The sequence below is a fragment of the Neolamprologus multifasciatus genome, chromosome 23 (assembly GCF_963576455.1).
Source record: "Neolamprologus multifasciatus chromosome 23, fNeoMul1.2, whole genome shotgun sequence".
Lineage (NCBI taxonomy): Eukaryota > Metazoa > Chordata > Actinopteri > Cichliformes > Cichlidae > Neolamprologus > Neolamprologus multifasciatus.
In genome coordinates this window covers 33,026,974-33,099,062 of record NC_140460.1, presented here as the reverse complement: position 1 = coordinate 33,099,062, position 72,089 = coordinate 33,026,974, and the positions used below count along the sequence as shown (strand labels likewise).

The 72,089-nt window shown below is 39.2% G+C and overlaps 2 protein-coding genes across 5 annotated transcripts in view; both read right to left on the bottom strand.

Annotated features, from left to right (window-relative positions):
- Nucleotides 1–29,132: 29,132 nt before the first annotated feature.
- ndfip2 (Nedd4 family interacting protein 2) lies at nucleotides 29,133–44,956 on the bottom strand. The gene is made up of 8 exons (XM_085150921.1): nucleotides 44,702–44,956; nucleotides 39,290–39,524; nucleotides 38,965–39,095; nucleotides 37,424–37,511; nucleotides 36,990–37,114; nucleotides 34,950–35,016; nucleotides 34,761–34,866; nucleotides 29,133–32,560 (listed from the first exon to the last, which is right to left on the bottom strand). The coding sequence occupies exons 1-7, from the start codon at nucleotides 44,726–44,728 to the stop codon at nucleotides 34,763–34,765; spliced, it is 777 nt and encodes a 258-aa protein (XP_085007047.1). The 5' UTR covers nucleotides 44,729–44,956; the 3' UTR covers nucleotides 29,133–32,560; nucleotides 34,761–34,762.
- Nucleotides 44,957–67,505: 22,549 nt separating this feature from the next.
- LOC146492039 (gamma-aminobutyric acid receptor subunit beta-3-like) overlaps nucleotides 67,506–72,089 on the bottom strand; it is a 94,815-nt gene continuing 90,231 nt past the window's right edge. For all 4 annotated transcript variants that reach the window (XM_085152657.1, XM_085152660.1, XM_085152662.1 and 1 more), the window contains one exon: nucleotides 67,506–72,089. This exon is cut by the window's right edge and continues 947 nt beyond it. The gene's annotated coding sequence lies outside the window, so the exon portion shown is untranslated.

The following is a 72,089-nucleotide window of genomic DNA, read 5'->3' as shown; positions in this document are numbered from 1 at the left end:
CCATTGACATGTCGAAGAGGTTAACACGTGAGGAGCAGATCGAAATTGTGCTGATATTTGGTGAACGCAGTAACCGGGTCATTGCAGCAGATTTCAATGCAAGACACCCTATGAGACCACCCATCTCCCATGCTACAGTAAGCAAACTGCTTGCTAAGTTTCCTGAAACTGGTTCAGTGTTGGATTTGCCAAAATGTGGACGCAAGAAAACTGTCACTAATGAAGAAACATCAGTGGCTGTCCTAGCTTCCTTCAGCAAGAGCCCACAGCGTAGCACTCGCCGCATGTCACTGGAGAGTGGCATTAGTCGAACATCCCTTTGGCAGATATTAACTACTCACAAATGGCACCCTTACAAACTCCAGCTACTGCAGCATCTCAGCGAGGATGACCCAGATCGGCACAGAATTTGCAGAATGGGCAAAACAAAAATTGGAACAGGACCCTCAGTTCACGCAGAAGATTTTTGTTCAGTGATGAGGCAAACTTTTATGTGAATGGTGAAGTTAACAAACAAAACCACCGCTATATGTCTGACACTAACCCACATTGGATGGATCCCTCCAAAACTGTTGCAACCACAAAAGTGATAGTTTGGTGTGGTATATGGGATACCATATATGGATTGGTCGTCGTGGGCCAGTTGCCAAGGTCTCCCGATCTGACCCCCTTAGACTTTTATCTCTGGGGTCATCTGAAGGGAATTGTCTATGGTGTAAAGATATGAGATGTGCAGCACCTGAAACTACGGATACTGGATGCCTGTGCTGGCATTTCTCCTGCGGTGTTGCTATCAGGGTGTGAAGAGTGGGAGAAGAAGGTTGCATTGACAATCCAACACAATGGGCAGCACATTGAACACATTTTATAAGTGGTCAGAAACTTGTAAATAACTCATGAAAGAATAAAGTTACGTTGAAACCAAGCACACCATTGTTTTTCTTGTGACATTACCAATACGTTTGATGTGTCACATGGCCCTCTTCCTATTGAAAAAACAAAAGTTGTATCCAAGATGGCCGACTTCTAAATGGCCACCATGGTCACCACCCATCTTGAGGAGTTTGCCCCCTCACATATACTAATGTGCCACAAACAGGACTTTAATATCACCAACCATTCCCATTTTATTACGGTGTATCCATATAAATGGTCCACCCTGTATACACCAGTTAGCCTAATTTAAAACTATTAGCACTGCTTTCTAAAATATGCAAAAAGTGGCAAACTTGCTTGTTTATGGATACTGTACTTTCCTTTAGCTATACTCAGCTTATCTTGCGTTTTGTATGTTTGTTTGTTTCTGGCCTTTTTTTTTTTTAACCTCTGCCAATGAGGTTATTTTTACGTTTTGAGACAGACATTTGGCATGGGATAGTCTTTGAGTGTAGTTAAATTTCATTTTATGACATTGTTATGTACATTACAGTAACACATTACAACAATTTTAAATGCATAACAATTTGAATAAATGTACAATAGACAGTCTTGCTGTGAGTCAATAGTCTTAACCCTGCGTCACTGTGCTGCCCTATGACAAATCTCCCTGAATATTCCCAGATATTTAAGGTAAAAAGGGATGGGTGTGCTCAACTATCCACTACTGTTGGGGCTTTTTGGAAAAGCAAGTAACATGTGATCCACTTAGTTCCAGAGGAGTCAATAGGAGGCATTTTCAGAAATGAATTTCAGACAGTTTTGGGATAAGTTTGGGAAGTTTCCTTGTTAAGTCTGATGTCATTAGCCATTTTTCAGTACGAATGGTCTTTTGGTTCCCAAAATCAAACACTGAGGTACTACTGAAAGTCCAAGTTCTTCTAGATCTAATAAAATGATCAGTGTGGCTGTTCTAAAAGACATTAAAATAAAGTTTCACATCCAGATATCCATAAAAAACATTTACAACATCTAATGAAGTTCGAAGTTAGCAGGATATTTGTATGTGTTGTGGTTCAAAGAAACGTTACAACAAAACTTCTTGTCAAAACTGTTATTTACTTCTTTTTTATCTTTAGCCCCTTGTTGCGGACATTGGGTCTTGCTTGAAAACCGAAACATGTAATGTGATGTAATAATAATCTTTTCATTTTAATGTGGAAATCTGGTAAAAACAAATCCAGATGAAGGAAACACATTTGAACACTATAATATATAGTTTTATTGATGGTGTTCTGGTCATCATGCCATCGATATGACGATATATTACCATATCGATATGGTAAATGGACTGGTTGTTATACAGTGCTTTTCCACCCTGACTTAGCATTCAGTGCACTTTTTTATATGCTTTTCCCATGGAAGTGCTTCCTATCTAACATCCACACACCGATGGATGCATCAGAAAGCAAGTTGGCTCTCTGATGCATCTTCCCCAAGGACATTTGGCATGTAAACTAGAGCAGACAGGGATCAAACCACCAACTTTACAATTAGTAGGCAACCTGCTCTACAGCCACAGCCATGAATATAGACACGCTGAAGAAAGTTTTTAGCTTTAACATTGCCTTTACAGATGAGCAACTCCCTCTGGTTTGTGTTCTTTGACATTTTTAAAAACCAGGTTGTCTAATTACTATTTAATGCAATCACCAGTTTTGGTGGTTGTGGGCAGCATTGTCTTGTTCTCATGTTTCACATTAAAAACTATTTTAGCCCGATTTCATTGGGGTTAAAACTAAACTGATAAAGAAGAGGTACAGTTTAATTTACTTTTGGTAATATTTTATTAGTTATACTCATTACTCTTTTGATTTATATATCTAGATTCTAGGATATGAGTCATACAACGTACACAGATATGCTGAAGAATCGTTTAAGGGCACCTTCAGAGGTGCGGACCTTGGTCTGGTTTGTGTGCTTTGACATTTTTAAAAATACGGTTGCCTAATTACTGTTTTAATGCAATGGTTTTTGTGTGCATTGGGTTTTCATGTTTAATGTTAAAAACTCTTTTAACCCAATTTCAGTAGTGCTGAAATTTTGAATTGATAAAAGAGAGTTGCAGTTTATTATACTTTTAGAAAATATTCATTATATAAATCAACAGAGTAAATAGTTTAAGAAACCAAACTTTTGGCTGATTATGCACTCTACATTTACGAGTGTGTGTTTTCAGCAGCCAATGTAGCTGCTTAAATGTAGAGCTGTAAGAAAAGATAATTCAGTTCACTGCGATGTGCAATCTACTGACATGTAGTGGTGATATTTTACATACTGTGCCTTTAATTTGCCATAAAACGAAGAAGCTGCAATGCTTATCTTCTTGAGAAGAAAGTCCACGTTGTTTGTCAAACAGTATCAGTGGTATCAGTATAAAGCTCAAGACAAAGACAAGAAAGAACTGCTGGGTGTTATGACAGAATAGAAATGTCCTTAAATATTCACAGATCCAAGGTTAAAAAAAGAAAAAGAAAAAAAAGAGATTAACGTGCTAAATCACCAGTTGTGTATCCAATAGTATTTGGGCTCATAATGATGTGGTGGCTAGCTAAGAATCTATGTTTAGGCTCATTTAACCTCCTAACACCCGAACTCTTTCATGGCATGCATTTTAAATGTTTCTTTGCTATTTGGGTTGATTGAGACCTGAGGAATGTAAAACCAAAGAATTCCCAGATTTTTTTATTTTTTTTTAACCTAATTTTTGTTTCTGAGACAAATGAGATCCACATATGAGGACATTGGTTTTAAATTTTGATAGAACAGTGGCAGTATAATGTCCTCGTAAGTGGATATCAGGACCTTGTAGAGAAAAATTAAGTATTTTCGTCTAGACATCCCAAAATATGATGTCCACATATGTGGACGCCAGGTCCTAGGAGGTTAAACACTATAGGACAAAGAAGATTCTTCTCAATAAAAGTTCATGTTGAGCATTTGTGATAAGCTGAGACAACTACCCTCCTATGACAGGAAAAAGATGCAGAAAGGGGACTAAACTTCAGGCAAGAGAGTCTCTGAGAGGATTATCATTATTATTATGTTGCTTCATGGTTTAGAGTACTTGCTAAATCTAAGCTAAATGTTCACAATAAAACCTTGACAAAAATCAGATATTTGGTGTCCGGGACACCGTGGGTCCATGGGCTATTGTGTACATCATGAGTTTTTAGAAAATTGGTGCCATTAAATAAATAAATGAATAGATAGGAGTGACACTAAATATGAAAACAAAATGCTCTGTTCTGATTTACTGCACATGTGTTTGTCTCTGATAGCCCCGCATGTCTTACAGTTTAAAAAGTGGCTAAAACTTTCTGTATACGTTCCATGTCTGTAGGGCCGCTGTAGACCACTAGACAGAGATTGCCTCATTGCCGGGACCCTGAAGTTAGAGAAAACAAGACGCACACTTAACATGTCATTTCACAGCGAGGCATCTTAAGAAGCAGCACTGCAGTTGAACTGTCGCCAAAAGCAACAGAATTCCTTCAGCCTGGAATGCCTGCTTGATTAATATAGAAAACAAAGTCTGGCTTGAGCTTATTTTGGTGCAGAATTGTGTCACTTTTCTTGCTAGTTAAGTTGCCTATCAAAATAACAAGGAATGTCTGCCAAGTCGACTGAATCAGTATAATCAGCTTTTAGTTTTGGCTTTATTTTAACATCTATAAATGTTTTGGCACCAAACTCTGAAATAAGAAGCCAAGCTTTTATCGGCTTTTTGTCATTTGTTAATCAAAGGAAAAATCAAAAGTCAGTTTTCATTAAAGCACTTGTATAAACAGCAGTTTCCCTATGTGCAAGCTGACACCATCACTGGACACACGGGTGTGCTTGTCCTTTTGGAATTTAGTGTGTATACAGGTGATGCATGTATGTGGGAATCTTGTGTTTGTGTGTATATGTGTGTTTACCCAAAGAGGAAGTTCCTGTGGTGAGACGGTCCTAAGCTGAACACACACACACCAGTGGAAAAGCTCTGGAAACGGCTTCCTGTGGTCATCCGTGCTCAATAACCCTGAAGAAAGAGACCCTTACAGACCAAATTTCACTGTCTCTCTCTCTCATAAGGGCCTGTACTACCCAAACTGTCCACTTGGTTATAGCCACTCTTCAGCTGTGGCATACAGGCTTTGGTGGATGAACAGAGCCTTCAGAAACATTTTATGTATTTAAAAAATGTATGCTTATCTAACCTGATATGGGGAGTGTTAGTGCACAGCCATTGTCAGATCTCTCCAGTGATGTTCAATCGAGTCTCTGACATTCTGGTATCTGGACATTCACACAGTGGTCCCAAAGCCACTCCTTTGTTATCTTGGCTGTGTCCTTAGGGTCATTTTCCTCTTGGAAAATGAACTTTCGCCCCAGTCCAAGGTCCAGAGTGCCCTGGAGCAGGTTTTATTGCTGCATTCATCTTTCACTCAACACCGAATAGTCTCATAGCTCCTGCTGCCAAATAAAACATCCCAACAGCATGATGCTGCCTCCACCATGCTTCACAGTGGGGATGGTTTTGGCTTGGTGATTCCTCTAATCCTGATATTAAGCATTCAGGCCAAAGAGTTCAGTCTTTGTTTCATCACACTTTTGTTTTTCATGGCCTGAGAGGCCTTTAGGTGCCTTTTCCAAACTTCAGGCAAATAAGGAGTGACTTCCATCTCGCCACTCTACCATAAAGGGCAGACTGGTGGCACAGTGCAGAAATGGTTGTCCTGTTACTTTACTGATTACTTATTTTCAAAAGTAATTAGTTACTTAGTTACTTTTTAAAACATGATTTATCCCCTAAATAGGCAATAAAGCAATAGATCTTTTAGCCCTTTCTGCATAATCCATCATATAAAATGTAATCAAATGAAAAAGTCTCTTTTTAAAACTTGTTTTATTCGTTTTAATCTTTTAACTTTATGCATCAAGCAAACATTAAATTATATGCAACATTCTCTGATTGGAAGAAATTTGTTTAACATTTAAACCTATTTTCTGCATATTCCAGCATATAAAATAAAATAATTTTTTGTGTTTACACTCACTCTTTCAAATAGATGCACGTAAAACACAGGAGAAAATAAATAAAATGAAAGACTCAGCGGTCCTGTTGCTCTATTTTCACCTGTATAGCAGGAGTGGGGCAGGCAGAGGTTTGCCCTGGTGCAGGTGTGCCGCAGCGGTCAGTGGAAGGATACAGCAGTTTCTCTGTGAATGTCACATTCCAGCTGCAGCGTATTTGGTGCTTGCTCGGACGTTTAGGGTTTTTTTAGCTGTAAAAAGAAGTTTACTTCACACGCAGTGAGCAGCCAACGCTAATGTTTTTGTCACTTTTTACGGAATCAAACTCAAAGTAAGGTCAGTACTTCCACGCTTTAAACGCTGCACGGTTATACTCTCTCCCGCACTCGTTATATTATCCATTTTTGATCTGCACACAGCTGTTGCCACGAACGTTGCACTCGCTTACTTCATTGTCATGAGACACTCTCGCAAAAAAGTCACAGTTTTAGTAAAGCAGTAACGCAGCGTGCTTACGGGAAAGTAACAGTAATCTAATTACCTTTTTTGCAATAGTAATCCCTTACTTTACTCGTTACTCGAAAAAAGTAATGCCCATCTCTGGCGGTCACCTCCCTGACTAAGGTCCTTCTACCCGAGTTGCTCAAGTTTTGTTGGTTTTTTTGTTTTTGTTTTTTTTTTTTGGGGGGGGGGGGGGCTTAATAATAAACACCTTCATTTAGAAACTGCATTTTGTGTTGGCTTGTGTTATCTTCTTCTTATATTTAAATGTGTTTAAATGTGTGTGACAAATATACAGAAAAACAGGGAATCAGGTAGGGGGTACATGCTTTATCACACCAATGTAAGCTAAAAAGATGTTTTGCCATCAAATTGTTTCCAAGTTATGTTATCTTTTTTTTTTTTTTTAAAGAACAGCTTCAGCAGCAGTTTGGTTATCACACGCTGTCAGCAATGAAAAGTGTTGTTCTTGGGTACAAGGGGGGATACAGCCATGAATAGGTCAAGCACTTGCCATGTAGACTTGTCATTGTAGCATCTCCAATATGTGGTTACAGCGTGTGATTTTTAATAATAATAATAATGGATTGCATTTATATAGCGCTTTTCAGGACCCCTCAAAGCGCTTTACAATACCACTATTCATTCACTCTCACATTCATACACTGGTGAAGGTAAGCTACAGTTGTAGCCGCAGCTGCCCTGGGGCAGGCTGACAGAAGCGAGGCTGCCATATTGCACCATCGGCCCCTTGGCAGTGGTGAGTGTGGACACTAATGACTGGACAGTATTTGGAACTAAGCACTTTGTGAAAAGTGTTGCCCAATTATGTTAAAATGAGGTTGCTAACCCTCCAGCATTGGCATCAACCTCAAACAACTACAATCACAATAAAGATTATTACAAGAACATAAGGACATTCCAATATAGCTTTCCCCACAAAGTCATCCTTTTGAAAGATTTAGGAACATCCTTTGAAGCCCAGGGCTCTTACCTTGATTTTGAAAACAGCAGCAGAAAATTAAACTCCTACCACTGACAAAGAAATTAATCTTTATTTATTTTTCACTCTCTTCGGGAAAGTATCATTTTTTCTAGTCAGAAAGACAAGGACAATCCTGGTTTTTTTTTTGTTCTTAAAAAACAAACAACCATTGCAGATTGCAAGGTACTTTTCTACAAGAAAAGCCATCAAATCTTCTTTTTTTTCCACAGGCCAGCAGAGTTTGACTAATAATATTCAGTGTCAGGATTCTGAAGGTTACAATAGACTACCCAATTATCTGTGGGCTCTTCGCCACAGATAATTGGGTATGACACATCAAATTTTGAACAAAACCTAATAACAGACAATAGGCAGGAAACTGACATTTGGGGCCATTTAACAAGTACCCATAGGCCTAATTAATTTGTGCTTAATTCAGGTTTGTCAAAAAATGTCAAAAAATGACTTTTGTCAAAGCCATTGGAGTGGTTCATATATTGCCAAACTTGACAAAGATCAGCAATTTCTGTCCCTGGAAAGAGAATGGGCTGATATATCGTCTAAGTGTGTGTAAACTAAGTACCTGTCTCATTCTAAATGAGATATTCACATAAATATCATCCACTTAACACACGTCTGTGTTGTCCAAACGTTATCTATTCATAGTAGCTTTTAGTCAAAGAATTGGTTTCTGGCCATTGCTTCACAGCAAGAGAAATACTATCTGTAAGCTTGGTTTTGCTGGGCTCCGAATACTCTCCCCTATTAAAGAGGATACAATCAAGGATCTGGTCATCGTGGTCCAAGCTAAGTGTCATGTTACTGCTGCTTTAACCAACCCAGTACCCTGTGTGACTCTGTGTGTTTTCCATACGTTACATCCTTCTTGGAAGAAGAATCCTTTGTGTTTAGACTCACATGTTGCCGCACATATTCAGAGACACACGGGGTGCTTCACTTTGAGCACACGCAGTGAGAGCACCAAGCGATCGCTGTAAAAGTTTGCTGTTGCTATCGACAAAGCAGCCTCTGTTCTTCATGTTGTGCCCCTAACACAACCACCCCCTCCTTCCTACCCTCCCACTTTTCTCTCTTGGATATTTCATGGCTTCTCCCTTCTATATCCCACCTATTTTCTGTCTCTTATTCTTCGTCATCACTCCGCCACGCCCCCAATCCCGTTCTCTTAATTCTTCTCTCCTCACATTTCGGATGTAGGGCAGGAAAAAGGAAACAGCGCCAAGCTCTGTTTGACACGGGGAGAGCAGGGACTGAAGCAAAGGGATTATTTTTGAAGGGTTTGTGTGCGTGTGCGTGTGCGTGTGCGGGTGGGGGGGGGGGTGTTCAGTGCCTGGTTAGTAGAGGAAGGAGCTGAGTGAGAAGGGAGGGGAAGCAGAAGACGGAGGGTCAAAAAGAAGGAAATTCTGCTTACACAGCTTGTGTGGGCTGATGCAGGATGTAAATTGTGGGCAAAGATGCTGGCAGGGTATTTTAATAAAAATTCTGAATGAGAAAAAGGCAGATAAAAGGAGAAGCAACGATGGCTGAAAAACTTCGTATCCGGGTTTGATTCATGTATGCACGGACGCTTCTATTAAAAGATCTGAGTTGTTGCATTCAACATGTCTATTATTTTGAAATTCTGTGGTGAGAGTGTTAAAGAAATAACGCTGCAAACCTCTACTTCTGTATGTGATGTGAAACATGAAATAGTAAATGTCAGCCTTTGATGCCAGTTTCTAAGAAGCAGACTTGTTTTTACAGCAGCATTCATCCATCGTGGAAAAGACAACTGCAGAAGAAAAAAAAGGAGGTCAATTGTAAATTCACCTCAAATCAGAAGCAGAGGAATACTGCAATTACAATGTGCTTGCAGTGATATAACTGATTGACATCAATAGCAGCGTTCTCTGCGAGACTGAAATAATAAGCTGTCCACCTACATTTACTGACCACAACTGACTGTAACTCTCTAAAGGATAATGTAGGAGGTGGAGGTGACCTACTAAAGGCTTAGCAGGTTGGTGGAAGGTGGGCTGTGTATTTTTTTTTTTTTAATTAAATCTAATACTCAGTATGTTAGTGCACAGTTGTTGGGAATGTGAAAGGGATCTTTGTAGTCCAATGGAATATTTTTGGTTCTTTTAGTTTGTTGTTTTGGTTTTTCAAGCCTAAAGCTTGTTTTGTTGATGTCTTTCAGTTCAAAAACTGCTGCCACAAACCATTCGGAAATTAGCAGTACTGAACAGACCAATCACAATAGTTGGGGGATGTGTTGACCAATGTGCAGTTAAATTTCTGGGAAGCTGCATGTTAGGTTATGCCATAGGGTTTCAGAGGAGTTTGCGGTTACAACCTAGTTATGGTGCAGATTTCCCGCCAAAGCTTAAATCTCCAGGTAGTGGCTAGATGTTCCGCTGTGCTCACAGGCTATCTAGCTTGCTACCTAGCTACCTTTACTTTTAGTTACATAACAGAAAACCATTAGACTCTTAAATAACATGATACTTAGCTAGCTAGCTAGCTAAGTATTTGAATTTTGTAGCTCATGTATGTGGATAAAGCAGGTGACTACTATATCTGTGGCACAAACAATCCAACAAGTTTGTGCTTCAGTTTTGAATGAGTGAAATTTTAGCATATCTGTAGCCTTATTGTATATTTAGCAGATATTGTCACACTCCAACCTATTGTCCAAATATGGTCAATTCTGGCATTAAAAATCGGAATTAGCATCAGCCGAAATGCTAACATTTACGCTTAAAAATACTACTAAAATAATACGTAGGCCTCCACTACGTTCAACTTTCAGCATGGGGAAGGCACTGGTCCATGCATAAAAACAAGGAAAACCCTCTAAAATGCAGATATATTCAGTACTAAAGTTTTATGTGTAGTTGTGCAAAAGAAAATAGCTTCATATGGGAATTCCGATTTGCCCAATGAGGCTAACATGTTTTGGTCAAAAAAAGAAGGGAAGTGAAGGAGATAAAGACACAGGGTGAAGTCATCTGGGCGTGTGGAATAACTGATGGATCTGGAGGAAAACGGGATGAGCAAAGGGAGATTGTAGGTCAGAATGTAAAGTTGGAATTAATTAGGGCCCATGGCAGCGCAAATGAATGGCTCATTGTTATCATGGACAGACAGCGAGGAGGAACAATCTGAGCTTTGTGCTCCGAGTTCACCTCTCCGTCCCCCCTTTCTTTCTCATTTTCTTTCCGGGTGCACAGATAGATGATAATGCATTAGCTTGGAATGACAAACAAAAACCCAAACACACTTTTCACATGAGGCAAATGAGATAGTAGTCAGAGCAGGAAGCAGCAGTTGGCCATTATTTATTCCAGCGGGGCTTAATGAATGAAAGCTATATTTGTTTAATTTTTCACTTAAAAAGCACCATTTACACACTTTAACTGTATTACTATGTACACCCCAAATGAATTGCACTGCTACTACACAATAAAACATACAAGTTGTAGTTTTAAACTGATGTATATGGGTTATAGTGACACTGAGGGCTCTGGTTGAATGGGATAGGCAGGTGGCTCTTATCTCTGACAGACAACAGCATGGGGACACTCACTGCATTGTATTCACCACTTCTCTCTCTCTCTCTCTCTCACACACACACACACACTCTTGAACACATTCATCCAGAGGCCGGCTGGCTGGCTCAGGATGAACCATCTGCTTTGGACGACAGGAGCCTTCCACTCTTCAGAGGTGATGTATGGAGTCTGGCTGCTACTTGCCACCTCACCCTGCAGTCACAAGTTCAAGCACTTCATCATATAGAGGTGGAAGTCAGTCAGACTCGAGCGCTAATTGCTTTGAGTGCTTTGTTGTACGACATTCCTGGCTTGTTGATACTGAACTGAAAATGAGTATTTGAAATGGAAAATGGAAAAATGTTTTGTCTTTAAAAAAAAAAAGTCATCTACTTTGTTTTGTTTCTTGATTTAAATTTGCAGCAGTCTGAGTCTGTGGATGGCAGTAATGGCAGCCATAGATATTTAAACAATGACTGAGTCACAAAAGGTGGTAAGGCACTTCAAGCAATACTGAAGTGCTATACCTTTGCATTCTCTGTCATTTTCAGCAGGGCACAACTCCTCTGAATTCTGAGTGGATTGAAATCCACAGCAAAGAGGCTCTCAGCTGGTTAAAAGGAAAAACTCCCTTTTAACAGGAAGAAACCTTCAGCAGAACCAGGAGGGGGGCAGCCATCTACCGCAACGGGTTGGGATGCGAGGAAGGAGACAGGACACAGCATGTTGTCCTGATTAAAAACAAGTATGATTCAATGCAGAGAGATCACTGTTTGTCCCAAAGCTTGACTTAAAGTCCAGCATTGAATCTGCATTTGAGCGATCCTTCTTCAATGCAGCAGCTCTCTCAGGATACTTCTTCCGGAACATTACTTCTTTACAAAGCCAGTATGGCTACAAAACTCTAAAGCTGCCACATGACACTATGATACTAGTTATTGCACAAGAAGAAGAAACAGAAGATGTTACTCTGCCGCATCTGTACTGATGGATTTAGGGTGGTGGGTTTGACTCTGAAAAGAGTACAGGGTCTCCTTTTGGTGTCCAGAAGTAGTAGCAGTGATGGAGCCATAGTGGCACAGTTCCTCCACTAGTGTCGCACTCTAGCGTCACTTCTGGTGACCTCTGTGCTCCTTTCTTCTTATGCTACTTATAGTCTCTCCAGGCCTTAATCACTTGGACCTCTAGGTCCACATTAGAGCCACTGATTGGCCGTCAGTGACGTGCCCCCTGAATGTGGATTGATTTTCACGGCCTATAGACACACTGCTTAGTTGGGTAAGTTATTTTCATTAAATCTGACAGGGTGTCCACTGGCACAATATTAATATTAGCCAAATATTCATGGCTCAACAAAATACTTGAAATATAAACAGTGTTGCCATGCTAGCATTAGCATTTATTATAGCCTGAAGAGTCACTAGCATCGCTGTAAGTCGGATTTTACATCAAATTTCTGTGTAGAGGAATTTTGCACAAACTGCAAAAGCCGATCCATGTCCAATCCAACTGGGGATAATGGATTAATGAAGTATTGAACTGTGGACCACTGTCCCCTGAGGAGCTGTGAAAGTACTGCGAGAGGCAGTTTAAATGACCATAATAATGCTAGAAATAAATACTTGCGTCAAACACAAAATGGCAACTTAAATTGAATGAATATACTTTACCTGACAAATTTTTTAACAAGTTATATTATTTCTCTCGATTGTTACACAAAAAATTGTTGGTTGTGTGCACTGCTGGCATTTAATAGACAAGTTTTCTTCAGACAAGGGAGAGCATTTTTTTCAGTGATAACCCCCTTGGACTTAACCTGCATTGCAGTCCAGTCAAGAGCAAGGTTATTATCGTTAACAAAAACTAACGAAATAACGAAAACTAGAAGTGAAAAAACATTTTCGTTAACGGAAATAAAAATAAAAACAAAAAAAGGAAAACTAACTAAAACTGTAATGAGTGTTCACAAAACTAACTAAAATTAACTGAATTTATAGCAAAAATGTGTTTAGTTTTCATTGATGTTTGCGTGTCTTACAATAGTCAAGGGTGAAAATGAAGTTTAGTTTCCAGATTTTTTTCTTGCTGTGTCTCATTATGCCAGCAGGTGGCAGCACGTTAGTCGAGTCGTCTGTGTTGCTGCTCCGTCCACGCGCAGAATCATGTCAGGAAAAGTCAGAAGAAAGCGCCAGAGTCCAATCTGGGATTACTTTGAATATGACTGTGTTTTGGATAAAGCAAGTGTCTTGTAGTGGAAACAGACAAATTATGAGGGACATTTCTAAAGGGAAAAAAATCCCACAAACCTTAAAGTGCACTTGAAAAGCTCACACAAGAAGGCTAACCTAGCTTACCTTGAGAAGGTAAGGGAGCACACTCAACCCTCATCCCCAGAAAACAGAAGTTAACCCCAGGCAAGGCAGCGTGATGCATCCCGAGACAACAGGACAGGGATATCTACACAACTGTGTGAGTCAATTACCTTCAAAAAGTTTATCAATTCACTTGAACCAAAATTACGAACACCCGGTGCTGCAAGAGTTAATAGTCTCATTGGGGCCAAGATATACATTTTATAGTTGCCTGGTATCAATGGTTGTTCATCTGCCTTTATTTATTTATTTAAAGAACCCATAGGTGGGAATGTGAGTTGTTTGTGCATGTTAGCCCTGCAACAGACAGGCGACCTGTCCAGGGTGCAGGGTATGGTAGCTGGAATAGCAACATACCCAAGGATAAGCAGAAGAGAATGACTGATATGATGAAACTGGGATTTTGTTACACTTAATTATTGCAAACACAACTAAAACTATAACTGAAACTAATCAAAACTAAACTGAAACTAAGGATTTTCAATAAAATAAAAACTAAACTAGCAAACAATTGGTAAAAACTAATTAAAACTGATATAAAATTTAAAATCTGAAGTCAAAACTAAATAAAAATAAAAACTAATGAAAATTGCAAAACTATTAAAACCCTGGTCAAGAGGAAATACCCACCTAAGAAGAGAACTTCAGATTTACAACTCCCTGATTCTGATGGGTGCAGATTTATTTGTTCTTGGCCTTAAAAAATTGCTTTTAATGACTTCAATCTGGCATTCAATTTCAGCCAGGGAATCAGAGAGCATTTGCCAGTGAGAGCTGTTCATTCCTTCCACCTAACTGGGATCAATGGATCAGAAGACTGCTCTCCTCTGCATTGACATCTTGATAAGTGGAAAATCGGGCCTGGAAATGGCGTTGAAGAAGGTTTACAGAGTCTCTCCACCCTGCATAATTGCAGCCTAGAAGCTGGCTGTAATTAATCTTTGAGAAAACTTGTCAAATTATTAATAGGGCCCTTAAGTGATGGCCCTGAAAGGAGGCCACTGTTCAGCGATGGAGGAGAAGGAGCGAGTGCCTTTGGAGGGGCTGTTTACTCTGAAAATATGAAGAGGTCACTCTCCAGGAGTTCCACGTGTCAAGGCTTTCCACACATGAAGGAGTTAAAGGGAACGGAGGCCCTCCGGAAACCAGAGAACTCACGCTAAAGACTTGAAATGTCATCAGGTATAAAGTGAGCTGCTCTACAGACACTAAATGGAAGACTGATTTATGTCAACACACCAAGCCACCTATGGTTTTAGGTGGCGCTCGTGTTAGCATGTTTACAAGCACATAGGCTACAGCTTTTCAGTTCCTGTTTCTCTACCCAATTAATCCATGAACATACTGATATTGTTTATGTTTATGTCTTCAGAAATCAACAGCGTGGGTGCTTGGGGAAAAGCACCCACCTATCCATTAATATCTATCTACAGAAGTGGGTGGTGGACTGTCTTAACCACAAAAAGAAAAAAATCTTACTTTCATCACACTTTTATTACAGTTTAGAAGAGTTAATATGTCCACATAAGCACTTACATTTATCATAAACATTAGATGCGAGATACAAGGGACCAAACGGCCTCTTATTTGCACTTGTTGACTTGTAAAAGTCTATATGACGTTTTTTATTTCACCATTCATTAACCACACAGAGAAGGCATCATTTAAATATGTTAAAGGTTTCTTTAAGCAAACAGTATTATTAAAGTTCTACATGACTGGGCCAAGTGTCCTCTTTCTTGGAAATCAAAATATGGTCACCCTACCCCCTGATATGTGGACCCCTGAGTAGGGATGGGTACCGGTATCCGGTGAGCTGTGATACACTTTAGATTCTAGCCAATCGTTTTACGTTTCCGAGGATAGTAGGCGGGTCCAGGTACGTACGTTCTTTTAGAGCAGAGCTACAGATTAAAAATGCCCAAGGCGAAGCGGTCAAAAGTCTGGCTGTACTTCACAGCAAAAGATGCAAACTTAGCAGCTTGCAACAAGTGCTTTAAGCTGATACTGTGATACTGTCAAAGGAGGTAACACCTCAAATCTGATGAAACACCTGGCGACGCATAGCGTTTTTTGCGCCGTATTTGATAGCTTGCTGCGAGACCTCACACCGAGCGCATCTACTGTGGGTGTGGTGCCTGTTATCGGACCCGGAGTTTGCAACATCCCCCAAAAACCGGAAGAGTAGAGTCCTGGCCCCTAGCCCTGCCAGTGTAGCAGAAATGATGACGGATGATGATGGCAGCAGCAGCCGTTCTTCTCTGAGTGAGTAGCTTAATGTTGTTCGTGTGTAATTTACGTTGAGTGGGCTAACCGTGAACTATCAAACATCATCATAGCTACATGCGGCTGTCTTCTTGTTTGATGGCAGATACTCCCTTCACCCTGGCCAAAAAGGCTAAAATGACCAAAGAAAAAGTGGAAAACAGCTAAACATGAGAGGTTTTTGGACAAAGTTTGTGTTTTTTCCATTGTTTAAGCACTGCTTCCAGCCAAGAGTGATACCATATATGCCCCATAGCTGCAGAAAAGGCTAACATTGTTATCTTTTTACAAAAAAACAGTTGAACATGAGAGGTTTTGGGACCAATTTTGTGTTCTCCATTCTTTAAGCACCGGTTCAAGCACCGTTTAAGCACCGGCACCGTTTCAAAAGTACCGGTTTGGCACCGGTATCGAATAAAACCTAAACGATACCCATCCCTACCCCTGAGTCCACATATCAATCGAGCCAGCCTCAACTTAGAGGAAGTTGGGTTTGTTTTTCAGCCCAGATGGTTCAGCATGTGTCACCACGGTTAAAAGGGAACAGTTTCATGTGGCTTTAGGCTCAAAATACCTCGTTGACCCATTAATCTTATTTCATGTCATACTGTACACCCCTCAGGCACATTAAAATGTCAATAAGTTCAAGTGGCGGTCCAGAATAATGCGCGGAGAGAAACGATGCAAACAAAAGCATTTTTAAAAGTAAATATCCAGAATTAACCTCAGTCTTGAAGCAACGACGCATGACCTTAGCTTGCAAAATTGGTGTAAGATTTCTGTCTGGCTACACTAGCTGCTCAACTACAGGTGTTCTGACAGGCCTTCTGCTCTGCTCTCACTCTAGTTGCCTTGAATAGTTTTTGGCAAATGCATATAAGTCGCAAATTTAAGTCATCACAAACACAGGGAAATGGCATTAGAACTGCAACTGTTTCCTAAATGACAAAGGTCACATCCTTATTCAGTCATTTTTTTTTTTGCAACTATCTTGGGCGTCAGTTGCAGCGCAGGACAATACAAAAACTATTTAGAAAATTCCAGGAAAGGATTAAAGTAAACTTTCTTTTCCCTACAATTGTCCCACGACAGGACACATTCATGACACAAAGTCTGGCCAAAGACTTGGAAGAGATCTTCACATCTCATTGATAAATTCTTTGTTCTCCTAAAGGAATAACCTTTGGAGCCACATTAGAGCTGTGAAAATGCCCTGAAAACCTCTCTCTGCATGTTGTGTGTACGTGCAGTCTTGCGAAATGTCACAGCCCTGTGTTTGACATTCGACAACAGACAGGCATGTGTCCTGGAAGCCATTCCAAACCCATTCTTCCAGTGAAAGATGCCTCGAGGCCTGAATAAAGGAGACATGTGTGTACATGCGAGCGCCGAAAGCGGAACACGCAGCTATTTTGTAATCCCGCAACTCTGTGTTTCATGCCCACTTGAAAGCCGTGCTGCCTTGTGCCAACGAGATTGCGTGTTTCCTCACAGCTACAGGGTTAAATAACTTTGTGTGGGTGACTTGTGTTGTATTTTAATAGTGGTTTTGGTACTGCAAACATATTAACTCACACATGTTGGTGGTTTAAGTTTCTAGAAATATCGACAAATTTATTAAACCCCTCAAAACATGACTATCCAGAGTTGGGACCAGGAAGCAGAGTTGCAGTCTTACACGCCTCTCTGCAGCTTCTCTCCTCCTGCTACCCCCCCAAAAACCCATCTCCATAGAGACTGTGTCTGCTTCCAAAAAGACAAAAAACAAACTAAAAACCAGCAACAAACAACTTAAACAATCACAAAGAAAGAACAATACAGTATCCACATCTGAACCAAAGAGTAAAACAGTGAAATGTGGATTATTAAATATTAGGTCTCTCTCCTCCAAGTCTCTGTTAGTACATGACTTAATAATTGATCAACAAATTGATTTACTCTGCCTTACAGAAACCTGGTTGCAGCAGGATGATATATATATAGTTAGGGCTGGACCAGGTGACCCTGAATCCTCCCTTAGTTATGCTGCAATAGATGTAGGCTGCCGGGGGATTCCCATGATGCATTGAGTTTTTCCTTTCCAGTCACCTTTCTCGCTCACTATGTGTTAACAGACCTCTCTGTATTGAATCGTATCTGTTATTAATCTCTGTCTCTCTTCCACAGCATGTCTTTATCCTGTCTTCCTTCTCTCACCCCAACCGGTCGCAGCAGATGGCCGCCCCTCCCTGAGCCTGGTTCTGCCGGAGGTTTCTTCCTGTTAAAAGGGAGTTTTTCCTTCCCACTGTCGCCAAAGTGCTTGCTCATAGGGGGTCATATGATTGTTGGGCTTTTCTCTGTATCTATGAAGCGCCTTGAGGCGACATTTGTTGTGATTTGGCGCTATATAAATAAAATTGAATTGAATTGAAATTGAATTAAGTTCTCGCTATTGTATCATTCAAACAAACCTTCCTTTCGTGAGATTATTTGTTTGTGGGGAGAAAGGATTAAAATTTAGATTAAATTCAGAATTTAACAGGGAGCCTATAAAGACAAGCTAATATGGAAGAAATATGATTTATATTTTGATATACTTTCACCACAGCATTTTAGAAAAGCTGAATGCTTTTCAGGGAAGGTTAGTGTAAAGAATTACAGTAGTCCAGAAGTAAGACATGCTTGGGCTGGTTTTTCAGCATTACTCTGAGATGGGATGTTCTAAATTTTAACAGGTTGCATAATAATAGTAATAATAATAATAATTGCAAAATAAGGTACAGAGATTTAAAAAATAGGCATTCCATTATATCACACTGACAGTAATTTCCAGAAGAAATCTTTAACCCCACTGTTCAAATCATTTTCAGCTCAAACACATAATTTACCACCTAATGGAAAATAGCAGCCAAATCTGCGGTCCGATAAGGCTGGTGAATCAACACTTGTGAAACATCCCCAGAGTCTCTGCAGTGGTCTTCTATATTTACACTCGGCTTATTTCCAGTTCGAGCTTATCGCAAACATGATTTGACTGTTATCAAGCCACAAGTTATTTTCTGAAAGTCACCACTAAATGTTTCCAGTCTTGATGCGAAAAACATGACTTCTTATTTTCACACCATGATAAACATATTACATAAACAAGTACGAAATATCTGATTTCTGATAGCTGTTCCCCATCTTGTTGCTAGGCTAAGCTATCTCACACAGATACGAAATTAGTTTAGTCTTCGCGTCCACCTCTCTGCAAGAAAATGCATTTTAAATTTAAGTCATGCAATTTAAAAACAAACAAACAATAGCAAATAAAAGAAGAAAGTTTCATGTTTGTAGTTTGATAAGATCAAAGCGCTGACACCAGATGAAGTTCTACATTTAGGTTGTCTATATTTATATGTGGTTTATTTCCTTCATGAACGTATCGTCAGTGTGATCAGATCGCTACCACAGTACAAACTTTTTTTCCCCGAGTCACTCAGAAATGTTTCCACAAGACACTGCTATATAAGTGAAAGTCAAAGACAGCTTTACTGTCAAAAATCATATACACATGGCCCTTAGTGTACACTAAAACAATATAAAGATAAGAATAGAAATAAAATATAACAGTAAATAACATGTTGAAGCTCTGGTGCTAGCTCAGTACTTTGGGAAAAGATAAGAAAGTGATCTCAATCTTCTTGTCCAGCTCATAGTAAGAATTTGAACAAGTGTAGTTTGAGTATTTTTATCTTCATGCTTTAGACTTACAGTGCAAGAACCCAAATGTTCAGTAGATGAAAGTAACGCTCTTAAAAATATCCAGCAAAAAACTGATGCAGGACCTGAGATGAATCTGGTCCTTCAGTTTATCCATCTCCTGTTTGTTGAAAACCTGATCTGATGTGGTTTGAAACGGTCTCAGTGGAAGGGTGGCTGTCAAGAAGCCTTCCATAAGGAAGGGAAATTGGAAGCAAAGACTGAGATATGCCTAGACAGAAAAACACACAATGCAAAACTATCAGTCATGGATTGACCTCCCAAGGCCTCATTTCTGAAGCAGTGTGGGATCATCTTAACAGAGAACAGAAAAAAAGGCATCCGACATCTAGAGAAGAGTTTTAAAGAGTTGTTCAAGAAGCCTGGAGATCTCTTCTTGAAAACTACTTTAAGAAATGACAAGAAAATTGAAGGTGGTCATACCAAATATTGACTTTCAAGCCCATTAAAAATGTAAAACTGTGTTTTTTCCCAATATACTATATGATGATGCATGTATGCACATATTTCAATCAACTGTATCTACCTGTTTTCCTAGCAAAATATAAAGAAATCAGTGGTAGCTCAAGACACTTGCACAGACTGTAATACTATAACTTAATTTGTCATATTGACGAAATGTCATGTTCTAAGTCAATTAATGAGACTGGTTGCTGTAAAATTAGTGCATTTTACACCATGTTAGGAAAAATATTAGCAAAATCTTTTTGGCTAAGGCAAGCTTTTTGCTATCTATCAGTAGGGACACCCACACACCGGAAAGCTTGCGCGCCAAATACACACACGCTTGGCAGTAGGTGGGCATCAAGGCCCTCAGATGCTGTGTTTGTCAGCACAGTTCTCCATCTGCCTTTTTCTCTCTGCATGTGAGAGGTTTACTTTGGGATCGGGGCCGGGCCAGGCTTCACCTGGTCAGACCGAAGGCAAGAGACGTTCAGATAGAGCAACGGAGGGAAGAAGGGAGGGAGGAAGAGAATGCTTTTCAAGGGGAAGCAAGGGCCTCGTAAAGGGAAACATTTGCAAACCGAAAGGGAGTTATGTAAATGGGTTAGTCATTAAAGCCTCTAAAAAAGAGGAGGCCAGATTGGGGCCAGGGGCAGGCGGGTAGGCAACTAGGGAACATAAACCCATTATATGAATAGGCCTCTCTGTTAAGAGTAAGCCCCACTTTCTTTTAAAGATTAGATTTTGTTTTCAGGTTATAGTCTTTACTAAAATATTAATTTAAGAATACCCAGAATATCGACCAAAGCTTCAAGCAGTCATTATTTCATGTAGCAGTGAGGCTTTTATTTGCCTCATCCTTTCAGTGGAGTTTCCCCTGGTAGACAATGATTGCTATTCTCAGTGTAATTCTGTGTTACATTAACACTGTAGGCTTTCAAAATAAATGCACAGGGCTAAAACCCATGCAGGGTAACTCTTTAAATAGCAACACTTTACAATACGATCCACCACTAAGGGCACAATTCCCCTGTAATTAAATGGAATTTCAATGTATTTTATTTGAAATTATAATATAATTATATTTCAGTCCAAATACTTAAAGTACTTAAATGTAGGTACACCTTCGTTTTACAGGAATACTAAGGAATTTCTTGACAATTTAGTGGAAAAACAGACGGTATGTCCCCATTTTACATTGTAGGTACGCTGTACTTTTCAAGGCACGGGCCCTATTATGGAGTGCCTTAACTTTGCCTTTTTACCTCACTGTTATTCTAGTGATAAGTTCCAGCATTGTCTCCTGTGTTATAGTACACATCTTGAGTTCTAATAGTAGCATTTTAGTTCCCTAGGTGTGTCATTAAGTGTAATTTATAATCCCACAAATCCATACACGTTTCTGTTCCTATAGTGAGCTAAGAGAGGGTTTTCACCCACACCAGATACGCTCACGCGCAGCTCTCCAAAATCCCAACTGGCCATCACTGGCAGCAGCTGACTGCCAAATGCCAACCAGTTCACACAGGATCGGTTAAAAAAACATCAAAGATAAAAGAATACAGCATGAAAAGCACAGGCTGTGGCTGGGGTAGACACTTTTCATTGTTTTTAACACTCTCTTCAGAGCATTGTATCAGATCTTTGCTTTTCTCCATTGCTGGCTGATGCACCAACAAGCCCAATCAAGAGTGGCCAACAGACCGGTTGTACCACATACTTTGTACACTGGCTCCATTGACAGCAGTGCTGTCTGCAGACGGATGGGCCATCCCCAGACTGCCAATGTGCTACTCTTGCTGAACCATGAATTCCACTGTATCGGTCCCTCCCTGTGACTCATCTTTCTGTCTTTTTCCTTCCAGTGTGTCTTTGTCTCTGTCTTCATATTTAGCGTGTCTTCTTATTTCTATGTTCAGTGTGTTGCAAAATTGATAAGCGATCATGTCTGTATCAGTCTTTTTGTTTTTCTTTCATGTCCTGTGTTAGTTTTGCTTCTTATCTGTCTGATTGTCCTGATTGTCTTTATGTCTGATTATTATTCAGCCCTCGGTGTATAAATTGTCCTAGCTTCCCCTTTGTCCTCTTCAGATCATCTGTTGTACTTCCCACTTGTGTTCCATCTCTGTTCCCCCTTTGCATCTATTTAGTTTTTGGTTCTGTTTTTGCCTTCTAGGCCTTGTTAATGTTTGGAGTTAATTATCAGGCTTGATAAATTTTCTCACCTTTAGTCAGCTTATATATTGCCTTTGGGTCCTAAATCTCTACAAACTATGATATAAGCTCAGGTTGCCTTGGTAGCTCTTTAATGTATTTATCACCCTTCTCATGTATCAGTTATCAGCATCTCCACTCCCAATCGTAGTCACAACTATTTAATTCTTGACCTGCTCTTATTTTGCTGGTTGTTGCTTGAAATTGCAAAATATCATAGACTTTCTGTGTTCTCCAGCGGCTACATGTCCACTAGTCACGTCCTGCCAACTGCACCAGCTCCACTGCTAAGCTTAAAGGCTTTCTTTTTGCTAAAAGGAATGCCATCAAGATGCCATGTAAGAGCCATGTTGACACTGTGGATGTAACAACAGCAACAACCATTGTGACAGGACAGAGGATGTGGTAGTTGTGTGTCGCGGGGTTCATGATGACTTCAGAGTTGGTAAAGCAGAATTTTAGCCACAAAAAGTTGTTCAGCTGGCTGGTGATTACACTGAGAGAGGACGGCTCCAATTTAACCCTTTCATGCATAGTGGTCACTACAGTGGACAGCTATTCACAGGCTGTTTTCTTGTATTTGTGTCTTTGTTGTTGGTATACTTGCACATAAACCACTACACTGGACACTGATGTGTCACTCCATACCAAATCCATAAGTCAAAACGTATGCTGTCCACCTAAGTGGACATGTAACAAACTCTTTGAAAAGTACATGTTTATAAAAATGAAGTTCAAAAATATTTTTTTCATACCTAAAGATGAATAAAAATACTTAAGAAAAAAAATCCTGATTGAGGTTGTCATACTGTTAGATATTGCTCTACTTTGTCCAACACAGTGAAAGGCCTAATAAACACTGTATTTCAGATCTCCATCTCTAGACCTCACATAAACATCTCCTTTACTGGTGAGTGCCTACCCACAAGTAGGGCCTCAAGGAGATCCCAATACGGGAGTTCTAGGTCTTAAATAGCCACTATCTTTACTGTATTACTAATACACAAAGAAGGGGACACTTCATCCAAAGAATTCTGAAAAGACTTTTTGGACACGTTTGTGTGTGTTCACTGGTGACCACACTGTATATGGAATATGCCTATTCAGTATACAATGAGGTAGATACAGGTATTTTCTAAAAGTGAGTTTGTTGAAGTACTCGCTTCTTTAAAACAGGAAGGTAATTTAATTGAATATTAAAAGGAAGAAATGGTAAAACAAAGCAGTGTTTTAAAAAAACAGAATGCTGCTTTGTGGAAACCGGTTCTGGCGCACATAGCTGTTGTCAGCGACATGAAAAAGGCAGCGGTAGAGAGAGACCGAGGGGGAACAACGTGCTGTGTCTAATGTGACACGTATCAAAACTCAGTGTATAATTTACACAGGAAGGAAGAGCAACACCTGAGCCCTGTCTGTCAGGAGGCAAGAAACAGCTTGTAGCTCCAAGCATTTCACAGTTCACAGATAAGCGTGGTGACACACATGCACACACATACAAGGGTACTACCAACGTCTTAGTCATCGCCCACTATGAGGTCATTTTTTAAAATACCTTTTTCTCCCCTGAATGATACAAAAAAAGTGATGAAGTATGATTAATACTACAGTACTAGTTTCCACTGTAATTAAATTTCCACAATATGTCACTGTAGTCCAACATGGTCAGACTCGGAGCCAAATAATATTAATTGTACCCAGGATTTATTTTTCATACATAAAGTATGCAGAAGCAATAGTTCACAAGGACCTGTAACTGCTTTACTGCAGTCAAACCTCACCATAAAGTGCTTTTACTTACCTAGTTTCATACATACCTAGTTTCCACAGGCGATGAGAACATATGTAGACAGCGCCTCCTTGTGGTAAAAAAAATGAAATTATTCCCACCATGAATGCTGTGAACATAACCACCATATATGATCCACGAGTCAATTTGGAGCATTCTGAGAATGAGGGTTGTCTGATGATGAGATCTGTGTGTTAGTTTGTTTATTTAATGTGTATTTAAGCCAGTGGTTCCCAAACTTTTTTCGCTGGGCCCCCCTTTGTTTTACAGAAAAATGTTCGCGCCCCCCCACCCCTTGCACGCGCGCACACACGCACGCACTAACACATCCTCCAACCACACACACCCATATTTTGCTCAATTGCGGTTTATTTCACACCTCAAACATTTAGTAAACAATTAAGCAAAAACAAGTAATCTAAGAAAATAAACTGCTAACTAATTTACACTACGTCCACACCTACATGGGTATTTTTGAAAACGCAGCTGTTTCGTCCACACATAAACGGCGAAAATGGAGATTTTTTAAAACTAATTTTTTGCGTTTACGTGTGGACGAGGAATAGAGTTCATGTGCCTTTTTTCACGTCAGCTGTGCGCCACGTTATTGTTTACATGAGAGGAATTGCAGAATGGCAGTTAGTCAGATTAACAGTATTTTGTCTCTATCTTCAGGTTTTACACGCTTACATATAAACACGCAGTTACTGTCTATTTAGAAAGGCAGAGGCGTCACGGTGTGATTATTTTACATGTAGTTGTTTTTTTCCTGTGTAATAATATTCAACATTGCTATCAATACATTTTTCAAAAAAAAAATGCCTCTCTGTGCAAAATGGGTTTAAAAACATGAACAACTGTGGGATACTGTTTGTCCGTGATTTAGACAGGCGGAACAAATCGTGGCAGGATCAGCCTGATGTTATTTGTATCCCACAGTAACTTTACTGTATAAAGAGCAAACATCTCCAACATGTCAGGAGTAGTTAGTCATTACAACAAGTGTTTGTGAACTAAAAAGAATGTGGGATACTGTTTGTCCGTGATTTGAACACCCCAGCGCTGCTCCCGACAAAGGGAAAACCAATTCTGCAGGGAGACCTACCTCGGCACTTGTGCAGGTGAAACCAAAGGGAAGATATGCTTCGCTATATTTTCTAGTCTTTGGCTTAGAATGAAGTTGGTTTGGAAACATATTCAGCGATGCTTCATCTCCTGCTTTGCGTTTGTGTAGGCGCCCCATGCTAGCAGCATTGTTTTTTGGGGTTTTTTTCCCTTATCATGCCGCGCCCCCCCTGCAATGGCTCTGCGCCCCCCCTAGGGGGCGGGCCCCACACTTTGGGAACGTCTGATTTAAGCTGACACGTCACATATATAAAAAATCCCAGTGGATCTGTGTGGTGACAGAAATGATAGTGCTGTGGCTCTTGGGATCTCTAGATTTGGCTATCCTGTAAATCCATACTGAAAGATATTAATAAATACTAAATTGATCTGTTTCCATTGTATGTACATGTATTCCCCAGAGGAACAATCCTAAGTAGTTTCACGTCTATATAAGTATTTATGACGGATTGCCTTGAAATTTAGTGCAGGTATTCATGTTGCCCAATTATTTTTAATAACTTTTTTGTCATTTTCTAAATGGTATTTCAACAAAAAGCAAAAGTTTTACTGTAATTTATATATGTTATCAAAAGAAAACGTGTTCATGGCATGGACTGTATCCAAAAGATGGAAGTAGCCACTGTGATGTCACTTTTTTCTTTCTTCCTTTTTTTTTGGACTCGCATTTTGAAGCCTCAACATTTGCATTTGCTCGCACCATTTTAATTTGTTTCGGAGCTATGAGTCATCAAGAACGCTAAATTATTAGCCAAAGTTAGCAAGCTTGGTTAGCAAGTGCTAATTAATGCTTAGTAATAAAATTCATTGGACAGTCTGTATCACAGAGCAAGCTATATTTGTGAGATTTGTGTTTATTTAAAAAGTTGCAAACAGCTGTCAAACTTTCCCTGAGATTGCTGCTAATAGCAACTGTTGTCAAGCTTAAGCAAAAGAAAAACGATGCACCTGATCAACATATCTGCCTGACATATTAGCATTCACATTGCAAATTTGGTAATGTCCTGACTTTAGCGTTCAGTATATATAATACAGTACAAAACTGCTAGATTCACAAATATAAAGCAATTGGAAAATAATCACCGTACCACAACCTCCTGCTTCTTAGACTGAAACCTAATTCAAGCCTTGGGACTTTTCACGAGTTGTGGCTTTAACTTAAACTGTGTGTTAATACAGTTTGTCCATTCTTCTGTGAACTGACAGCGAGCCACTTATCTTTATTATCATGATGATAATTAATGACCAGCACATTTTTCTGCTTCAGACTCGTGGTGCCTTCTCACATGAAACTAGGCTTTTAGATGATAACGCAGACAGCTGTGTAAGGACAGAGAGCGTAGTTAATAGCCTGAGGCACTGGTGTGTGAGAACACATTGATCTAGCATAGAGCAAAACGTACCCCCAGAGCAGTCCTAAAGAGCCTCTGGCTTATATTTATCAAGTCCCTTCGACAGGGACCGCTGAACTCGGATCAGTGGTTAAGTTACACCACCATTAAAACTTCAATAAAGCTGCGAGACTAAAATGGGTTCCAGATCCCCACTGTAGCATAGCTGACTTTCACAGAACGTAGAACATAAAAACAAGAGATCAGAACATCAGTGAGCGTCTCATAAACAAGGAAATCATTGTTTTAGATCAGCTTCACTCTTAGATTTTAGGGCTAATAAAAACACACAAGCTCTTCATCTTTATTGGTCGCACTCTGGTACTGCACACCTATACAGCATCCCTTTCCCCCCATGCAGCTGAACTGATTACATATTGTGTGGTAAAAGGGATATATTTACATTTCATGTCAACTTCAATTGATCTTTCTTTTTTGGCATCGGTTTGTTTTGGGGGTTTTTAACAGATGGCCAAAGAGTATTTATAAGTGCTGCTAGATGAGATGGCGGAAGTTTTGGCTGAAGGTTAAAATGGGGAAGTTTACCCAGAAGAAGACATACAGACACTTGAACAGCAAGTCCCAAATTCTTTGAAAGGTTTGAGTATTTAGCATTTGACAACATTTATCCAGGATATCATGGAAGTCGCCCAAAACTGAGTTTAAAGAGGTTCTCAGATGAAAAGAACAGCAATACTGCATTACGAAGCCAGATAAGATACAGCATGGTACTTACATAGTACTTTTCTGCTCTGTTTAACCCTTTCACACATGGTGGTCACTACAGTAGACAGAGGCTATTTTCTTGTATTTGCGTCAGTGTTGATGGTATACTTGCATATAAACTACTACATTGGACACTGATGTGGTGATGCTGTCCCCCTAAGTGGACATGTAAAAACTATTTGAAAAATACATGTTTAAAAAATGAAATTCTCAAATCTTTTTTTCATGCCTAAAGATGAATAAAATACTTGAGAAAAAATCCTGATTGAGATTGTCATTCATGCCTTTCATGCATGTTGTCAAAATTCAATGCATGAAAGGGTCAATATGTAGTACGGCATTCAAACTCCAGTGGACTCATCAGGGGAAATTGAGATTTCAGTATCTTCCCCAAGGATACTTCGACAAGCCACTGACCTTCCGATTAGCAAACAACCCACTCCAGTTAGGCTCATATCATTATGGCCACCGACACATTATATTATGGATTTATTGTGATCCTGCCGTGGATCTTTATGCCTTAAGTGAAATACATCCTCAGTTGCATTGATGTCCACCAAATTGCAGAAAATTTCACTTCTTTACCTTCAAAAACTCCCACTACACCTGGAGTGTTCTGCACTTGGATGGATGAATGAGTTTTTCTTTCACTGTGGAAATGATCCTCCACTCATCCACAGCTGCTGTCACGACTTCAGCGTTTTTATTCAACCACAGGAAATAAAGGTCGAAGCCCATGTCTGACTATAAAACAAATTTGAATCTGACTAGATTCACAACTAAAATAAAAATAGGAAAAAAAACAAACCCATGTTTCTTTCCAAGAAGGCACAAACATCATTGTAAAATTCATTTTCTAACTTGTTGCATTTTGATGACAAGAGCTAAAAAAATAAAACATCCAGAGGCAGTGATATATGAAGGGGTTTTTTTTATTTTTCATTTTTATGGGCATTAGGTTTAAATTATGTTAATAGGAACTTAGCTGCAGACATAAAAAAGGCAGTTTGAGGTTCTCTCCTGATGGGACGCGTTGACCTACATAAACTATAAATCTTTGGCTCCATCTAGTGGAGTTGGTGAAAACATTCATTCATTTTTAACCTTTGCTTTCAGCTTTAGAGATAATGAAAAATTGAATACATCTGTAACTTAAAATTGGTATTCCAAGCTACATGAAAATGAACAAACTTATTGAAATACCATTTGTCATAAGATTAAAGACTTACCATTTGGAAGAGCAGGGACTCCATATTGATATTAGTTAAAAAGTAAACCTACTTTTTAATCTTCTACTTAATATTTTATTGATATAATGACATGTATTAATAGATATATGTAGGTGTATTATATAACAACTGTTTGAATGTGATTATTTGAAGAAAGACTGCAACATGCAATCCCATTCAGCATTAGAGGATTAAACTCCCCTCCAGGTTTAATACCTCAGTTTTTCTGGCACTTTTTACTTCCTAATATTGATTTGTGTCATTTCAGGATTCTTTTTAAATATATTTTAGATTGTGTTACAACTTTAGGCATCTATTCATGATCCCTTCATTGGCTTTAACTTTAGATTTGCATCGCCCTTTATTTTGAGACGTTGCTCGGTAGCTTGCAATCATTATCCTGATGATGGATAAGGTGAATCGTGCTTCACCTTTGGACCGGTGACCTCAAATGATCTTCAAGCGACCTTTTTGATTTTGAAAGCTGAATCAGCACCTGTGGGTGTTCTCACTTTCTGTGTGCGACTCATCTTGAGCAGATATCCTGTGTCAGCTTTCATTCTGGGTAAAGCTTTGTGTGGTGATAAGCAATAAAGATGATAACACAGGCTTTACCTGTCAGATTAGCTCTCAGATTTTTATACTTACTTGGGAAAGCTTTATCCCTGTGAAGCCAGAACCAGGAAATTATACCAAAATAGTCAGAGGGAGAAAAACAAAATGACACTGATGATGTCGAGATCACAGAAACTCAAGTATCTGACAGGACAGTAGCATGTTAACCTGTAAGAGGAACAGTGTAAGTAATACTGCCAAATGAGTTCAAGCAGACGCCAACATAAAATGTAAGTGGCAGACTTTTGAACTTTATTCTCATTTTTGCAACACATTATTTATTTGTCATCATTATTCCAGTTATAATAAATGCATAACAACCGCTTCAGAACATGTTACTTGGACATATTTTGGACAAGAGAAACAGTGTGGCTGCCGCCTCGTTTTTCCCCCTCCTCATTTATATACAAAGAGAAATATTTTGCACTAGATTAATCCTAACATTACCCACTCATTTGGGAGGGAAAATCATGCAGCAGAGCATCAATTCACCAAAAGATCAGAATATTGCTGAAAGAGCCTTTAGTGGGATATAATGAGAGTCGAAAAGATAATTTAAAAAAAGTTTGGCAATTCTCAAGCTGTCACAGTTTAGGCTAAAAGCGATGACACACACACACGCACACACACGCGCACACACACGCACACAAATATTATTTTCAAAAATAAAAAGTGCAAAAGGCAAATTCTCCACTTGGGATGATTTAAGAATTCAATGATGGCTGAAGAAAACCTTTTTCTAAACCCAGATCCAGTTTTGCAGATTCATAAATCATACTGTACAGAAGTTCTTCAAAGTGCAAATATTCTGAATTGGCATAATCTGGTATATACACTTCTTTTTTCTTAATGACAAAAATAATAATTAAACAAAAAAAAAAAAAGTTTATTTTTCTTTGTCCAGTCAGGCTCCATATTCAAGACGCAACAGCGTGTCCCCAGACTTCATCGCCGTCATCGCACTCACTGGAAGTCACAACGTCAGCTAACATTGATTTATTTAAAAAAAAAAAAAAAAAAAAAGAAGAGTCACATCACTGAAACCTTCTCACACCATGAAAAGAAAGAGGAAGAAATCCTAAATGTAATCAGAAAAGCTGAAACCTCAGAGAGATCCGTGTGTTGGCTTTTGTCCGAGTCATGCAGGTCATGCAGAACCAGCTTGTCCAATAACAGCCCTTCACTCCCTGATGTCACAACTGGATCTCAGTCTCTGATGATTAAACTACTCAACTACGTATACTTCATTATCACAGGACCTTACAGCCACAATAATCGTAGGTCATTACAATTGAGTAAATTGCATAAGACTCGTGTATTTCAAGGAGTTTTTCCTCAAGCCTGGCATGTCGCTGCCCTCTATGTAAAACTGCTTATTATCGTTTTAAACTTCAACAGCACCGAAGCAGGAGATGCATACGAGGCCCGCTTTAGGGTCACTTTTTACTGATCTGACCGTAGCAGCCTGAAAACAAACTTTTCCCACCGAGCTCTCGCTGGTTAGTGCCTCTGTAGAAAACAGACACTGTTCTGAAGATGAAAAGGCAGCCGTTTCACTGCTGACCGAGACGAGGTGAACTTGTGCTGTGAAATAGTGAGGGTTGGGTTTTTTGTTATTTTTTTGTTTAACCCAAAAAGAATAAATTAATTAATTAATGAAAGCTTTTCATTTTTCTTTGATTCAAAAATGTTACCAAAAAAAAAAAAAACCAGGCTGAGTAATGATTGTTATTGAAGGGAAAGGAGATTTTAAAAAAAATCAATTCAGGAAATCTGCTGGTGCAAATGTTTCCATCGTTTCTAAGGGAAAGTCGCTGCAATGAAAAACAAGACAAACAAGAAGCTTTTATTCGAGTAATATCAGATGCACCGATATCAGCAGGTAACCCGTATCGGCTGATATTGGCTTTACTGACTGATACCAGGAATATCAGCAGATATTCAGTCGGTCACATGACTCAACCATGGAAAACTTCAAAGTTTTTCTGTTTTTGTTTTTTAAACAGGGAAGCTCTGTTTATGACACAGAACACAGAGGGAAACAGTAAAAGTAAAAACAGTATCAGTATGACTCGTCAATTTATTTATTTATTTTTGAAAAACAACCACTTTGTTTTGCATTTTAAATTTGCTTTTGTTCTCATTCCTTTCCCCCTTCACTGTTTTATAGTTGAATTATTTAGGTTTTCATACTGTAATTAATTGGTGGATAATGCATAAATATCGGTGGCTGTCATTCCCGATATCAGTCAAAAGAGCCAATATTAGCCAATGCTAAGTTTCTGCCAGCACATCTGTTATCTGATATCGTTTTAATAAAAGCTTCTGGTTTGTCATTAAAGGTTTCAAGCTCTTCATCACACATGCAATGTGACATCATCAGTAAATATTTGCCAGTGACTAATATCAGTCCAGAGTGCCGTTATTGCTGATGCTAATTTTTGGCACCTGTATTATCTTAAATTATTATAATAGAAGATTCCAGTTTGCAATTTCAAACACCTTCCATTGGCTCAGAGCCCCAACTTAACTGACTGAAAAAGGGGGGAAAAAGTTATATTATTTATTATATTTTGAGCCAATTCCAGCTAAGCAGAGCTTCGGTGTTCGGTTCTGAGTGCCCTCATAATGGAAACTGTTGCATAAATTTGATTTAAAGAAAATCTGAGATGACGAAAAAGGACTGGCGCTGTCAAACTGCTACATCAGCATTAAATTAAGACTTCATTATAACACCCTAAGCTTAAATAATATGGAATGGCAAAACTAGTGCTTAGTTCAAGCTCAAGAGAAGTTCATGAAACAATCATCAGGGAATTTTTAAACACACCGCTAGTATTATTTTAATGTTTTTGTTAAATAATTAATGTATTTCATGCTACTTTTAACTACATTATTTTAACATTAATGTGCCATGAATTCTATTCATTTTATAATAAAACCATATAAAGTAAACAGTGGTGTGTTTTAAAATTCCACGAGTAACTAAAAAGTCTGTCAGTTTGAATCCTTAATTCCTGTTTGTTTCAAGTGAGACAAACAAGGCAGTGTTGGAGGGGAAATCTGAATATCAAAGTCTCATAATGGGTTTTCACCTCCTACACGTTTTCTATTTTAACATTCCAAATGTTACTTTATAGTCATGAAGGTTTTGTGATTCAGCTTTAAGCTGTTAACACTGCTGTCACCGCATGGCATCACATAAGCTAGCTTAGAACTGCCAAAGCTATTTTTATGTACATCCTACACTGTTTTGTTGTGCTTTGTGAATAAATGTTAACTCTTAAATTCGCCTCAGGCCAGTTTTGTGTGACACATGAGCTGGTCTGGTGTTTCCGTCACATGATCCAAGAGAAGATAGCGTGAAAAGCTTTGAATCAAAGGAAAATGAAGGGGGGGGGGGGGGGGGGGGGGGGAAAAAAAGGGCCAGGGATGAGACGTGATCATCAAAGTCGGATTTTTCAGCTCAGCTCTGAAGCAGCTGCTTCAGAGTGAGCCGTGTTTTACTTTTAATGAAACTGGTAACTCTTTCTCCCTACATCTTTTCCTCCATTCCTTCCCCATCTCCTCTCTTCACTGCAAGGCTCTTTAGTCAGGTCATTCAAGGGGGAGGGAAGGACGTTCACATTGGAATGGAGCGGTGACGGCACGGAGAACCTGGAGGGAATGAATTCCAGTCATTAGGGGCGAACAGTGACAGTTATTTAACATGAGAACATATCTGATCTGCAACTTCCTGTCTGTAAGTGCATCAGTACCACCTTTAAACTGCACATCTGTCCTGATGACCTTTATCTGGACACCATGTTTCTCCCACACTGTACAAACTGGCACTGTCAGGTGGACACTGTAAACATTTCTACACTAAACGTGAGTCGTGAAGCTTCAGCATTCACGACCTTGAACAAAGAACCTCAGGGCTCGTGTGACTATGACTTCCGCTGACTAAATTGTGACACTTCCAAAGATAAGAGATGTTGTGACGTTGGCTCTAGATTTCAGCACATGGTGTAAAACGATCACTGAGGCGTGGTGCAGTAACTCTGTACTGGTCCCGTGTACAGCCTGTGCTTTACTCCGAGTTGTCTACACGCTGCAGCTGTTTACTGTTTAGGCGGTGCCAAAAATATATGGACCAACCAGTTTGTGGGCTACTCTTACTTGTGTTGTTGTTGGCCCTTGAACCAGCCACAGAGCAGACAGAGGTTCTAACATAACCGGCTGAAGTGAACCCAGGAACACACAGAAGTGTCCACTGTTCACTCTATCAGCAGGAGCTGCGTGCTGCTGGGTTTTTGGAGAATGGTGCGTTTTTCTGTTTTTAAATAACGATTAACTGTAATTACATCATGAAAGGATTACCATGAATGGGGCTGTGTCTAATTTTAGAACTGACAAAGATCACCTGAGCTGAAGATAATAGCTATGTGCTGCTTTAAGCTGCGTTTAACTTGGAAAGCAACTCTCCTGTCTCGTTCTCTTCCAGGTACAGATCCTCTGTACGGGTGCAGCTGCTCACCAGGCTTTAATTCGGCAAAGTGGCCAATAGACTATGTGCACGTTAGCATATGCTACTTCCGGTGCGGAAACTCCTGTGGGGAGCTTTGTTTCCGGTGTCCTGTTCGCGCCTTGTTTACGGTCCAAAACAAGTTAAGCAAATGAATGAATCAAGCGGCGATTTACATTTCTATAGATGTCTTGGGCATTTACCCAATATATCTGTAAATGATGTTCATCGACTTGTTGATATTTTTTTCCCTCGCGCCTCAGAGCAAAAGAGAAAAGGGATTCAAATGTTATATTTCTCAGTATCTGTAAACAGCGGTCCCTCGTTTATCGCGGGTGTTATGTTCTAAAACTAACCAGCGATAGGTGAAATCAAGTAGCCAATTTTATTTTTTGACGGTGCAGAACGGTTTGTGGACATCATGGACATACAGTACTGCAATTCAGAGTCACACTGCTAGCGATCGATGCAGTGATTCTGCACTGTACAGGGGAGACGTCACGGAGGAGATCGTCTGCAGCTATCAGGACGCAGGACACAATGTGATGTAAAAAAAAAAAAGTAAAAAAAAAAAGCATGCAAACTTGCACTAAAAAATCCGCGAAACACCGAGGTGAAAGGTGAACGCGTTATAGTGAGGGACCACTGTAATTGTGAAGGTAAGTGTACTTGACTAGCTGACATCGACATAACGGGGAAACATCTGGTTTGACTATTGTTCACCTGTAGTTTGAATGCTGAACATTTGCCTGTTTAAATCATAAGACCAGTCACTATACAGAGATGTGCTTCTGAATGTGGATGATGTATCTTCTGCTGCAGTGATGCAGTTCTGCTTGTGTTGAGTGATGTAAACAACTGATTTTTCAAGTTTTGGACATGATTTTGGAGAATATCTTCACAGTAGCGATTGACCGCAAAGTAAAGCTACCGGAAATGTACAACCCCACATCCGGTCTCAAACCAGGAAGTTAGCATTTTCTCGTGCATAGGGTCTATCAGCAGCAGCGAGGTGCTGAGACACATGTCACGAGTCTTGGCTGGGTTATTCGTTCATTCATTTCCCACAGCTCACAGCCACAGGGGAAAAAAACTCGGCATGTAGGTCGACCAACAGTTCCGCTGACACGCCACGTCTTTACCACAGCCTCCTGTCAGCTCTGCGCCTACCACATTCACGAACGAGACCCTGAAAGACTCTAGTCCTGAATTCATCTCATCAAACCTCCCCAGTTTAAGCTGGAGCTGTAAACCAAACACCTAGAAAACAAATGCAGATCTGAACACTTCACATACTGAAAAACTCTGATCCAGTTGAACAGAGCCAGCTCAATACAAAGATTTTGATACCTTTAGTAGAGGAAGAAGAGGCGTGTTCTATGAGATGTGGCCATGTTCTCTGACATGTTGCGAACTTTTAGATAGTTCACGAAACCTCTGAAGAACAGCAGGAGACCTGTGGGAGAGAGAATCATGAAGTCACTCTGACACGGAGGCTTTTTGGCTTTTAGGGAAGATTACTGACTGCAGCGCACTCACCGAGCAGCAGGAAGATCCACCACAGCCAGTACTGACCGTTGAAGTAGCCAGTGAAGTAGTCTGAGAACTGGACACACACAGGAAGATAGAGTTTGGCTTTAGTGTTATCAGAAGAAAACAATTGCTGTGTCTAATTTGCTCTTTATACAAAGTGACGCTCTCTCATAAAGTCCATTAAAAAATACAAATCCCACATCGATGAAGCCTGACCAGCAGTCATGTGCTCTCACTCTATAGATAAAAAAACAGTTATATGAGGACTGGGGATGGTATGAAACCGGCTTACTTTGACTATTTTAAAATGAAATATTGCTAAATGTGTTGTGTGGAAAAGGACAGCTGTGTATAAACAGGGCAATCTCTGGAAACAGAAATATGACATTAAAAAAAAAAGTCAAACCTCAAGGTCACCCTAACACACACACACACACACACAGACAGGTAACAGCATGAGTGTGCAGACATTAACACAGGATGCAGTTAGCATTGTTTTTAAGTGTGTTTAATGTCCCCCTGTGACTTCTTCCGCAGCAGCAGCTGCAGTTCTATCAGACGCCCAAATCAGACTCGCTCTCGATATCTCAACCTACAACAATGAGATAGGAAGCGCGGGCGTCGCAGGTCCTGAGCTTACTCTGAACAGCTCTCAGGGCTCTGCTGGCCTCTTGGCCACGTCATTCCTGGGGGAGGTTTTTTTAATCCCAGTGAGACTTTTGACCTTCACAAATGAAAAGATATAATAATAACAACAAGACTCTGCAAACTTCAAAGACATATGCAAAGGAAATGAAACATCACAAATACCACCACCAACTTGAGAGCTGCAGCTCCCAACTGATATAATAATGCTCCTTCTACTGCGAGCACAATTAAACTCTTGCCTGTAGACCACATTAGACTTAGTCTTTGTCAACCCAACTGATGAAACTTCCAAACAACAAAGAATATTACAGATTTATGTCAATCTTTCGCGTTTCAAAGCCAGTACATCAGAATGACTGAGGATGCAGATCAGCAGGTCGTCTGCTCAGTAACACGAGCTGATTGTTTGCCAGAGGCTGGTAATGGTATGAACACTGTATGAGCCTCTGCAGTAGTAGTAGTTGTGCACAGAGGAGCAGAGCGTATGACATTGCCATTTTCCCCCCGTTACCTACTAACCTTGTGTTTAACATCAAAGGGCTATGAACTCTGGGTAACTCCCTTAGACAAACTATGCAGGAATGCTGATTTGGAGAGAGTGCATAAAGGACTCAGAGTGTCTGATAGAGAAACCTCATTTAGTTCACGGCTTGGCAGCAGTACGGTCCAAAGCCCTCAAGGTCAAAGTCTTTGGGTCTACGACACTGAGACTCGTCCCCAAAAAGCTAATCCTGTAGCACTGCTCAGAGGTTCACGTGGTTGTATAGGAATTTCTTTTATCTATGTATTGATCACATTATTTTATTGTATAATGCCTCGGTGCCACTAGATTTTAACATGTCTCACACTCATACAGTTAGACAGATGGTGGGGGTCTGGTAAGGAAGTTGGGGAAAGCAGACAACTCCACAGGAAGAATCTTTTCTCTCTTTGAGGACTCTGGGAGGGAGCAAGGGAGTGTGAAACTTAAGGTGTGAAACAGCTGTGTGCTGCCTTTTTGTTCCTGGATAAGGTATTTAACTGAGAGCCATGCTAGGCTCAGTGAGACTCTGCTGACCGTCTGCCCCACGATCATGCAGGCTCTCCACCAAGCTTGGTTTTCTGTTCTTTGTTTGTGATTAAAGGACGTTAGCTACCGCTCACCGCTTGTCTGCAGGCTTTTTTAATGGAAAACATCCACAACATAGTGTAGCTGTGGGAGAATAATATTCAAATGTTCAGTAATGGCTCCATTCTCATTCACTTAGATATAAGTAAAAAAAAAAAACAAAAAAAAAAACGCACAGATTCTTTCCAAGATTGCTGCTGAGTTGCCCAACTTTTCGTTAAACCCTGATCCTCGTGTGTAACACTGACCTCATCGTTCAAACACAACAAACAAACAGTGGAAAAACATACCCTCACAATTAGAATCCACTTGATGAGGGAAAGGCCGAAGCCGCAGATGGCCCCATAGCGCCCTGCAATGGTGTTGGTCAGACAGAACGACAGGCAGAACCCGATCCAGTTGAACAGGAAGGCCACTGAAGGAACATCAGGAAGACTTGTTTTTATTTGGGCATCTAAGTGACTTTTATTTTGAAATCAGCAGTGGATTTTTTTTAAATTATGTTAAAAATCTAAAAGTAACAACAGTCTCAGTGGATTTGAGCGTCTCTCTAAATGTTTATCCACTGAATTATGAGTGAGACTTGAGGGTTAATTCATCTGTTATCAGCGAGTCATGTGCTGTTTTACGAGTGTGTTGCAATCTGGGCAAAGCAAACAGCGCTGCTACCAGGTCTCTTTACTTTGCACATAAATAAGCAAAGAAAAGAAAACACGAGACTCACTAAAAAAGGCCAACATGAAGATCCCGTCGTTACCCACTCGGAGCTGATCGGCGTCACTGAAGTCGTCTCTGGGAGGGAAGTCATCATCCTTACACGGACACACAGACGTACAAATGTTATATTATTTTAAAAGTCATAATGTATTTTGGAATTAGTAAGTCACCTTAACAATAACCTTTAAAGTGCTGATATAACGTGCTCAGAGCATAAATTCAAGTTAACTGAAATGCAGTTTTACTTGTTCTGAATGGGAAGACTCAGAGCTGGTAGAAATAAAGCCTTTCAGCATTTATTTTGGTCCCGGGTGTCACATGCGTGGGGTAGTCAAGACAAACATTTTCTGGTATGCTTTGAGGTAGGGGTGGGCGATATAAACAATATACGATAGAAACGATATAAATTTGGCCAACGATAGAGATTTTGACTATACCGCTCTTTCGCGATAGCGCATGTTGATGATGTCATCAAGCTGCGCCTGTTTTGGTCGAAAGCATCGCAGTGGCTACAACCATTATCATCTGCAAATTATGCCGACAGTCATAGCAAAGAGATGAAGCACTTGTGAAATATGCGGAAAGCCAAAAACTGCGCTTCCTCCACTTCCGTAACATTGATTCATTAATGTTGAATTCTCTCGCAGCTGTTCTATTCCCATGTTGTTGCAGGATATTAATAACTAACCTCGTATTGTTGATGAATGATCTCAGTTGTTCTCCTGACTGAAGTTTGCCCCGTGTATAGCATCCTGCTATGTGATTGCATTTGTTCCTAACCACCAGAATCCCTCACGCTAACTTTTATCGAGTGGAAGAAAAGTTGGGGTTCATCCTCCAGCTTCACTGTGCTAATGTTAGCATAACATACATGGTACATTATATACCAGGTAGTCCAACTTCAGTAACCCTGCAAATGCCACTGCTGTTTAGTTTTCTGTCTTCATTTATGTCAGAAGTGGTAGCAGAGCCGTACGTTTTAATTAGTTTCAAAAGTCTCTCAGTCAGAACATGGTATGTCATGTTTTTAACTCTTTAAACTCTTTAACTCTCGGTGTTCGTTTGACTTTGGGACCTGAAATGGATGGAGTTTTGGACCCACATTACTCCGCGAAGCTCCTCACTACGGCAGCCGTAATGCTCTGACAATCCATCAAGCAGTGCGGCTTACCAAAGTTGTACTAAAACATTTTTTAACAGATTTCTGCACGCAAAAATCGGTTTGAGGTCAGTAAGCACAACCAGAATTCATACATAAGGCACAATCTCGATTTTTGAGAATATTAAAGGATTTTAAGTGTGCCTTATAGTGTGGAAAATACGTTATACAGAAGAAAAGAATATATCGCTATATATATCGTTACCGCACGTGCTTCAAATTATACCGCGATATGAATTTTAGGCCATATCGCCCAGCCCTACTTTGAGGTGAACCACACCCAGACCAAAGACCAGTAACCACAAGAATGTTTCAGTGGAAGGACTTTAACCCAAGAATAGTAAGAGGGGATCTGAGAGGGGCGACCGTGTGTGAGCAGGGCTCCTTACCCGTGGCATCACCTCCACTGCTGAGGCAGCCATGGCAGCTGCTTTGGCCTTCTCTGCTTCATCGTATGTGGGCAATGAGGTGGCAACGCTGTAGGGTGGAGGCACAGGGAAGTCACCTCGGAAACTAGTCTCTGTTGAGAGAGAGGAGGAAAAGAGTAAGAAAAGGACAGAAAGCACGCAGGATCAAAGCGGAGCTGAGCACTTCCTATAACGCTCTGAGACCGTCCTGAAAACTAAAGTGATTCAAAGCTACAAACACTCCAAACAGTCACCACAGAGCTGCAATCAGACCAAACTCTGTGTGTAATTAAAGTCAAATTAGTACCAGGTGGTGCTGCAGCATTTGCTCCCAAGTCGATGGAAGCGTATGGAGGTGGTGCTGTGTCCACTGCCTCCCCCTGAGTCCTCACGCCCGACGCTTCCCCTGCCGCGGGGACTGGGGTCGGGCTCACCTGAGTCTGACTCTGGTCCTGGCCGGATGTGCCGGGCTGGGCTGTGGCAGAAGTGCACGGCTGTGGCTCGCTGGCGCCGGCCTCCGAAGAGTCGTCCTCATTGTGCAACTGAATATAACAAGAAGCAGATCATCAGCCAAAACCAATGCTGCTGCTTGAGGGGAATGCACACATGCACACACTCTCGTCCTACATCTCTGAAAGACTTGAGAAGAAAGCACCAGAGTGTTGGCAGTTTCAAAGTCTGAAAACTCCAATTCCTCTGACTGCATGAAAACAGCTGCTACTCGACTGAAATAACAAACCAGAAAGCAAAAGATTTCAATATTAAAGAGTCGGACATTTGTAGTGCTTGCTGTTATATATATATATATAATATTCAGGCTGAATGAGTGGGTTGGTGTGGGCGTATTTACAGCAGATGATTATTTTTCCTCCATGAAGCTTCTACATACTGTTGGTAATTTTATCTTTGCTCTTAAAGTTCAAAAAGAACCTGGAGATGGCTGTCTTAACACAGTTTAGTTTCAACCATTAGTAACAATTATGAGACATTTTACTGAACAGTCAGAATCATGTTGATTAAAACCTATTCTTGCTTTAATTTGTCTTTAATCCTGGTCAGTATTTAGAGATCCCAGATTATTAGCTGACCTCGGTACTGTGGTTCCCAAACTCTGGTTTCGCTCTCAAAGGAAGGCCCAAAGTTGGGAAGCTATGGCCAGTCTAAACAAAAAACACGCACCAATAGCAATGTACGGACAAGTTAGTTGTTGTATCAGTCAGGTAAACATAAACAAACAATCTGAACATGTATGTTTCAGTCTCATTTTGAGTGCTCTAGGTTGTTTTCAAATATAAGCTTCTGACAGAAGAAGTTGTCAGTGTAACACCAGAGTACTTGTAGAAAAATCAAATAAGCTCAGCGAGCTGTGAAACAACAGGGGTAAACAAAGTGTAAAAAGGACATGTTTTTTGGATTCTGTCTCACTAATAAAGGTGAGGCGGTATGGACTATTTGCTGGAAAGTTGTGGCTAAAGGGGGCAACACTTCAAAGTGGATTTTTTTTACTTTTTGGTGACTTCAAAAAAGCAGCAAATGCCAGTCCTCCAGAGAAAATGTATGGAGTCAGGATGTTAAATCCGTGCATAGCTACTAGTTTTCTAACTAAAATGAAAATTTAGAGTAATCAACTAGTGTAAAAGTAAGAAAACACCCAGAGTGTGTGGCTAACATTAGCTCTGATAGCACTACAAATTTAATATTGGGCACATGTGAGTTAGTTTTGACACTGCATACATACAAACAATCCAAAAACAGCTACACTATGCTAAGTGTATGTTCCATCTTGCTTATCACTTCACATTTATGTATGTTAGCACTGGGAAGCATTGCCAGGGCTCCCACACCACTGCTTCGGAACATGATGGGTGCTGACATTAATAATTAGTTATGCCTTTAGCCCTTTCAAAAACACAGATAAAGTTATATACTGTATTACCCCAGTGAAATGTGATTACCACTATATAGGAGACTTTCTTAGTAGTGGCAGGTTCCATTATTCTTGCTTAGTTCTAATTCCTTAGCTAAGCATTACAGATTAATCCTTGGTCTTTACCCTTTGGCATCTGTCAGAGCTGTACTCAATGAAAGCTAACACAATCTGAACCCTAAAAAAATGAACTGCTACAGTATGTAGAGGCTTAAGAAATGTTCAATTACAGTGATATCCTTAGCTTGCATGTAAGGAGGAGTAAAATGAGTAAGAGCAGTACGATTTGCCCTAAGCAGAATGTTTGACACAGCAAGCACAGATACATAAAGCCACATCAATATGTCAACAGAGGAAGGTCTCTGGAAAAGTGATCTACATGTAATAAGTTAATGACAGACCACGCGACATCTGAGAGGGTCATCTACAAGCCTAAGCAGATTTTTTTTGTCAGGTCTTAGAGCCAAACACCTTCTGAAATTACAGATGATGGTTACAGTATAACCGAGAGGGAATCGCCTCCGCCCCTCTGTTCCAAAAGGACATCCATGAGAAAGTTCAATCTAGACAGCTCCTGGCCAAAGGCATAAGATTGTAGTTTTAGAATTAACTAAACTACATGTAACTTTAAGGACAGTGCTACGTGACCCAGGATTGGCAGGATAACCTGACAGACTCATTGTGCGTCAGAATGCTGATAACCCAAAGAATAACAAAAGCTGTCTCAAGGTGGTTAAGCAAGTTTAGCTTGTTTAAAGTCTAAGAACAAATTCCCTAAGAGCACAGTAAAGTGCTTGTAATCAAAGAGGCAGAACCACAGGAAAAACACTGATCTAAGTTGAGATGACAACTGTCACAATAATCCTCAGTTCTTGATTTTCATCATCAATATAATTATTGTAATAGCAATAGTTTGGGTGGATCACTATACCGCTGTTCTACAGGACCGTGTTTATATTAAAAACAGCAAAGCAATCGAAGGGTCCTATATATTTCCACTGGTCACTTTGCACGTCAGTGGTGACGTCACCACAGTTCTGTATCTTTTATACCAGCGATGATATAAGAGAAGTGAAAACCAAGAAGTGAAGAAATTGCAGGCTTTTTTCAAAAGATTTTCCTCAAAAAGACAAACTTGCAACATTTCTCTGTATGTTTCTGTACTGATAGATCATTTAAATAGTGGTAAAAATCCCCACAATGGTCAACTCATGTCTTCAACCTGCAAACAAACTCAAGAAGCACATCACCCACCTGAAACGACACCATGGACCAGCAGATTTAATGATAGTTTTGTTGTATGGTGCCATTTACTAGGGTGAGAGCCCAAAACGCCCATGGCCCACTAATGTTTAGGTCCAATCCCCTTGTTGAACCTTCATAATGCGTAAATGGAACTGCAATTTGCCAAAAGTCAGTTGGAACCTCATTTGTCACATATGAATATTAGGTGGGACAGCCATGCCAAAAACAAAAAAAAACCCCAAACACAAATCTAGTATACTGCGTGCTGTATTTTCAGCAACTTAAAATGAACTCAACATACGAAAGTATGATGTTAAAGACTAAGCTTACAAAAAGTACAATTATTGATGAGATTATGATCTGTGTGATTGACACAATCTTGAATTTAATTTTAAATGATCACAATCGTCAGTAAACAGTTACAGTGATACATTTAGTTGGGTGAATTGGTATGCTGTTCTGCTGACTTGTGTTGATCTAATAGGCAATACAATACGCTTGCCTCTAATGTTTGAGCCAGATACATTCACCAAGTTTACAGTTAGCAAGAGCAGATTGGTTTGATGTCACTGCAAAGCTTGAGGCAGTTTGGGTTTGACATTCAGCTTCATTACATGTCAGATTTATCAATTAGAAATATTGACTAAGCATGTGCCGATATCAGATTTTTACTTTAGGATTGTAAAGGTTTAAAAAAAAAAATTACAAACGCAGCATGTCATGATTTTCACTTCATGATTATTGTACTGAAAAAAAAATCCTGATTAACAAAATAATTGCTTTATATGTAAAAAGTTGGAAGAAAAAAAAAAAGGCGGCAAATTTTAGTTGCCTTGTGACGCTTGAAGCTATGCAAGTTTTCATTTGAAACTCATTTTGACTCTGCGTCAGCAGGACTGAATTCCACAATTCTGATAATCTGCTTAAAATGATGTTTTTGAAAGGTGAATCTACCATTTGAAACCTTTTCCATGAAGTAATGGTGGTTTTCGAACAGTGGTAAAACACCGCGACAAACAGGGGAAACACCCTTTGTGATAAGTAATGATATCACGCAAGTTGAAAAGCCAGAGGTGACTAACGAACCTAAATAGCTTCTTTAATAAGCACAGTCACAGTGAAATCTGTTGGTTTACCACACCGATAGACTTCTGAAAAACTAAGATCTTGGCCGTCCCAACCGACTTTTGAACCTCCACCAGCGCTGGGTCAGCAAACAAGGCAGGGAAGTGAATGAGCGGCCGACGACTGGCTCAGAATCAAGGACAAAGCATAACTGCACCCCCACGCAAGCACAGGGGATTACATAAGATCTTAACAACATAGCCACAAGCCTCCTCATGTGTCCAAATACACCCGAACCTCACAGCAGCAGTGCCCCATACCTGTAGTATTATTTAGAAAGGAAACAGAGCAAGAGATGACAGTGTAGGCATACTGTGATGAACACTGTTTTTTTTATTAGTATATTTTTTTGTTTGTTTTCACAAACCACAATATCAGATAACTTATCCGTTTGGCCACATCCAAACCATCCTTGAGAATCCACTGTATTGTGCTAGAGTTTCAAAAAAAAAAAAAACCCCAAAAAAAAGGAACTTTGTGTGAATCGCTGCTTTGTTCAGGGCTGAAAAGTTAAAAAGGACATTGCTGATTTGCCTTGGCTCATACCAAATGCTGTGGGATTATCAGCCATAATACCAGAATACAAGGCACAAAGCATACTTTATCTCCCAAGGTTCATAGCTGACTCCAAAGTTTTACCAACACTGCTGTTACAATACATTAACAGGAACAATACATTAAGGAACAAACTCAACATGCTTAGACCAGTTCAACCAAAGAAGCCATACTCTGAGGCTGGCATCCATTAATGTCTTTGACTAACAGTAGTAGCATTAGTTTTTCCCTGCATTACTATAGAATTTTATAATTCTGCGACGACATAATATAAGTCATATTTCTAAAAAATTAGTTCGTTAACACTTATTTGTCGCCGTCATTCCTTTCTCTTGATTCGTACCAGCCCTTTAAGCTGCGGTTTAAACCGGGAATACAGCTTAAAAAACATACAACCAGACAGGAAAAAAAGGCCCTCTTGCCACATTTAATATGAGCCAGCTACTAAATCCCTATGCTAACCACTTAACTTACAGCTAAGCTTCTCAGAATTTATGCTGCCAAAAACCGTGTAACTACACTTTTGTTTTAATGTACACATGTAACTACAAGTTAGAGAGTGTATTTTATGTGTGTAACGCTGTTAAAAGCATTTTCACTTAAACGGCCTTCGTGACTACTCTTGGCTGGCCAGCTAACGGAAGTGGCTAATCAAAGGCTGGGTACCATAGCAAAACCAATTTAGGGGAAAAACACAACACTTGTGAAAGTTTGCTTTTTTTTTTTACGGCTTTTTGTCTGTCCCACATAACGCATTTTAAATAGTCAATACAAACAATAAGCATTCATTTTTTTGGCAAGGGCCTGGTGCCTGTGACGGGTGGCAGGCCGAGCTATCAAACGGTGTTTTGATCAGCTTCCACTCACCACTTGGTATCGGCTCGCTGGGTCCATCTTCGACAAGGTTCAGCTGGCTAAACGAGCCAGCCGGTGAGAACTATCAAAAAAAATAAGACTTGGGTTTACTCCGATGTGTGAGTCACGGGCAAGAGATGTAGATTCCAGAAACAACACTGAAGAACCGGATTCTGAGCGATGAAAGAAATGGCTACAACCTACAATGCATTCACAGAAAAATACCGTTCTGTGTAAAAACCTTCACCCACTTTCAAGCTAGTCTAAAGATGTCACACTTCCGGTTAAATATTTCAAACTAAAATGTATATAATCAGTATTGCGCATTAATGTTATTATTAGTATTATCTTTGCTGTATTCATCAATGCATATATGATCTTCTACTTATCTAATTTACCTTACGTTTACACCTAAGCTTTAAGAGTTATTATTATTATTATTATTATTATTATTATTATTATTATTGATGACAACCATATATTAACATTATATTTTCATTGTAAGTATAAAAAAGGTACAATTAATATAATATTAATATCTAATGCACTTGGTTTCTATCCGCGCTTGCTTTCATCTGAATTGTTAGGCAGTTAATCTGTTAGAAATTCCTGTGAATGTGATGTGTTACTGTCTTTTAATATTATTCAGTTCATAACGTTTTAAGATGGCTGTTCTACTGTCTGTTTTACTTTTTCTGTACCACTTCAGACGACCGTCAACGCTCGCTAGACGCTTTATTTTGAAGGCGACTTCCTCTTGTTCCAATTGTCGTTCGACCAATTGACTCCTTCCTCGGTGGGTTGATCTCAGATTTCCAAGGATTGAGAAAGGGTGATGACGCAAATACAAAAATAAATAAATAAATTTGACGAGAGAAACCACTAGGTGGAGCCAAATTCCTCTTTTAATCTCTGAACCACAACGACTCATTTCCATCCATAAAAAACACCAAAATTTTAACACCATCCTGTTGCATGGTGAACATAAAATCCCTGGAAACCTTATTGCTGCAGTTTAAGAAGTGAGATCCCTCCTTGTTTAACACAAATAAGCAGGCCCTGAGCTATCAAACACCCCTATCAATAATATAGATATCACCTCTGGTATTGGTATTGCATCGATACTGGAGCAATAGGAGCGATACTTTGTTTCAATCCTCTACGTTTAATACACTGAATTGTGTTAAATAAATTGTTGTTATTGGTGAGTCAATCATCAATTATGACACACTGGTCTCCCTTACATATACTACATAAATATCGGTATTGGTATTGGCATTACTGACTCTGTACTTACTTGGTATTGGATCGATACCAAAATTTGCAGTACTGCAAAACACTATCAAACACACGCAGAGAGCAACCTCAGATAGATTTGACCCCCTTTGCTCCAGGCTGGGAGTGCATTTAGACAGCTCACTGTCTAAAAGAAACATTCCACTATCCCCACCATCAAAAATCATGTTAAAATATATGTGTGTGGATATGAGCAGAGGGGAGGCGGGGTAAACTCTTTACCTCCATTCTCAAGTTTACTCATGGTCATGTGGTCTCGCCTCCCCAGCTAATCCTGGATCAGCATTGGATTGGATCAGTGCATAACAGGCTCTGTTTGATACCTCTATCAATGCAAGTGCTGGAGTTTCAAGGATAAAGCACAAACAGCTTCAGATACTGTTGCAGGGTGACTTAAAAGCAGTAGCTTGGTCTCTCGTAGAAGCCTAACAGACCAGAAGGCATCATTAAAACAGAGCACTGAGGACAATTTGAGTCCAAATCCTCTTTTGATGCATTGTTAATAGATTTTTTTTTCCCCTCTCCAAACTGCTATACGTGCATTTTCCCTCCACACGTATCATTTTTAACCCAAGTGACTGGCTCTGCTGCACTTAACTCCACATCACTACATCTGCCCTGATCTGTTGCATTATTACATCATTGCTGGATCTGCCACAAAAAAAAGCAAAAAAAAGGTTAAACAGAGCGAACAAAGAAGGCACGGATTGGTATTGATGAAAGGCTCTTCTTGAATTAAATATTAATCCCATTCGCTAAGAAGAGGGATTATTGTAGTACATGTATCAGTTAAGCGACTCATGCTGAGAGAGAAAGGGGATGGAGAGAGTGGGAGAGGTTGGAGAAACTTGTGAAAAAGGGAAAAAAAAGAGGGGGGGGGGGGTGTAGAAGCATCATAGAGGTTTGGGCCCCGTGCAAGGCCATTAGCAGCGTTAAGGATTGAATTTGCAGCAGTGATGGATGAGTTCTTGTCTACACCTTTACTGCAGCAGCAGACCTGCATGAGAGCGAAAAACACTGGAATTCATTCGCCCAGCTCGCTGTTAGAACCCCACTTTTAGAGTCAATAACAGCCCTTCAGGACATCCATCACTGACACACACCCACACCTACCCACACACACACACACCACCATCCCCACCGCCGCTGCACAGTTGGGATGTTGTTACTTGGCAACATCATTTCAAGGTAAATAGGTGCTATAAAAAGGTGTTATATAAAGAAACAGTGGGCATCTCTGTCAGATACTGCAGCTTTTCAGCGTGGCAGAGTCCCTCTCATGCCCCTGAAAGCTTTGCTGTTTCACTGGAGGTGAGCACTTTGTTAGATGCTGATGGAATCGTGCATCACAAGGGGAAGACATCTGTTTAGATTCGCGAGGATACAAGCAGCAATTTAATTGCCAAGCTGCCGTGCATTTGGGGCTGAATTTGCATTTTATGTGTGGAGAAGTGGCAATACAGGAAGGTTTTAATATACTTCCAAATACGATGTATGCACTGTGAGAAGAATTGTTCATAATTCTTGAGCATATTTCATCTGAGGAACGCAATGAAAGTTATTTACAGGGTTGTGGGGTGTGTTTGTGTGGGAGGGAATCTAAAAGGCGACTCAAACAACAATTTAAAATTGTGTTATCTAAACTTGCCAAGTAGGAGAGAAGATACATTCCTGTAGGTGTAAAACCACTGTTAAAGCCACAGCTAAAACTCCTGAGGTGCATTTAAGCAAAGACTCTCCATTAAACTTCTGTGTTTTAAAATGTGCAATAGGTTATTAATAAAATAGACATGACAGGGAACACAAAGAGATTCAGACAATTTGGTGGGCTACTTACTAAACTCAGAGGATAGAAACAAAGTATCAGTCCTATCGTGCTACAATCATTCCGATACCAATACCAACGTTGGTATTGATACCATTTGGATTGATTTGCCCATCTTTAGGGCCCACCCAATCATAAATGTTCAATTTAACCAACAAACTAGAGAGAGTGATGTATTTCCTTGAACATGTGATTCCAAAAACATGAATAACACAGGCTGTTGACTGTAACTTGCTAAGGCCAAATTATAGGCCTTAATTTGTAAAGACTGATGTGTGACCCACCTGCACTTGTAAATAAAGTTCAATACAATAGGAGTAAATTTGGGTCACAGTAATGAGTAATATCACAAACTAACCACCTCTTATTACTAGACTGAATTCATTTTTATAGAAATGAATACATTTATATAACTATGTAACTGCAGATACTTGTAAGCAGAGATGGGCAGTAACGCGTTACTTGTAACGCGTTACTGTAATCCGATTACTTTTTTCAAGTAACGAGTAAAGTAAGGGATTACTATTGCAAAAACGGTAATTAGATTACCGTTACTTTCCCGTAGGAACGCTGCGTTACTGCGTTACTAAAACCGTGATTTTCTTGCGAGAATGTCTCATGACAGTGACGTAAGCGAGTGCGACGTTCGTGACAACAGCTGTGTGCAGATCAACAATGGATCATATATCGAGTGCAGAGAGAGTATGAGCGTGCAGCGTTTAAAGCGTGGAAGTACTGACCTTACTTGGAGTTTGATTCCGTAAAAAGCGACAAAAACATTAGTGTCCGTTGTGCGTGGGAAGAAAACTTCTTTTTACAGCGAAAAAAAACCCCCCTAAACTTCCAAGCAAGCACCGAGTAGCTACGTTGTAATGAGAAACTCACAGAGAAACTGCGGTATCCTTCCACTGACCGCTGCACACCTGCACCAGGATAAACCTCCGCCTACCCCACTCCTGCTTTACAGGTGAAAATAGAGCAACAGGACGCTAGTCTTTGACTTTATTTATTTTCTGCTGTGTTTTACTTGCATCTATTTGAAAGAGTGAGTGTAAACACAAAAAATAAATAAATAAATAAATATATATATATATATATATATATATATATATATTTATTTATTTATTTATTTATTTATTATGTGCTGGAATGTGCAGAAAATAGGTTTAAATATTAAACTAATTTCTTCCAGTCAGAGAATGGTGCATATAATTAAAATTTTGCTTCATGCATAAAGTTAAAAGATTAAAACTAATAAAACAAGTTTTAAAAAGAGACTTTTCCATTTGATTACATTTTGTATGATGGATTATGTAGAAAAAGTAGAATTGGGCTGAAAGATCTATCGCTTTAGCACCTATTCAGGTTGTAAATCATGTTTTTAAAAAGTAACTAAGTAACTAAGTAACTAAGTAATTAATTACTTTTGAAAATAAGTAATCAGTAAAGTAACGGGATTACTTTTTGGGGGAAGTAATCAGTAATTAATTACTGATTACTTTTTTCAAGTAACTTGACCAACACTGCTTGTAAGTAATTTCAATGTGAATTTCTGTTAATACTGTAGCTCTTCTAGGATTGTGTGCAGTACCTTTGCACCGCTCCACACTTTGGCAATTCACTGCTCTGACATGTGGCGCTAACTTTGGTAAAAGTACTGAGAATAATGACAGTACAGTTTTGGTTTTGATATAAAGCTTTTTTACCTGAATACTCAGAGAGCTGTATACAACTTCCCTCATTCACCCTTGGGTGAATGAGGGAACTTGGGTGAATTACATGCTTCCCTCATTCACAAGGGTGAATGAGGGAAGTTGTATACAGCTCTCTGAGTATTCAGGTAAAAAAGCTTTATATCAAAACCAAAACTGTACTGTCATTATTCTCAGTACTTTTACCAAAGTTAGCGCCACATGTCAGAGCAGTGAATTGCCAAAGTGTGGAGCGGTGCAAAGGTACTGCACACAATCCTAGAAGAGCTACAGTATTAACAGAAATTCACATTGAAATTACTTACAAGCAGTGTTGGTCAAGTTACTTGAAAAAAGTAATTCTGCACCTAAGTTCCATCTGTCTAATAATACCACTCTGATGCTTATTAGGAGCAACTTGGGATTCAGTATCTTGGTATCCAGACTGGCCCAGGCAGGGGTTGAACCACCAACCTTCGGATTAGTGGATGATCGGCTCTAGAAAGTGAGCCCGGGCTGGTATTTGACTTATTTGACTTACTTTAAAGGTATTGTAGGAAATGCTGTTTTGAAATTTCACCACCTGGGGGCAGTGTTTGACCAGAAATTTCTAGTATTTTTTGCCCATTCTGGTTGTAAGACACAAAAGGCAGTGTTTGGCGTGAGAGTAGGGGGGATGACGGTGCAGTGGTTAGTGCTCTTGGCTCAGTGTTGCTTCACTGACTGAAAGTACTGAATTTCAACCTCCTAGTGGGCTGGCACCTGAGTTTGTAGAGAATTTTGACTGTAAGAAGCAGAAGAAAATGGTTTGATCTAAGAACTATGAAAAAAAATCCAGTTCCAGTCACCCTGTTATTTTCTTTTAGTGGCCCTAATTTTTCTTTTACATGCTTCCTGCAGAGACATGTATTGTAAGTTAATTGAGGATAACAGGGAAGGACTGGCGACCTGTCCCCCTAAGCTTGATGACAGCTGAGAAGCCATTGCTCCTACCTGGTATTTGCATGAACTCACCAGTCTAAAAGAAACATTGTGCATTTTTTTGGTGCTGACTGTGGCAATGACCAACATTGTTTATTATTGTCTCCTTACTTCAGACAATGAATCGTAATTAACAATAATTCATACGCTTCCTGCTGTTGTGCCACATGTATAAACGCGCACAACTCTTTTGCTGTGGGAGCTCCTCAGAGGAAAGACTCCTACAAACAGTTGTAAGCAAACAGCTCATCAGCTCCTCTTCTTTTGTCAAAATCACATTGCACACCCACATGTGTCTCTTTTAATAACATTTGAATACAGCTCTGTGTGTGTGTGTGTGTGTGTGTGCGTGCGCGCAAAGTACAAACTAGCCTGTATTATGTACACGCATTACAGTTTTTACCTATTGAACCACTGATTCTCTGACTTCCATGTAATCCAACTTCTTACCTTACTTACATAATGTATCACATTTATAATGTTTGCATCAGTAACCTGGTTACTGAAATGTGATTCTTACTCAGCAGTGTGGGAAAGTGAATTACATGGTCAGAGCTTTAAAAGCATACTCAGGTTGTATGAGAGAGAGCCCCATGACCCCCCCCCCCCCCACACACACACACACACACACACACACACACACACACACACACTTCTTGGCACCCCTCTGGCTGCCGGTGCCCTGGGTGCTGTCTAGTTGGACTTTGCCAACTGGCCCTGCAAAAACTTGGACACAGCTTGATGCCGCTTCAGGCTGGAGCTCAGGTTTTAAAAATACAAAATCTTCCTTTTGGGAACTATGTATATATTATTTTTTTGGTCTGATACACTATATCTTTGTTTCTTTCAAGATCCAAAGGAATGTAAATATTTTATTTAAAATCATTTATTTAGAAGTTTCATAATGGCCAAGAACATTGTCAAGGCTTTGATAAAGGTGGACCGCAGTGACTGAAGCTCCTGTAGTGATAATCATTTATCAACAGGGCGCTTTAGTTGTTGAATACAGCAGCAAACTTATGTATGACCAGGGAATTTAGAACAAAGTAGATTGATTGTTGCATGGAGTCTGAAAGATGGTGACCTTTTATTAGCAAAACATATATATAGATACATTTAAGCAGCATTTACACAGTAATAAGCTATTTACTGCAGGTATTTGTTTATTTGTTTATTCATTTAGAGATCAGAGTAATATTATAATATTAGAATGATAATATTTTAATTTTAGTAGAAATGTAATCAAAACTTTAACAGTATTATACTGTAAAATATACTTCAACTCTGCAAAATAGCTATTTACTGCTGGCTAATAAACACTGTAAAATGTTATAATGTAGCTTCATTTAAAAAACTGTAAACTCAACTAAAGTCACTGCAACCTCAATGGAAAAGTTATGCTAAGTTTTTTATTTTGAGTGTGCGGTACATACAAAGAATGTGAACCTTACAGTATGTTAGTTTTGCAAATTTTATATTACATTTAGGCAATGTCACTATGAATAAGCTGACTGGACAGGTCCGCCTCCTGTCTCTTTTATTAGCGCCACCATGTCTAAACCATAGCAGGTCCAACTAACATCTTGTAAACCTTCCATTTCTGTCACAAATCATCATGACTGATTTACATTTCAACTAAATTCAAAATCTAATTACAAAACAGCCGAGACAATGGACAATACAATAATAAAGGAGGATATGAAGGTAAACACTAACAGCATTTGCACTTGACATGGCAGAAGAGTTCTTGAGACACTATTGATTGCAACAAATATCCATGTAATTAAGTAAACTTACACTACTGTAAATTCAGACAAAAACACTAGCATCATTTAGGTAAGGACACCATAATTGACAGGAAACCTTGTACAGGGTGTACCCTTCCAGCTGAGATAGGCCCTGCAACCCTGAACTGGAAAGCATTTAAAAAAATGGATGGATGGAGGTTGTTTGTGTTTCTAGTGCAACAGACACATTTCTTCCAGTGTGCCTGTAGCTACATTGTTGCTTTTTTGCATGTTCAGCTCACCTGCTGTGCACTGACTGAAAGACCCTCATGGAAATGCTAGCCATTTACTTGACGTGCTATTGAACGCATCTCATTTTTCTCCATAAATAGTACCAAAATTACACAGTTCTCTCTGGGAAGCTTGCAGGAAACGATTAAGAAAATGATTCTGACTACCACAACAACAACAACAGGATATTAAGTGTTTAGTAAACACAATAAATAGAAAATGCTTTTGCTCATTGTATAATGACCTGAATTAGTGATGTATAATGTTCAGAAAAAGAGTTCACAAGGCATGTGTTTATCTGATACACACTATGTAGATTTATTGAACATGAAAAAAATTAAATGCTAAAAAGACATATCTTTAAATATAAACCAACAGTAATTTTAGTATGTATGCCACAGTCAACACAGGCAGAATAAAATGTCTTTTCAATAATAGTAACTGGGAGCTACGAGCAGCTAATTAGTGCAAAATGTGAAAAGAGAGAGCATTAATCACATGAGCACACCTCTCCCTGTGTCTGCAGATGAGCGTGTGGGCGTATAAATGTGTGTTTGACAAAGAGAGGGGTGGTGGAGTAAATACAGTGTGTGCACTGCAGGTACTTAAAGTGGCCAGCAGAGTGCATAAGAGACAAAGTTATCGTTCAAGGCGCCAGGTTCAACGTCACCATTATTTTAAAACATGCCATGTCTCAGTCTTTTGTTATTATAAGTCGACTTTATTTTGTAATCCAAATGTGCTTTTTGTTAAGATGAATAAAAACATGTTTTGACGGTTTAGAAAGAGTCAAAATTAGCATTATAGTTGTCTCAAAATACAAGGCTTTGTCCAGAATTGTATACACTGCAGCGTTTTTGTCTTTGGAAATTGTTCACAGAAAAGAGCGTGCTGAGTGAATCACTGAGTGGAACAAACTTTAATAAATTCAGTCGGTTGTCGTTTCCTCATGCAGAGAGACTGCAACCAAACCAGGACGATAACAAGGACTTGTTAACCTTTCAGAGATGTATGGTGACATTTAAAAGATACTTTTCAGTCTACGCTCATCTTCTCCCTGGCAGCCACCGCTCACTTTGTCCTGATCATAATGAGTCCGAGGAATAGAAGTACTCTTATCACTGGGGGGATGAATTGAAAGAGAGAGAGAGTGCTGTAGGAAGATTTAAATTATTCCACTGCATCTGGCAGAGATGAATGTGGGCTGGTCATTTTGGGCAGTGTGAGAACTTCCTATAATGGTTGAAACTGACTGCACTAATTAGGCTTGCTGTGAGAAAACTTCACTTAGACTTGAATATTTTGAATAAATAAAGCTGTCTCAACCAAGAGATCAAGTTTTTTTTATAGCTAAGCAGAAAGTATCCAAACTGCAGGGCTTTAACGTCACAGTTCTGCTGCAGCGTGTTTAAATTAAAATCTCTTAAACACATTAAAATGAATATAATGTATAGACCTAGTCGTTGTGAAGTCATCCTTACCACAGTAATTAAATTAAATTCCGATTTATATGCATATGTTTTATACTAAAAGGTCAAATCTGTTAATGACAAGTTAGCCTCTCAGTAAGAAAAAACTCTGTCTTCACAGACTATTTTACATGAATGGGTCTTAGCATCAGGCTGTATCCAGAAAGACTAGACAGTCCTATTTTTATATGCTGTGTAGCACGAACTCTTTGGAGCAGCCTTTTACATGTTCTCTTTCAGGCTTATCTAGAGGTTACTTTGGCTGCTTCTCGTTTTGTCTATTTTTCTCTGGGTTGTTTTTGAATAAATTATTGCCCAAACCATATTTTATGTCTGCGTTCAAATCCTCGTGAAACCAAACCATACAAGGTATCATCTTTAATGCTCTCTGCTGATAGGGTTAACTCACAAGCCCTCTTTCTGAAAGTGTAGTAGAAGTGAGTAGCGTATTTCTTGCTATTGCTGGTAGAACTGGAGTAATTGGCAGAGGTTTGTTGGCCTTTGCTAAACTTTACTTAAAAGTCCTTAGATTCAGTTACCGTAGCATGGCTAACTGATTGAGTGATTGAGCATTTATATTGAGACTGTCCTAGAAATGATCCACCAGCCAACCACTGGAGAAACTACTGAAACTACTTTTGTCTTTTTACGAAATGCTGGTGGACATTTTAAGCCATTTGCAAGAAAAAATATGTTTGGAAGGAGAGCTCTGCTGTCCATTGGATACTATTTCACTTATTGGTCTTCAACAAACTTAATACTACACTGACCCATCACCCCACCTTTAACATATATTGTATGGTGAGACAATGACCTACCTGGGTAGTATGCTAACTTGGCGATTATATATATATGTAGTGATGAACATGGACACAAATTCAGTACCTGGAGTCATTAGGTGTTTTAGGTCTTTCAACTGCAAGTGCTCTGTTTAGCAGCCTTTGACCAGCTGAGGAGGCCTGTTCTTTCACATGCTCCAGTAACAGGCTATAGGTTTGCACTGCCACCTCCATCAGCAGCACTCCTCCATCACCCTTTTTTTCTTTTTCTGGCTTCCTCCATCTGCTTCTCTCAGGGCACTGTCATCTCCATCACGACTACTTGCTTAGACATTTAAGCGATAATAATGAGTCTTCAAGGAATCCAAATTGCTTCCCCAGGTCCACACACATATTCTAAGGCTTGGGTCTTTGCTTGGGGATTTGGGTGTTCTGACAAATCTAATTGTCTGTTTTGGTGGTTGAAGGTACTTGACAATGGTGTGGCTGATGGACTCTTGATGGATATTACCTTTAGCACATGGCTGCTGCAGCAACAAAAATAGCCTTTCCTCACTGCTTTTGAATAGCTGCTAGGATGTGCTCCAGTTTTCCTCTTTCTTAGCAGAAATGGCATTTTGCTTGGTCTTGTCTCAATAGAAGAGATTAGAGTACGTAGACTAGGAGGAACATTATGTACAGAGTGGATGATCAACTTAGTGTAGATGGATACAGCTTTTTTATTACTTTAATATCCATCTCTGATTACCATGTTGTCAACTGTTCAGTTTGCACATAGCAATCCAGCAACCCCTTACAACACACCTGGTCCATAGGGAATTCAGAGCTGAGCTGGAAAAGCTATCATGGACCTCATTAGAGCTTTGCAACAATGCTGAGACTGTACTTGACCCAAAGCTTCGTCTGCTCTCCGTTCTACCCTCACCTCAGTGCCAGCCTGAGTGAATGTCAGGTAACTGGACTCCCTGTAACTTCAGCAGATATTTTCACCTCAACACACAAGAGAAGATGACTTTGGTAAAACGTCTTAGCTGTTAGCTTAGAAGTTAGTACCAGCAACCTTTATGAGTTCACACAGCGATGCAGTTTTCATCTACTTGGCATATCTAAAAGGAAATCTTAGATTAAGTAACTACAAAATACATATACACATTTTGAAAGATCAATTGTAGTTCATGAAACCATGCTTGCTTAGCATGTTGCTAAAAATGCAATCTAACCCTGCCCCTAAGGCCATGTCCACACTAATACGTTTTTGTTTGAAAACGCATCTTTTTCTCTCCGTTTTGGCCTTCCGTCCACACTCAGACGGTGTTTTTGGTCAAGGAAAACTGAGCTTTTTGAAAACGCTCTCCAAAGCAGATACATTTGAAAACGCCGTTTTCACGTCGCAGTGTGGACAGCGAACCTGGAGCCTTTTCGAAAACGATGACACATTTTAGTCATGTGTTGCAGTCATGTGACCAATTAAACTAAGATAGATGGCATTATACAGCAGTTGTTTTTTTTCCTCTCAATTTTAACAGCCCTATTGAAGATTAATATCAGTTTGTACATGCTCTAGATAGCTTTTCTTCAAATTCTTTAACTCTCACTCGCTTTTGCAATTTTGTACTTTTGTGTTACTCGCAGCAACAACTCCACCTCATTGTTAGTCCATTTAAAAAACTTGGTGCTTTTCCTCGACATTTTTCCTCGACATTTTTCCGCAATGTTCCAAAGAGACGGAAAGTAAATAATGACGCAGGTCAAATCGTCTTACGTTTCACCCATGTGAAATACAGGAACGTAAGCGTTTTGATCATTTCAGTGTGGATGAAAAACTGTTCGGAAATGCTTGAAAACGATAGTGTGGACGTGGAGCGTTTTTAGACGAAAATGCCATTTTCAAATGTATCCGGAATAGTGTAGATGTAGCCTAAGAGATTTACCTGTGACTTGGTGGATGTTAAGAGGTTAATTCCTCCAATTCTTTTGATAATTTTGGTAAAGTCAGGTTAAAATTTATTTATTTTTCACATTATACATGAAGTAGTTATTCGATGGATGATATAAAAACGTTGATTGTAGCAGTTTAACAACTGGAAACAATCGAATGACTTCAAACCAAATTACAAACATGATCAGTCTGTGCTCATACAGTTTAAAAAAGACAGGTAACATGATAAACATTTAGCTTTGTGACAATAGCTCTTTCCCAGTTACATCACATTTATGTAAATCATTCCTCAAAGACAGCTGCTGCAGTGCTTGTATGTCTTATTTTCTAACATATTATGTTTGATTTAATTAGCAGAACAAGTTCTGATGCACAGCTGCAGTCATGTTGAATTAAATCTAGCATTAATCAGAATTATATCATTTTCACTGATGCAAAGCTATGCTGTGCAAAACCCTGCTCTCTCTTTTTTCACAAAGCCAAACCAGCATTATGATCGTCATAATCATAACAAGTCAGTATTCTCTTTAATCTGTCTCTAAAGAGACTTTTTTTTTTGTAATATTTTTTTGCAGTGAGCAGATGTGATTGGAGATATGACTGAGGTTTTTTCTGGGTCATATATATTAGGATGTTCTTCTTTGTAGTATTGAATGTTTAGGGAACAACCCTTTAAATGTTTAATGATCTGGAGATATGTATTACGCGCTTTAAGAAAAGGTTTTTGGGTTTTTTTTTATCATATAGAACACAGGAAGGATGAGCCATTAAAATACTGTATTGCATAGTACATCCTGGCCGGTTTCTCATAAAAGAGAAGGTAAGATGCATGGAAGAGAAGATATAATGAGCAACACAAGAGAATTAAGACGACTGAAAGAAGAGAGCGAGACAGAGGGCAAGAACGGGAGACAGAGAAGTAGGCTAATACGTTTCTGCTGCTGTTGTGTATCATTGAGCTCATAAAACAGAAAGGCATCATCAAAAAGCACATAGAAGAGTCAATGTATTCCCCCTAGTCTCCAAGAAAGTCTTTTGATGCTGAAACAGACTTTCTTTCTCTCTCCATCCATCCTTTCTCCCTCCTACTCTCTCCCACGCTCCCTCCATCGCTCACCATGCTGCTGATGAATTAAAAGAAAGTATGTCAGTTGGCAGGCAGGGAGGGGAGACGAGAACGAAGACATCAGAAAGAATTCATTCATTGAGTTAGTTTTTCCAACATAAACACAGGGTCTGACTGCTCAGTGCTTCACAAGTTTTTAAGGTCTGAAGGGAGTTATTTGGGTCAGCTGTCAGGGCTAAGAACTCACCTGAATCTGTACACTTTGCACTTTCCGTTTGGGCTGACACAAATGTATCAGGATATTTCATTTTTACATCGGAACAACTTGGCCTCTGTTCATGGGCTGGCTCGTTTTTAGCAAGCAGCTCAAAACGCATCTACAGGAAGCGGAAAGGTCTAGTTGTTGCTATGTGACTGCTGAAGGCCTGTACAAGAGTACAATGCAGCATTGCTAACCTAAACGTTGAAATGTCTTTGTGAGTGCAACAGCACAGCAAGCTCTTATTAAAATACCAGGTTTAAAAAATTCATTAAATTTTTGAATAGTGAAAATTAGGTAATGGTAGCTTCCCAAACAGCCTGCTCAAAGTATGAATAAAATAACTTCTACATGTTTTAAAGCAACTTTTTTCTTAGCTGCACATCGATGAAAGTTAGGGTTAAATTAATTTAAAACCTTTTATGGAATTTTTTCCCAATTTGACATACTTAAAACAGAAGAAATATAATGCAAAAATGTTCCTAAGAGAGTTGATCTGAAAGAAATAAATACATTCTACAAGTATACCCATTTAGCATGTGGCTAAAATGCTACCTACCCTTTACCCTTCAAATATTTTCATATGGAGGAAAAGAAACAGCATTAAAAAAAGTAAGTAAAACCAAATCACCATTCAGAGAAAAGTGAGCCATGCCAAATGCTAACTAGCCGAATCAGGAGAGTAACAATAACTATGATCTAACTTTATCTGACGCTAGTGGAGATTAACGTGGTAAAGCTCCTTTAAATCTCATATACAGATGTGTCTATTATAGATTTATTCATGCAATAAACTTTTTTGTTTGGTTGGTTCCTCAATGGAAAAAGCCCACTGCATCTGTTCTTGTTGTCAATACCAACTGATGTCTATGATCCAGAGTAGGACCGGGCGATATGACCCAAAATTCATATCTCGATATTCATTAGCTGGATGGCAATATACGATATATATCTCGATATTTTTTAAAGTCATAAAGTAAGAACAAAAAGAGAGTTCTTAGTCAAAGCTGTATCCCAAATCTCACATTGGCACTTTTATTAACATACAGCGTGGATGTACAAGAAAAAAATTACTCAGAAATAAATTATTAGCATTTATTAAATAATAATGCTCCATGAATAAAATAAAAAAAAATGTTGTTTTTGTGCATAACAAAAAGCTCACAATTGTGCAGTCAAAATGTAAACTAAAAGATGCTGTGCATAATAACAAAGACAGACAGATTTTGCAGCTGCTCTGTTCCCAAGTTCTACTGTGTGACTGACAGCCTGGAGTTTGAAATCCTCTTTGTAACCATGTCTCTTAACAGGTGCCATTTGTGGTCTTTATAAGCACACAGTATAGTAATATTACGTTGAAGCAGAGCACGTATTACTCCTAGTGATGGGATTTCCGGCTCTTTTTAGAGATCCGGCTCTTTCGGCTCGGCTCACTAAAAAGAGCCGGCTCTTTCGGCTCCGAACCGGCTCTTCAGGTTGTTTTGTTGCTTTAATTATTTAATCATTAACAATAATATAAAATTATGCAGAAAAGGAATTACTAATGTTAAAAAAAGTGGTTGTTTATATATGGCCCCTAGAGACAAAGCACGTACAAACTTCAAAACACATTTCTAGCATGAACTGAACTTCCAAAACAGAGCTACCCAGATCACTTAAATTACACAATTGAAAGCATATGTGTATTGTTTGTGTATTTATAGACAAACACTCATATTTATTCAAATAATTAAAAAAAAAAAATTCATTTACCTGTTACTACCACACACCAAATCCGGTTGTTGATACTTCCTGGCTTGTGTAGCCACTAGGTAACAAAAGCTCAACACTGCGCCCAGCATCCTGGAGCACTTCTGTTGTCTTTTGTACGTGATTCTGAGTTTGTACGTGCTTCTGAGTTTTTACGTGTTTTGGAGTTTGTACATGCTTCGGGGTTTGTAGGTGCGTCTGAGTTTTTACGCGTTTTGGAGTTTTTACGTGTTTTGGAGTTTGTACGTGCTTTGTCTCTAAGGTCCACCATAAATATACTTTATTTATTCACTCCACATAAAATGTAATAAATAAATCATATAATACAAAGAACAACTATTTACATTTCAAACTTTTAACTATTTAAATTTTCAGCTTTTTCCTTTTAAACAAATTTAACGTGAAACAACACAAAACACTGCAAACCACAACACAATTAAATATAAATTAAAATATTAAAACAAAAAGAAGATGCACATTCTCTGTCATATGGGCCTGCATGATTTCTGAATCCTTTATCATCTGCAACTGAAAATAGTGGATGATTACTATACCTTTCTAATGTGATGTTGTTGTCCCTCGCTCTCTTTCTCTCTGGCTCTGATCCTGTGCTACTGCAAGTGTAACTAACGCCCCTCCCCCCTCTGCCGGTACAGGCCGCGCGCGAGTTTAGCGGAAAAAAAGGGCGAGAGAGAGGGTGAGAGAAAGAAAAAAAAAAAAAAACCTCACGGCTCCCAATAAGGAGCCGGCTCGCGTCGTTCACTTCAAAGAGTCGGCTCTAAGAGCCATTTCGTTCGCGAACGACCCATCACTAATTACTCCACGAGGCTCCTCGGTAGCCGTAATGCAGTGTTGCCAACTTAGCGACTTTGTCGCTATATTTAGCGAGTTTTCAGACCCCCTAGCGACTTTTTTTCCAAGAAAAGTCGCTAAAAAAAGACGTGAAAGCGCATATCGCTTTTACTCTCAACAAGCAGCAGGTGCTGTAACGCAGTCAGTTCTTCTTTTAATCTTATGCTGTTTTGTGGATCAGGTTTAAAACTACTTATAAACACACACACACAAAGTAACTCCACCAGAGTGCCTATTTCGGGTCACTTTTGCCGGTCCAAGCCCGGGTAAAGGAGCAGGGTTGGAATTGTGACATTACAAAAAACAATAATTGCTAAAAGAAATTTAATTTGTAGTTCTAAATAAATTCTAACTTCATTTAGGACGTTTTTTGCTCACTTTATGTCTCGTCCACGATGTTATTTCTCTCTCCAGCAGCGTAGGTTACAATTACATTAGCATGACCAATTATGCAAATTAGGTGATGACGTCATTTAGCGACTTCTAGCGACTTTTAGGACAACCAATGGCGATTTTCCTTACTGAGGAGTAATGCTCCAACAATCCATCAAGCAGTGCAGCTTTATAGCTTACCAAAGTCGTACCAAAACATTTTTTGAAAGGTTTCTGAGCGTTGTGTACCACATAAAATCGGTTCGCGGTCAGTAAGCACAACCAGAATTCATACATAAGGCACACTGTCGATTTTTGAGAAAATAAAAGGATTCTAGGCGTCAACGCGTTAGCGCTGTTAGCTCATTAACGCATTGACACCGTCCAGCCCCATGCACGGGGCGATCCGCGGTAACTCGTTAACAGAGATTTGCCCCGTTAATGCAGTTATGGCGTTAACGTCACGCTGACAGCACTAAAATAGTAATCTCCAAATGTTTTCTTTTTACCGACTAGCTCCTCTTTGATAGCTGCCGTGTCCATGTTGTTGTTGCCTGCAGGTGAAGCGATGGGGGCGGGGGAGTTGTGTTCAGTGAAGGAGAGAGGCGAGGCGGAGTACCGCAGCATAGAGACAAAAGTGGACGAAAGAGAGGCAAACTTGCAGCTCCACAAGTATCGTCAGTAGCGGTTTTAGATATGGGCGGTTGCCTGGGGTGGCATCGTGGTGGGGGCGGCATCACGGGCATCGGCAAAAAAAAAAATTGCTCGTATGTCATGCCAGCGCATATTGGGAATGGCATAGACAGGATCGGTTTTCTATCGCCCATTTGGTGGGAGTAAGGGCGCCCTCCGTTTGCGAGGGGCCCCTGCTGCTTGCGGCGCAGAGAGGAGAGGGCGGGGTGGCGGGGGATTCTCCGGCTGGCTGGAGCAGCATCTAATAACCAACTCGCAAAATAAAACAAAATAAAAACAAACCAACAAACACGAAAACACCAGATATCATGATACAGACTTATAATTTGCACCGATGTTTTTTCGAAATTCTATACACGAAAAGTGAGCGCGAGAGCCCTCCTGCTTGCTGCCGAAATCAAAATAAATTTTATTGTCATCTCCGTTACATACAGTCCAGTATACAGAGAGACGAGACGAGGCTCCAGTTACAACAGTGCAAGTAAACAAACAATATATATAAGAAGAGTAAGAAAATAAATATACACTTTAGGGCTCGGGGTAAAGGGATCAATAACAATTTAAAATTTACAGTTTGATGATTTAAAGTCTCACACACAACCCGTCGAAAAGGGAGGAGGAGCGGCTGCTTCCAAATAGAGCACATTTCATTTATAATGTTGTAAATCCAAGCCCATTATGTATTCATGATTTGAGTCCTGGGTTGTGTGAAATCCCAGAAATGCACCCTAGACAAAGTGAATCTGTGAACTAAGGTGTAGGTGTGTTAGATCATGTTGTGGTGATCCTTGGGTTGAGGGATGGGTGTTCATACTGGAGTGCAAAATTAAAACCAATGGAACATGGACAAGAAAAGTTCAAAGCCATCAGGTCCTCAGTTTAGAAAAAAGAGAAAAGAAGAGGAGGAGAAATGAGCAAAAGATACAGGTAAGCAGATGTGTGATTGGATAATGGCAGGTCATCCTGAAACAATCAGCATCAGAATACTTTATTAATCCCTAAGGAAATAATGTGGATTACAGTTGCTCCAAGAAGAAATGGTAAAAATAGCAACAGTAACAGACTAAACTCCAAACAATATCTTATGTTACAGATTTTAATATTAATTAGTCATTGTCAATTGTTGATTTGTCCTGTTCTCATTGTATGACGAATTATGATGGCTGTTTGGTAGCCGTTTGCATACTATGCATACTCTCTCTCTCTTCATATCTCTGTGTGTGTGTACAACAGCTTCATGTTAATGTACAATCCTTAATATGTTTTGTGTGTGTGGGGGGGGAGGGGGGAGGTGGGGGGCGCCAGAGGGAGTGTTCACCCAGGGCGCCAAACAGGCTAGGACCGCCACTGACGCAGTTATAACGTACCATAGACTATATTGATATAAACGATATTGTCACATCTCATATCTCATATAAAAATATATCAATATATTTAAAAACTCGACATATCGCCCAGTCCTAATCCAGAGTGCATCTTAACTCAACACCACAGGCATTTCAGATTATTGATTATTACATTCTGATTATTGATTATTGCATTCTGGAAGTGGCATAAATGTAAGTGCTATTAACCCAATAAATCAGGAAAAATTAGGTTTACGTTTTTGGTGAAAAATACACAAATTTGTTTATGACAATTTAAGCAAGTGACACACTTTTGAATAAATGTCTAATAAACAAAGTGTGTGAAACTCAAGTTGGACTTGGACTTGTATTTTTAATTAATCAATTAAAAATGGTCATTACCTATATTACTGGGCTTTATGCAGAGCCCTTAAAAAAGTGGGTAGTCACTATGGCACTCTATATACAGTAGCTGCAGTATATCAATTAGGGAGCAATTGATTGCTAATCAAATTAAACTTAATTAATGTATTTCTTTAGCATCATCATTCGGTCAAAATGTTAAAATTACCCAATAATTAGATGTCCAATTAATGAAAACCCAGAATGCTTATGCATTGAACTATAGTGTTAAGTATGGTAAGCTGTATCTACTTAAAAATATGATATATCTCCAAGCACGGTAAGTATGCTGTGGCATCACATCTTGTTTTTTGTTTTTTTGTTTTTTTACATAACTAGCACATTTCTTTCCTGCATTATTTTTTAGTACATGCTTCTTTTGTTGTATAATTTGGTGCTGTTGCAACCCCATTTCCCCACTGGGGTTATAAAACTTGTATCTTCTGTCTAATTCTTGACAAGAAAAAAAAAGTAATTAAATATTCATATTCTTTTCACTGCATTTATGAAAGTAATAAGTCTCTCAGTGCAGAGCTTCAGAGCAGCTCACAAATAAATCTTTGCTTCAGGTCATACCCCATCCCCACCTGAAAATCAGCAAACCTTTGGAGACTTATTGCCTAAATGAAGGACTTAAGTTCCACAAGAGTTTGACAACATTCAACAACACGTGCCCTGAAAACCTGGGCTACATTGTTCAGCCAGGGATCCAGATCCTTTTTTGTTCCCATTTGATGAAGTTTAATGGTCCTATTAGTCTTTTTTTTTTCACATTTGAACTGCTTCTTTATTTATTTCTGAAGTATCCGGTCAATAAGATCAGAGTGAGTGATAGCAGAAGGGAGAACGGATGATGCCTCTGTTTTCTTTTGTTCCGATAACCTTTAGTTGACTTTTGCTTGATGGCCCTCTAGAGTGCTTTTTATTAGCAATTTTGGCATCTTGTTTGCCCGAGGTCATCTATCACAATATCCCTGTCAGACTCCAGAGTAAGAACAGCAATCCTTCATCTGTTTGGATGCTTTTAGAAAAAAAAAAAACATAGGGCTGTGAAAGAATCTGACAAACTTGAAGAGTAAAAAGTTTATTTTTGTCCTTTCAAAACTGAGTGCAGGGATGACCTGGGGACCTGATATGCTAGAAACAATTTCACAAGAGGAGAAGACTCTTACAAATCTCAACTTCAGTTTCTTTGAGGCAAGGCAAGACCTGCACCACTGCGAGTAGGAAGTTAGCCAGGTAGGTACATCTGGATAAACAAATCGACTGGATTTGCTATTTATACCTACCAACGCTTCCAAAACCCTGCTGCAACACATCGTTGGAAGCTTGTTCAAAAGGCTAGTTCTCTTTGAGGAAAAATATATGTATTGCTATCAACAAGCAGTCCCACTCACATGCCTCCCACAAACTGCTGAACAGTAATTTCTTTTATGATAAACTGCATTATATCTTGGGGTCAGAACCCTTATACATATTATAAAGACACCAGAGGAAAAAGAAAAATTCTAATTTCTCACACATACCCCAAGGGACTTATACTGTAGAGCGTTTGGAGCAAAGAAAGCCAACCTCAGCTTTTTCTCTTCTATGTTATGATATAGCCAATGTGTATTTTCTTTACCTGAGACAAAAGGAAGGTCTTATCCAATATACTAAAGAGGCCTAAAGTCCGCTCGGTCCTGATTTCCTCATGTGTATATGCTTTGACTTCAGTTTTGCATTTGAGTCCTGCTTTGACTCACACAGCATTTTATGACACATTAGTTATCATTAATCTCTAGCTCTTGTCCACAGTTTGTCTTTGGCCTGTCTCCCTCCTCTCACCTCCAAACAGTTGCAGCAGCCTGGTTCTGCCAGTTGTTCCTTCCTGTTAAAAGGGAGTTTTTCCTTCTCACTGTTGCCAAGTGCTTGATCATCAGGGGTCATCTGATTGTTGGGGTTTTCTCCCCATTATTTTAGAGTCTTTACCTTACAGTACAAGTGTCTTGAAGGGACTGCTGTTGCAGTTTGGTGCTATGAATCGAATCAACCCAATTCTTTATGAATAATAACTAAAGAATTAGACATTCACTTCTTTAATTATGAGACTTTACTGTTATCATACTTGAAACCGAGTTTTTTGGGTTTTCATAATCAAACTGCTGCAGTCACACCGACTTGATTAGAGTCTCCAGCTACATTTCATAGTATTAGCACAATAACCCAACTATTATGTCCATTAACTTTCACCTCTCCAGGTCAGAAACTGCTGGAAGGGGGCATGATTTCCTCTCTAATTAACCGCAAGTCCTGCTTAAACACTATTCCAGCACACTTGCATCGCTGCTTCTTCCTTAATCTTTACCTTATAGTATACAAAAGCTCCTTAAGGAGACTGCTGTTGGAACATAAATGAAAGTCAATTCAGTTCAATTGAACACATCCTGCAACACTGAGAACATTTTTTTTTTGCCGCAGACAGAAATGGTAGGGCATACAAACATATTATAATCAGATATAACTACAAGCACCAAGGGAAAACCCATTCTCCTTGACGACAGCTAACATCCATGCCTATTTTTAGCTTCCAATTTTAGTTGAACAAAATAATTAAATTGAGAAGACTGCCCCATCTGTTTTCTCAGAAATATTGGTGCAGTGCCATTTTAAAAAAGTTTTACATCCCTAAAATTTGGCATGTTTTCACATTGCCTCATTCAACAAGCTTTAGAACTATGTATGCATGAACAGTAGTGGGCCATTGAAACTGGAATCCAGCTTTGTGTTTTCCTGCTCTTCCTTTGAGCTGCCTGTTGCATAGGTATTAGACTTAGGTCATTGAAAAATGATTCACTGCTTAGTTAAGGGTAAGCACATAACAGTATGTCTCAGAGGTATCTTTTTACAACTTGCTTCAAAGAAACTATATTATGAAATAGATAGACTAACCCTTGATGAGTTACATTGCTCAGATTATACACCCAGATGGCACATAAAAGTTATTTAAATGCAATGTATTATTTATACATGGTGTTCAACCTAGGTTTATTGTCTTTGAAGAAATGTTGTGCCAGCAGGTCTGTCTGAGCTGTGATCAAGTTTTGAGAGCCTTTGGAGCATTAAGATTTGATGCTGAATCTATGCCAGAAAAACATAAACTTGGACTGACAGTACAAGTTTGTCTTTCAGCATTATAAGAAAACATGTAATCTGTGCTTTGAACACCCTGACCTGCAGGATTAACAACTTAATTTAGCTTGGAGAGAACCTTATTTTAGCATTTTTAAGGTAGCTAGCTAATCTACTAAAGATGCTACTATACACTTCAAGTCTGATAGGCTTGCCAATTCTTCCTATATCCAGGAACCTACGGTACTCTTGTAGATTATCACTCTGGCATGCATTCAGCAAGTTCATTTGACCATATGATATTGTATCCTAGTGTAAGTGGTCAATTACAATATGGATTTGGAACTGAAATGGAAAAAAGACAGGAAACAAGTACCTTGTTGGAGCAAAATTGTCTGCTTCAAAACGAGATGTCATCCCCACCAATCTCTGGACTTCCAGGCAACTGTTTCACTAGTTTCCCGAGTTTCTGTAAGGATTTCCCTAACTTTAGGAAGGTGCATTTTCTTGCTGTATGATATATACAATACCAAGTACACAAGTACAATGTATATCATTTATTTGATGTTTTAACATGGAAATCTACCGAAAAAGGAAGAGAAACATACAGAGATATACAGTATAAATCTAAGCCTAAATACATTTTGTGGCAGCACAGAACATTTCACATTCCATTATGGGACCAAGGCCATACAACACCTGAAGTATTCAATGACTTTTTTTTATTTTTATTTTTTATTTTTTAATATTTATTTATTTATTAGATGTAGGCTCACACGGCATTGTGTCATTTCTAAAATGAGCAGCTGACAGCTCTTATAAATGAGTGTGCAATAAATCTTTTTTTTCTTTTTAATTCTCCAAAGTTACGAATTGTAGTTGCATGCATGATAAACAGGTATCTAGAGTTTATAACACTTGCCTTCTTTTACTCGTAAACTGCGCTTTGTAGTTCAGTAATTTTAAAAAAAAAAATGACTCACACATTGACCAGTTGTAATGCCAGCACATCATCCAAAAGTCATTCAAAGCAAACCAGTTAGCCAGGAAGATCTTTTTAGATACGTGTTGTAAAAGGTTTTTTCTTTAGCTTCCGTGTTCAGTCTTATTTACACTAGACTGAAGCTTCATCAACATTATATGGGTACAAATATTGTCCTTCAAACTACACAAAGCAGTTTGAATCTTCTTTGGACAGACTGGTTTCATTACTTTTTGCATTAATGCAAGATATTCCCAAACAATGCTCTGTGACCAAGACCAAAGTCAAAGACATTTTCTTTTACTGTGTGTTCATTGCAAAACAACATGTAGCGCAATTACATACAAAGTCTAGTCAATTTCACAATGACGATGTGGAGACAAATTTGTATCTGAGTGAAATAAAATTATTTCCACATTACTGTAAATCACTTGATGATTGAGCAATATTTTCTGGATTTCCAAAAATATTTTGTAGTCTCCATTTGTGCTGGTAACACACCGTTGGGTATAGTTTTTTTGGACAGATTTCGCCTTCAAGGGGATGACATGTCCAATACCAGATGAACTACTTCACAGAGTTACCATAGAACTTCTAATATATTTAAAAGCTTTTGCTAGCTGGAATTATATTACGATCAAGTAATGGTCCAGAATGAACAGGGCCCAAAAGGGTAAATTTTGTTTGTTCTTTTTGACTGGCTTATGACAAAAACATAATATTTCAATTTTTTATTTTTTTCACAGATTTCAGCAAAATATTACAGATACTGTATTTGCAAAATGTAATAAATAAATATCTGGGTTTATTTCTCTTGAAGCATAAGCATATGCAACTATTAAAACCATTTAGCGCCATTAATTACAATTCCTATTGGAGACCATCTTACACACACCCTCTGTTGTGCTTCTGACTGGACTGCAGATAATTTTAGTATAATAGCATTATTATTGTTGTTATTATTATAATGGGAAGCAGAATGTCTGTTTCAGGTCATCTCTAGAGCGACTTTGTAGGGGTAGATGCTTGTTAGGTTGCATAAAAGCGTACATTTTCCTTAACTTTATGCCTAAGCAGACTTATGTATTATTTCGCTGCCATTTCTTTCTTGTACCCTGGTCTTATTTGCCTGTATACACAGCAGAAAATGTGATTTGGGGTCACAAGAGCTCTATATTAATCAGTACTGAGGTCAATCCTTTTTCCAGTAAGCAAACTGCAATTGTGCAGAAACAATCCAAGTACAATACATTCAGTTCTTAGTCATATATCAACCTGTACAAAGAAAACTTTACATTTTTTCCACTGATTGTATTCTGTCAACAAACTCACGGTTATCAAGAACCTTTTTTTTCTCTACATGTATTCGTGTACATGCACAAATAGTGGATGTATTCCATGTATCTGCAATTGATCAAGAATGCTTCAAATGTACATCCTCGAGTTAAAACTGGTTGATGGCTCTGCGACCTTAGGTGGAATGGCACACAGTTTGTCAAAAGAGTCTGACAGTAGAGCTATTTTTAATCCAGAAAACTATTATATGTTGACATTTGTCCATAGTTGAGCAAGCAGCAAGAAAACAAATTTTCAGTGGCTCCATATCCACTTTCCATCACACATGCACATGCACACACTAGTAAAGCACCATCTTTTTACTTTCTCACTCTATTCTATTTGTCACTCACAATGTGGTGTTACATTCTGATGGAAAAATTATGATCATGGCTCATTATCCTCTCCCTGAAGAATGGATCTGATACATTCAATACTAGTATGTGCTTTTGTTTACACGACAGATCAGTTATCTTGGTCCATCTTCGGGCTCTATGGAATCCATTTGCATCACTCAGTACAGCTGAACATAGATACAGTGTCTTGAGTGGAGTTATTGGGTAGGAATGTCTTCAGAGTGCCCCACAAATGCTCAAAACTAAACGGATGCATGAAACAGATCTGTTAGTTTAATTCTTTCTACTAAATTATGTTAATTGCCAGTATGACAATCACAAAAAGATCATTTTCATTTTGAGGTTGTACACGCAGAGATATACGAGATGTGAACAAAAACTTCTGGGAACAGGCTCCCAAAAAAATCAAAATCCATACCAGTTTAATTTGGCTGAGCTACTGTTCAAGGTCATTTTCACAGCACATCCTAAATGTATATATATGTCAAAGGACTAAAACATGGCACCATGGATGATGATGATGACCATGATGATTTTTGTCACCACTGGTTATGGGTGTCAAATATGGAGCTTTAATGTTAATGTTTTAGCAGTTGCCATGTTTGTTTCTGGAGCCAGAAATGAATGAATAAAAAGATGGAGTCCTAAGTTAGCAGCTAATGCTAGCTAGCTGGTTGTGTTCATAAATTATATTGGTTGACCTACTTGAAAGGTCTCTACCTCACAGCAAAGCATCAAATAACCAATTAAAATGCCTCAAAAAGGCGCCATGAAGAAACCTACAGTGAAGCAGTCCAATTTAACGACTGAAAGAAGTAGATGAGGCCCCACAGAGTCCAATCACAAGAACTGACAGACAATGTGATCATTGGTTTGAGCCCAAAACAATTATCCAGGTAGGTGAGTTATAAGAAAATGAGCCCCATTTCGTGTTGCTGACGAAGTGGCAAACTATTCAAAGAGACCAAAATACTTTTTTGTACTGCTGATTTGTGGTTTTTAATTTATTAAAGTTGGGCAATTTAATTAGGGGTGGCTGTAGAGTAGGCCTTCCACTAACTCGCAATTTAGGTTGGTGGTTATATCCCTGGCTGCATTAACACAGTAGTTCAGAATAGACTCATTCCTGCCGCTTGTATCCACAGCTTGTGATCATAGGTGAGGGTAGGGACATAGATCAACTGGCGAACTGCTCCAGTGCAAGCATGAGACCCACACCTCATAGAACCAACAGAACCACATCATCTGCAAAAAGCAGTGATGAGATTCTGAGGGCACCAAAGTGGAAGCTTTCTGCCACCTGGCTATGCCTAGAAATTCTGTCCTTAGGTGTACACTACGCACAATTGCCTGTACCATGACTGAGCGTGATTGTTGTCTTACACAACTGGTGACATATTGTCATCTCACATGCCTTGTAGATTTGTTAATTACCCAACACAGTGATTTTCATTGAAACACTTATTGTGGAGTAAGTATTGGAATTGTCATCACTGGTGACAGGGGTACTGTCATACATTTTGTTGGAATTCACTGGTTTTTGCAACAAGAATTTGTCCAGGGATCATCCGGTCAATGCAGACCTCTATGGTAATGTCTTGAGGGATCAATGCAGAACATTTAGCACTGAACTACAAAAACGGTGGTGTGTGCCAGCACTAAGTGCATTCAAAATGCATGTTTTCTTGACAACATCAACACAATATTTGCCAGATTTGCAAATCTATTTGCAAATCTGGCAAATCTGTTTGCTAGATTTGCTTCATCCAGATTATGTAAAAGAAAATCAATCTGAAATGTTGAGATACTTGAGTGGTTCCAGTGAGCAATAGAGAAACACAGGACTTCTGTTAAGTGACCTTAAATTGCACTGTTAACAGTGAATGGTACGTGAGAAGATAACCTTGAACTAAAGTCTACTGACCCAAGTTTAAAATGAGAAAGAGTTTTGATTTTCAGAGGCCCATCCCTGGAACTTTTTGATCCCACCTCTCATAGCTATATATAGATATATATATACACATGTATATATACATATACACATTTATGCATATACACACCTATGAACTTATGTACAAAAAATGGGTCTTTTATTCTATTACCACAACGGAGATGGCGCAAAAGAAAACAAGAATAGGTTAGGAACTCAAATGAAGACCTCAAGACGCAGAGTACAAAAATATCATAATATTTCATGAGATAAGTAATAACTGTATTGCCCAAAAGGCCCTTGGCAGTTTTCTTAAACAGTTTTTCTAGAATGTTGGAGAAATTTAAGTGCAATTCTGTCATGCTATCACTTGAAAAGTGTTGTTGGTTGAAGGTAGAAGAGGAAAGAAATGGCAGTTGTCAGAGTTGTGCTTATTATTTTCTATTCCCCTTATCAAATGACCTAAAAAGTTATTTCAGCGACATTTTTTTTGTTTGGTTTTTAAGAAAAAGACACCCAAAAAATTCAGAACCTGAGTCATAATCATTCTGAACAGAGGACAAAAACCTCCGCTTCAAACTCCTAACCTCCAGCTGGTCATCGGTGGTCAGTCTAGGGTCAGTTCTAGGGTTCTGTTTAATTAACATAGGAAATGGGCACATTTGAAGAAACTATGCTACCTTTCAAATGAAATACATTCATTTTGGCCGTACAGTTTTTTTTCTGGATGTTCCAAGTAGGTGATAAGTCTTTTAAAAAAGGGTAAATATTAGCCTAAACCTACCCCTAAATGGGTTTGCCAGTGACCTGGGGGATGTTAAGAGTTTGAAGTTATTGTGTTTGGGTAAGGTTTACCAGTTCAATGCATGATAAATTGTATTTAGTAGGAAGTATATTATCAATGCTATAAACAAACACACATTGGTTTGTTGCTGTGAAGTTGTGCTAT

Bases quoted from the DNA above. Each gene is read 5' to 3' on its own strand.
- ndfip2 (XM_085150921.1), bottom strand. From the start codon at position 44,728: ATGGACCCAGCGAGCCGATACCAAGTG. The intron at 39,096-39,289 runs GTACTAATTTGA...CTCTCTCAACAG, and splicing joins AAATGCTGCAGCACCACCTG to AGACTAGTTTCCGAGGTGAC. The intron at 37,512-38,964 runs GTAAGGAGCCCT...TGTCCGTGTAAG, and splicing joins CAGTGGAGGTGATGCCACGG to GATGATGACTTCCCTCCCAG.